Source organism: Lepidochelys kempii, chromosome 1 (genome assembly GCF_965140285.1).
Source record: "Lepidochelys kempii isolate rLepKem1 chromosome 1, rLepKem1.hap1, whole genome shotgun sequence".
Taxonomy (NCBI): Eukaryota; Metazoa; Chordata; order Testudines; family Cheloniidae; genus Lepidochelys; species Lepidochelys kempii.
In genome coordinates this window covers 214742808-214814695 of record NC_136380.1, presented here as the reverse complement: position 1 = coordinate 214814695, position 71888 = coordinate 214742808, and the positions used below count along the sequence as shown (strand labels likewise).

Genomic DNA, 71888 nt, shown 5'->3' with positions numbered 1-71888 from the left:
AAATCACAGTTTAGCTTATGTACCAGTGCTTCCAGTTCTTCCTGTTTATTCCCCCTATTCCTTGCACTTGTTTACAGTTTTCTAAAATGTTGATCCGATTGCCCCAATGATTTCTTCTTTGTTGCTTCTTTGCCCTAATGAAATTTCCCATGCCCCCCCCCCACCAACATCTAACCTTCTGCTAAGGTCACCTTTTTATACTTACTTTTGGGCTTTTGTCACCTGACCTCATGGAATCTAGTTTAAAGACCTCCCCACTAGGTGGGCAAGTCGATGACCAACTATGCTCTTCCCATTCTTGGTCAGGAGGACCCCATTTCTGTTCAGCAGATCTTCTTTCCAGAAACACATCCCCTGGTTAAAAGAAGCCAAAGCCCTACCATCGACCCCATTTGCCTTGCCATGCTTTCATCTCCAGGATGCTTGTGTCCCTGCTAGGGCCCTTACTCTCAACAGGGAGGATGGACAGGGAGGATGGATGAGAACACCACCTTCACCCCTGACTCCTTCACCCTAGCTCTCAGAGCCCTGTAGTCATGTTGATCTGCTCTGGCTCAGACCTGGCAGTACCATTAGTGCCCACATGGATGAGTAGCATAGGATAGCACTCAGAGGGACAGATGAGCATTGTCAAACTTTCCATAATGTTTCAGACAGAGGCACCAGGCAAGCCCCCCAGTACATCATGTCAGGTCTGCAGATGGATGCCTTCATTCTCCTCAGAAGAGAGTCCCCGACCACCAGCACCCTATATGTCCTCCTCCCATGTGTGGTGGCAGTGAGCCTTCCAGCTTTGGGGCAAATGGCTCCTCCTCAGCCACTGGGATCTGCTCCTCACCTCCTGTTGTCAGTATAGCACACCAGTTCTTGACATTGATTAACATGGAACCAGCGGGGGGTGGGAGGGAGCACTGTCTACTGACTGAGGTGGCCAACTAGTCTGTCAGCTCCTTGCAGAGCTTCCCTTTCTCCCATTTCCTCTGCAGCTGCTGCAGTCATCTGTAGCTGGGTAGCATCTGTAGTAGGAAGAGGGTCACAGCATCCTCCATCCCAGATGTCTCCATGTGTGTCCAGTCGATGAAGTTCTCATGCTCCCAGATGCTAGGCAGACAAGCCACTTACAGCTCTCTTACCTGTTTCCCAAGGGACTCCTCCAGAAGACACCTCTTACATCTGCTTGTTCCCCCTGCTTGGTTGCATTGGCAGGGAAATTCTGGACACATTCCCAGCAAGTCAAGACCAGAACCTGCATGGAAATCTCTCGGGTCAGGGTGCCTGTTTGGTCGGAAACCCCACCAGTGTAGACAGACAAAGAGATAGCAGTGGTTATGGAAACATGCCCTGATGGGTTCTTCCTTATACAAAACCTGCAAGTTTAAGGAAACAGAATGAAAAAAACAAAAAACAGAAACACACACAAACCTATCTGTCTCCACTGGCAAATTCAGCTGGCTAACTCCCTTGGTCTCCCAGCTTTTGCTCTCCTACTCTTTTGAAGTATATACAATGAAATTTTACATTTCAAGATTTTGATAAGCCAAATGCATGAATCGTAGGGGTATGTGGGTAGATACATTATCTTAATTGGTGATTTCCCTAACTTTTAATGCTTACCTTTCTAACTGTACTTTTCTGGTTATATAGTATGTGCAAAGGGTTATATTAATCACTTGAACAACTTTTAAGTGGAAGTAAGCAACATTTTTGGGTAAGACTCTAAATAGGAGTCAGATATCAGAAAAAAGTGATTAGCTGCATCTGCCAAATTCACAGATATTTGTTGATCCCAGTACACTGATAGGTTACTGAAGACCATTGTACTGTAGGACAAAACCTTTTCATACAAAAGTTCTGCTTCACATACTGCAATGACAGTTTTATACCTCTATAGATTATAATCAGAGCTGTCCACTCTGTCAGTGCAATGAATGGAATTCGCATTTCTATGCTATAATCCACTAGAAATAAACCGGGAGGTGGTGACCTACACAGAACTGAAATGCCAGAATGCTTCTGAGCAGCAGAGGAGATGAAGGACTATGAACCCCCAGGGCAAAGGTACTGTGAGCTACATGCTGCTGACTCTGCACATACTACTGTTTAACTGTCCATAGTCTAACACCTTCCTTGAACTGTGTGAGAACATTAAAAGCAAAACTCCACATAAAGATTTCTCCCTTTTCTCTCTCACAGGTTCTTTTGCTCCATCTTCTGTATGGAGGCTCATTGTAGTGATTCTTAGGATCTTCTGCCTGGCTTTGATGATAGCAGTGGGTTTCTTGGTCAAAGGTAAAGTATGATCAAAGAACTCACTAAAAGGCCAAATAATTCTGAGCTGACATAGTCTTTAATCAATGGCGTGTGAATTGCATTGTGTGTGCTGCACTTCTGAAAATCACTTCTTTATTTATCTAATTATGGATTTGGGGAACAGGACAGGGGAACCAGCTGGGCTCCTACACGTTCTTCTTCACCCTGCAGGATTTTCTAGGGACAGCTTCAGCAAGAGAGTCCCTGACATCACAACAACTATGTAGCTGTCTTGCCCAGGAACCAAAGATCCATACAGGTTCCTGGTCCTCAACGCAAAGCACAGACATTCTGGTGGAATCTGGGGTCTGAACTCCCAGCATCTGCAACATGAAGCAACCTATGGCCAACAATAAAATACTTCCTAGGAAGCTTCAGGTCTTGAAACTTCTGCAATTTTCTCTTCCTAATGTAGTTATTTCTTGGCTTCCTTGCAAAGATTCCACTTACCATTTTCTTCTTAAATTTCTAATTTTTTCTTTGGGTGCCTAACTTGGAAAATGACATGTTTATGCTTTGTGGTAATTTCAAACAATCACTTTTGTGACTAGAAGGTTAGAAACCAGGATATTTCCAATTGCATTTTTCTCAGCATCTTCACAGAGTCAGGATTTTTAGCCAGACACAATTTTTATTTTTAATTTCAAGATGTTTATTTTAAAATTAATATTTACTTACTTAAAAATTGCCCGATGTGTTAATAGTAACATGATAACATACTATTGTAAATATGTATTAGATATACAGTATATTAGATATATGAGATATATTATATATATTTAGATATACAGTAGCTGATGGCACAATTGGGCCCATTGTGTCCCTGAAAGGCACAGTGCATTGATCTGTAACACTATGATTAAATTTAGTTTTAAGCGGTCCATCATATTGTTATGCTATTTTGGCTTTCAGTTTTTCAGGTCTCTGATCCACCATGTGGACAGCTGGAAAACCTCACGAAAGAAATGGAAATTATCCAAGGTGAGATTACAAACCTACCATCGGTTTTGAACAGGAATGATATAGATAAATTTCCTTCAAAATACAAGTGTTTTTTATCTGTGCATTACCTGTTGACTGAAATAATTTCAAATTGAATCTCCAACACTGATCAATAATACACAGATCATGACATTTGGGGTGAATTAGAACACTGGTCTTTTTATCCTTATTTACTAAAGAATCTCCCCATATCCTCACTAGGCAAAATTCAGAGGTGAGCCTTAGGGAAGGTCAGGGAAGTTTAAAGCCCTCCTCACTAGGTGAGCCAGCCTGCTTGCAAAGATGCTCTTCCCTCTCTTCGTTAGCTGGATCCCATCTCTGCATAGCATTCCTCCTTCTTGGAACACCATCCCATGGTCAAAGAATCCAAAGCCTTCTCTCTGACACCACCTGCATAGCCATTTGTTGACTTCCACAATTCAACGGTCTCTACCCAGGCCTTTTCCTTCCATGGTGAGGATGGACGAGAACACCACTTGCACCTCAAACTCCTTTATCCTTCTTCCCAGAGCCACGTAGTCTGCAGTGATCCACTCAAGGTCATTCTTGGCAGTATCATTGGTGCCCACGTGGAGAAGCAGGAAGGGGTAACGATCCGAGGGCTTGATGAGTCTCAGCAGTGTCTCCGTCACATCGTGAATTCTAGCTCCTGGAAAGCAGCAGACTTCTCGGTCTTCCCGGTCGGGGTGGCAGATAGATGACTCAGTCCCCTTGAGGAGAGAGTCCCCAACCACCACCACCCGCCTCCTTCTCTTGGGAGTGGTGGTCGTGGAACCCCCATCCCTAGGACAGTGCATCTCATGCCTTCCAATCGGCAGAGTCTCCTTCTGTTCCCTTCCTTCAGATGTATCATCTAGTTCACTCTTCACATTAGTACCTGTGGAGAGCACATGAAAACGGTTGCTTACCTCTGTCTGCATTGCTGGTACATGGACGCTCCCCCTTCTTCTTCTGGAGGTCACATGCTGCCAAATTTCTTCACCGTCCTCCTGTCCCCGCTGCGCAGCCTGCTCTGAATCTTCAGAACATTGTTTCCATAGAAGCATATCCTGACGTCTGCCGAGGAAATCTTCAGTTTCTCTTATGCAACGCAGGGTCGATACTTGTTTCTCCAGACCTTGAACCTTCTCTTCCAATATGGAGACCAGCTTGCACTTTGTACAGACAAAGTCGCTTCTGTCCTGTGGAAGAAAGACAAACATGGCACATCCAGTGCAGGTCACAACATCTGAACACTCCCCATCCATATTATCTTCCTTCTACGAGCTTCCTCAGGAGTTGTAGTGACTACTCAGAGAAGCCAGCAAGATGTAAGCCTCAGTGGGCTCTCCCCAGGCAAACTCCCAGGCAAACTCCCTCTGTTAGCATCTCTGCTGTTCTCTGTTCAGCTGGTTCGCAGCTGACTGGCTTTTTATAACAGTCAGGCCCACTCAAGGCTCACCTGGAACAAAGCACTCCCAATTCATACTTTTCAAACAACCAATCAAGCACACAGTCAAACTGTCAAACTGTCCCCACAACAGACACTCAGATACTCACCAACACAGTCTACACAGACAACACAATATAGTCTGCAATCAATCAGGAAGTAAGTGGGGGGGGAATGGGAACAGGGAATAGGTGTGGGGAATTGGAATCATGTTTTGCTAAGGGGGGGAAATGAGAACAGGGACACAGGTAAGGTTCTGTGGTGTCAGAGCTGGGAAGTGGGACACTAAGGAAGGAAACTAGAATCATGCTTGCTGGAAGTTAACCCCAATAAACATCGAATTGTTTGCACCTTTGGACTTTGGGTATTGTTGCTGTCTGTTCATGCGAGAAGGACCAGGGAAGTAAGTGGGTGAAGGAATAAGCCCCCTAACAGTCATGACCAAAGATCATTGACAGAATAGCATTGGAGAAAAACCCAGGATGCAATACCAGGACATCAACACCGAACTGTATTTTCAGAATTCTGGGAGTGGCCCAAGACAGCAGAGAATGGTTGCAAGTCAAAACTGAGATATACTCATTGAAATCTATAGATGATGCAGCATCAGAAATGGAATAGCAGAGGATACTGCAGATCAGGAATAAGGCACTTTGACAGAGCTGAGAGTGCAGTGGGACTCAGGACTGAAAAATGGAGACAGGTGGTTGTGTGTCATGGCAGAGGTGCAATACAAGAGTTATACAGAAAATTTACACAGTATCTGGGGCACTACTCCTGCCTAGCCAATGTAGTTATTCCCTTATATTCACAACCACCAAATTTACTAATTAATCTTTTAATAATGTTCCCTCTGCTTCTCCACAATTGTTCTGTTATTAATAAAACTATTTGGCAATGCCATATACCATGGCACTCACATTCCAGAGTGATTTGGCACCTTAGAAAAAAACTAAAATTGTGATGTATCTATTACAAGAATTGCTGAAATAACTCCCCCTCCCCCCATTTTAGGTTTCCAGTAAAGAAAGGATACGTGGATGGGGACTGTGCGGTTGTCAGAGATAGAGAGCACTTTTCTGGTGACTGCAAAGATAAAAAGCGCTATATTTGTGAGCAGCCGGCTCTTTTGGTGAAACCTGACATATCATCACACAATGGAACTTGGAAACCATGAGAATTTTATCCTGGGCAATCACTTATCCTCTTATAAATGAATGGGAGAAATGGATGCACTTTACTTTTTCTCTTCAGAGTCTGTGTTTATATTGTAAATAAGTCTGTCAATTAATCACAGTTAACTCAAGCAATTAATTCAAAACAAATTAACTTGATTAAAAAAATTAATAGCAGTTTTAATTGTACTGTTAAACAATAATAGAATACCATTATTTAAATATTTTTGGATGTTTTCTACATTTTCAAATATATTGATATCAATTACAACACAGAATAAAAAGTATACAGTGCTCACTGTATATTATAATTTTTATTACAAATATTTGTACTACAAAAAGATTAACAAAAAAAATAGTATTTTTCCATTTACCTCATACAAGTACTGAAGTGCAATCTCTTTATCATGAAAGTGCAACTTAAAAATGCAGATTTTTTTTGTTACATAACTGAACTGAAAAATAAAACAACAAAAGCTTTACAGCCTACAAGTCCACTCAGTCCTACTTCTTGTTTGGCCAATCGCTAAGACAAACAAGTTTGTTTACATTTACAGGAAATAAAGCTGCCCGCTTCTTATTTACAATGTCCCCTGAAAGTGAGAAAAGGCATTCACATGGCAGAAATTTGTTCAATGTTGGGTACAAATAATTCCTACCTATGCTACTGATAATAATAAGTCTCTAGAGATGAGAAGAACTGAAATATTTTTTAAATGTCTCATTTAGTTATTTACTTTTTGTTTCCTTTGTTATACTTCATTCAAACACAGAAAAAGAGCACAGACAAATGCATTCAAATACAAGGATACCAGTACTCTCACTACAAACACATTTCTGGGGAAATCACTTTAAAGTGTTGTTTAGAAGTTCAGTAGGATGAACTGAAATAGATATCAAAGGGAATTAAGTTCCATGCCACAGGACCCATCAAAGCAAAATCATAATTATCTGCCGTATACACTTTCTTTGTCTCCTTTTGTGTCCATTGCCATGTTAATTAAGATATAAGACATGATGTTGGTGGGATTCCTAAAGGTCTTGTTTCACTGGAGTAAAAATACCCATCAGGGTGGTCTGAAGGAGGAGCTCTGAAAAATAACCAGAGCTTCAAAACTCAGTAGGGCTAGTTTATGACAGCCTCTTACAAAATAGGCAGCCAATGTAAAAAATATAATGCAAGATGTAATATAATCCCAACCTCTCAAACCAATAAGCAGAGCTACAGATGCATAAAGAACAAGTTGAGAGCTATGAAGGAGTCCTGCTATGAGCTCTTGTATTCATAAGGATAGAGATTGTTGCTGTTATGGTAGGATAATTAAGGGTGCATTTGTAAAAATTGCAAAACTGTGTGTAAGGGGGAGGGAAACCATGGGATGTTGTTCCAAGAAGAAGGATTGTTAGGCAGCGACAGGCTCCACCTAACGAAGAGAGGGAAGAGCATCTTCGCAAGCAGGCTGGCTCACCTAGTGAGGAGGCCTTTAAACTAGGTTCATGGGGGAAGGAGACGAAAGCCCTGAGGTAAGTGGGGAAGTGAGATACCAGGAGGAAGCACAAGCAGGAGAGTTCAAGAGGGGATGATTCCTGCCTCATACTGAGAAAGCAGGACGATTAGCAAGTTATCTTAAGTGCCTATACACAAATGCAAGAAGCCTGGGAAACATGCAGAGAGAACTGGAAGTCCTGGCACAGTCAAGGAATTATGATGTGATTGGAATAACAGAGACTTGGTGAGATAACTCACATGACTGGAGTACTGTCATGGATGAATATAAACTGTTCAGGAAGGACAGGCAGGGCAGAAAAGGTGGGGGAGTTGCATTGTATGTAAGAGAGCAGTATGATTGCTCAGAGCTCCAGTATGAAACTGCAGAAAAACTTGAGAGTCTCTGGATTAAGTTTAGAAGTGTGAGCAACAAGGGTGATGTCGTAGTGGGAGTCTGCTATAGACCACCAGACCATGGGGAAGAGGTGGACGAGGCTTTCTTCAGGCAACTAACAGAAGTTACTAGATCACAGGCCCTGGTTCTCAGGGCCTGAGAAAGCAGGACGATTAGCAAGTTATCTTAAGTGCCTATACACAAATGCAAGAAGCCTGGGAAACATGCAGAGAGAACTGGAAGTCCTGGCACAGTCAAGGAATTATGATGTGATTGGAATAACAGAGACTTGGTGAGATAACTCACGTGACTGGAGTACTGTCATGGATGAATATAAACTGTTCAGGAAGGACAGGCAGGGCAGAAAAGGTGGGGGAGTTGCATTGTATGTAAGAGAGCAGTATGATTGCTCAGAGCTCCAGTATGAAACTGCAGAAAAACTTGAGAGTCTCTGGATTAAGTTTAGAAGTGTGAGCAACAAGGGTGATGTCGTAGTGGGAGTCTGCTATAGACCACCAGACCATGGGGAAGAGGTGGACGAGGCTTTCTTCAGGCAACTAACAGAAGTTACTAGATCACAGGCCCTGGTTCTCATGGGGGACTTAGATCACCCCGACTTCTGCTGGGAGAGCAATACAGTAGTGCACAGACAATCCAATAAGGTTTTGGAAAGTATAGGGGACAATTTCCTTGTGCAAGTCCTGGAGGAACCAACTAGGGACAGAGCTCTTCTTGACCTGCTGCTCACAAACCAGGAAGAATTAGCAGGGGAAGCAAAAGTGGATGGGAACCTGGGAGGCAGTGACCATGGGATGGTCGAGTTCAGGATCCTGACACAAAGAAGAAAGGAGAGCAGCAGAATACTGACCCTGGACTTCAGAAAAGCAGATTTTGACTCCCCCGGGGAACTTATGGGCAGGATCCCCTTGGAGAATAACATGAGGGGGAAAGGAGTCCAGGAGAGCTGGCTGTATTTTAAAGAATCCTTATTGAGGTTGCAGCAACAAACAATCCCGATGTGTAGAAAGAATAGTAAATATGGCAGGTGACCAGCTTGGCTTAACAGTGAAATCCTTGCTGATCTTAAACACAAAAAAGAAGCTTGCAAGAAGTGGAAGATTGGACAAATGACCAGGAAAGAGTATAAAAATATTGCTCAGGCATGCAGGAGTGAAATCAGGAAGGCCAAATCACAATTAGAGTTTCAGCTAGCAAGGGATGTTAAGAGTAACAAGAAGGGTTTCTACAGGTATGTTAGCAACAAGAAGAAGGTCAGAGAAAGTGTGGGCCCTTTGCTTGGGGGTAGGCAACCTAGTGACAGAGGATGTGGAAAAAGTTAATGTACTCAATGCTTTTTTTGCCTCTGTCTTCACAAACAAAATCAGCTCCCAGACTACTGCACTGGGCAGCACAGTATGGGGAGGAGGTGACCAGCCCTCTGTGGAGAAAGAAGTCGTTCAGGACTATTTAGAAAAGTTGGATGAGCACAAGTCCATGGGACTGGCTGCACTGCATCCGAGGGTGCTAAATGAGTTGGCGGATGTAATCACAGAGCCATTCGCCATTCTCTTTGAAAACTCATGGTGATTGGGGGAGGTCCTGGATGAGTTGGAAAAGCTAGTGTAGTGCCCATCTTTAAAAAAGGGAAGAAGGAGGATCCAAGGAACTACAGGCTAGTCAGCCTCACCTCAGTCTCTGGAAAAATCATGGAGCAGGTCCTTAAGGAATCAGTTCTGAAGGACTTAGATGGTTCTACTGCTCATGACCCGGTCATCTCACTCTTGTCTACACTGGAGAAATGTACCACGGTAGGAACCCTATGGTCCCCCTAGTATCATTATCTTGTGTCCACTCACAAAAGCACTTCAAATGCATGACAAATACCAGTTGAAGTAGACTTGCTTTCTGCAATGTTTAATGCTGTGTTTTTCTCTTGACCCATTTTAGTCTGAAGAAAGTTTGTGTGACCTGGATGGTTCAACCAGTCCTCAGTGGTGACATTTCAAAAATCTCCAAAAATCCATATCTTTTGGGAGCTGTGTTGGGAATATGGCAAGGTACCAAGAAACCTTTGTATTTGAAAGAGTTTACCACAATGTTATTGTGTATGGATGAATCAGTATGGCTAGAGTGGATGCACTTAAACCAATCCTAGCCTACCCATTCAATAGCAGACAGTTCAGTTCTCTAGTGTGGAAACAGCCTGGTGCAAGTTAAAGCAGCCTGAAGTCATGAGATGCTGTGCATGAATAACTGAGCTGTTACTCTGAGCTGTTGATATTTAACCACAGCCAGCTTCCTGCAAGGTGAGGTAAACAGGTTAGCAACATCAGTAACACCTTGAAAGCTCTGCACCATGGAAGAAAATATAAATTACTCTAGCAGGGTGAGGCACTTTTCTTAGCCAACTTGTCTTTAACTTCTAAAAGTTTCCAGTCTCTGAGATCTCTGGTCAGGTGCAGGGATTTTCATTAGAAATGTGAGTCTGAGGCTTCTTATGTGGTATAAGCCATAGTCCTCAATAGATAGTCATCTTTCCATTGCTGGCTGCTATTGACCCCTTTTTATGAGTATAGTCAGAGAGTCTCATGTAACAGGAAAGAGTAGCCACATGTAACCAAATTGTTTTCAGATTAAGATGGAGTCAGCGTTTGCTGCCTGTGACATTTTTCCATATTCAATCTTCTCATCAAAGACCAGTTTGGAGAGCCTGGTTTTTTTCACCTGTGAGAGCTTTCTTTTGTTCCCCCCTTTCTCTTTTCTGCTTTATGATGTTGTTTACTGTTTAAATGCAAAGTACAAGAAGCATACATCCCTTTGTTTAGGACAGACCTGTTTGCCATATTCTGCCTGGCGAGGCTGTGGGGTTTGGAACATGTGCTAATAACAACATTCAGGGAAATCTTATAACTTCACGTACAGTGTTACTACATATATTTCACCATGACAACACTGACCAAGTTATGAGTTTTCAAATGATACCTCACAAGGTATACCTTGTACAAAAATTATTACAATTGTGTGCAGGATGTGAATACAGGGGCGTAGTCTGTCATAATAAGTCCACAACTGATTGAGACTGTACTCAAAAATTAGTTGTCAATGGTTTGCTGTTAAATTGGGAAGACCTATCTAGTAGAGGTCTCACAGGGGTCATTCCTGGGTCTGTTACTGTTCAATATTTTCATTAACTACTTGGATCATGGAGTGAAGAGTATGCTTATAAAATTTGTGGATAACACCACCCTGGGAGGGGTTATAAGCACTTTGAAGGACAGGATTAGAATTCAAAATGACCTTGACAAATTGGAGAATTGGTCTGAAATCAACAAGATGAAGTTCGATAAAGACAAGTGCAAAGTAATTCACTTAGGAATGAAAAATCAAATGCACAACTACAAAATGAGGAGTAACTGGCTAGGTGATAATACTGCTGAAAAGGACCTGTCATTATACTGGATCACAAATTGAATATGAGTCAACAATGTGATACAGTTTCAAAAAAGGCTAATATCAGTGTGGGGTTTATTAACAGGAGAATCATTTGTAAGATACAAGAGATAATTGTTCTACTCCACTTAGCACTGTTGAAGCCTCCGCTGGAGTGCAGAGTCCAGTTCTGGGTACCCCACTTTAGGAAAGATGTGCACAAATTGGTGAGAATTCAGACAAAAGCAACAAAAATTCTAAGAGGTTTAGATAAACTTACCTATGAAGAAAAGTTTAAAAAAACTGACCATGTTTAGTCATGAGAAAAGAAGACTGAGAAGGGGACTGATCACAGTCTTCAAATATGTTAAGGGCTGTTACAAAGAGAATGGTGATCAATTGTTCTCCATGTCCACTAAAGGTAGGACAAGAACTAATGGACTTAATCAGCAGCAAGGGAAATTTAGGTTACATATTAGGAAAAACTTTCTAACTATAAGAGTAGTTAAATTCTGGAATAGGCTGCCAAGGGAGGTTGTGGAATCCCCATCATTGGAAGTTTTTAAGAACAGGTTGGAACACCTCTCATGGATGCTCTAGGTTTACTTAGTCCTACCTCCATGCAGGGGCCTGGACTTGATAGCATCTAGAGGTCTCTTCAAAGCTACATTTCTATGATTTTATAAATGTAGCAATATATCCATGAAAGAAAGATATTTATAGGAATTTATAGGAATCAAAAATACAATGGGAAGATAATGTATTCATGGATTAACACTTTCTGCTATCTCAGGTGATTTTCCATTAAAAAGTTGCTTTATGATGAGGTACTACAAGTCAGTCCTTCTACAGGGAAAAACACAGGTCCATTCATTGTACGAGCAACCTTAATTCTGGCATTACCTTGAGTGCTTGCCTTTGTAGACTCTTTCTACAGACCCAGCAGTCTACCACCCCCACCTCTGGAGTAACAGCCTTGTCCTGCTACGAACTAATGTAGTCAGTCCTGTAGTTCATGTGATAGCAACTTGTACTGCAGTGCTGAAAGTTCAGGATTGAGGTGTTGCTCATGATGTGGTAATTATACATAATATAACTTTTTTTTTCCATTTTAAAAAAAGAAATTACATTTTTAAAAACTGCTAAAAGAATGGTTTCAGAGTAACAGCCGTGTTAGTCTGTATTCGCAAAAAGAAAAGGAGGACTTTTGGCACCTTAGAGACTAACCAATTATTTGAGCATGAGTTTTCGTGAGCTACAGCTTATGCTCAAATAAATTGGTTAGTCTCTAAGGTGCCACAAGTCCTCCTGTTCTTTTTGCTAAAAGAATGTTTCTATTGCAAACTGAAGCACTCACAAATTAGAAAATGCCAAATTATGATTGCCTGTGCAACCTTAATTCAGCCCCCTTGTGTTTCATTATGATGCAGTCTTTAATGACATAATCAAAGGCACCTATAAATAGGGGACTTTCTAACCTCTGGATGCTTGACTTTGCAACCACAGTGACATTTTTTTAACTTAGTTTTCATATGTAATTATGTTAACATTGACCAATCGTATTCATAAATATTTCAGACTGTAGGGTTTTCATCATTTTTCTCAGAAGAGACTATTCCACAGTATAAGAAGTTGTTTGTATATGTAGTTTAACATTTATATTGAAGCAGGTCAATGAGGTTGGACCCAGGGTACTAGTCATTGTACAGACATATAGAAAATTCAGTTGTTCACTGCTAGAATATGAAATCATTGTTGCAACTTCCTGCTGTCATTATTACAGTTTCACATCATTAGTACATACACAAAGCATACAAGGAGCCTGGGAACATATAATGACAGTGTAATTAACTGAGAGAAGAAAATATTGTGCAGCTTCCCATATGGTCAGTGACTGATTTTAAGTGTTGCTTGGTGCAGGACATAAAAGCTTTTCAACTGACATTAAAAAAAAGTATGCTTAATTATAATTCATATTAAATAGGCACAATTATGCTGAAGTAGAGCCAAATGAATTGGTTCACAGAATTTCTTTTTTTATTAGAGGAGATTTTCCATTTAACAAGCAGCTATTAAATGGGCTTCACTGTAACTGGGAGTGTTACAAAGAGTTTTCATAACATAATATATTTGTTAACTTGCTTAACCTGCTATACTGCAAAACAACAACAGTAGATCAGCTTCTAACAGATGCAGTACCCCAGCTCAAGGTGTTATCTGCAAAGCTTAACTGAGACAGTTTAGATGTTAGTTACTGAACAACAGCAAGTTCAAACCAAACACTGAGATGCAATCCAGGTACCTCCAATAATAAGTCCCAGGTGTGAGCTACTGCAGCAAGGTATTGTAAGGCACCCAAGATTGCAGGAAAAGGGTGACAGAGCCCCCGACTGGTCTGGATTGTACACCGGTATGTCACACCCCTTTCATAGTAATTTTATCTAGATCACATTTTCCTAGTTTGCTTATGAGAATGTTATGTGGGACTATATCAAAAGTGTTATTAATATCAAGATATATCATGCCTATTGCTTCCCTTCTGGATGAGTAACTCTGTCAAATAAGGAAATTAGGTTACTTTGGCAGAATTATAATAAGTGCCACCCACTTCTACTTCCCCTATCAATTCTTCCCTGTTTGTGAGCAGCAGGTCAAGCGGACCATGGCCCCTAGTTGGTTCCTCCAGCACTTGCGCCAGGAAGTTGTCCCCAACACTCTCCAAAAATGTCCTCAGTTGTCTGTACACTGCTGTATTGCTCTCTCAGCAGATGTCAGGGAGATTGAAGTCCCCCATGAGAACCAGGGCATATGATCTGGAAACTTCTGTTAATTGTCCAAAGAAAGTCTCATCAACCTCATCCTTCTGGCCTGGTGGTCTACGGTGGATGACCTCCATGACATCACCCTTGTTGCTCTTGCCTCTTAACATAACCCAAATACTCTCAACAGGCTTTTCTCCAGTTTCATACTGGAACTCTGAGCAATCATACTGCTCTCTTACATACAGTGCGACTCCTCCAGCCTTTTCTCCACCTCCTGTCCTTCCTGAACAGTTTATACCCATCCATGACAGTGCTCCAGTCATGTGAGTTACCCCAGCAAGTCTCTGTTATTCCAATCACATCATAGTTCCTTGACTGTGCCAGGACTTCCAGTTCTTCATGCTTGTTTCTCAGGCTTCCTGCATTCATGTACAGGCACCTAAGATAACTAGCTGATTGCCCTACTTTCTCAGTATGAATCAGGAGACCTCCCATGTTGCACCCTCCTCCTTGTGTTTCCTCTCGGTATCCCACTTCCCCACTTACCTCAGGGCTTAGGTCTCCATCCCCCGGCAAACCTAGTTTAAAGCCCTCCTCATTGGTTAGCAAGCCTGCCTGTGAAGATGCTCTTCCCTCTCTTTGTTAGGTGGATCCCATCTCTGCCTAGCAATCCTTCTTCCTGCAACTACATCCCATGGCCAAAGAATCCAAAACCCGCTCTCCAACACCACCTGCACAACCATGCCTTTACTGAATGTAGTTTAATAGACTGTGATAGAATGGTGGGAGCCAAAAGCTGGGCCAGCATTCTGGTGACTAAGGCTTTGTCTACACTGGCACTTTTGTCAGCAAAACTTTTGCTGGTCAGGGGTGTGAAGAACACACACCCCTGACCGACATAAGTTTCACCAACAAAAGCATGAGTGTGGACAGCACTGTATTAGCGGGAGTCACTCTCCCACTGACATAGCTACCGCTGCTCATTGGGGGTGGTTTAATTATGCTGGTGGGAGAGTTCTCATTACCCAGAGATCCATTCTGGTTCCAGCTCTGCTTGCTAGGTAGTACCCCCCTTATAACTAATAGTTAAAGCTCTCACTTAGGAGACCTTTGTTCAAATCCTCACTCTGCCTGATTCAGAACAAGGATTTGAACCTGAGTCTCCCATGTGAGTGTCCTACCCACTGGGCTATGAAGTCATTCTTTTTCTTGGCCAATGAATGTTTAATAGAAAGTGGAACAAGTCCATTAGGAGAGATTGAGAGAAACCAGAATACCCAATAGCCCAATGATTAGGCTTTGCACATGCCCCCCTGCAGAAACTTAGGTGCCTTGGAGGCCTTAATGGTGGAGACTTAGGTGCCGAAAAGCCTCGGCACCTACGGTATTAGGCAGCAGCTAAGCGTTGGGGATGGGGGGGTAGTGAATGCTGGTGTTGCATAAATGTTGGACTTAGGTGCTTAACTGCCCTCTTTAGGTCCCTTGTGAATCGTGCCCCAAGCTTAATTAAAGTGATTATAAACCAATTTCAGTTAAACCACTGTAATTTTTGTGAATGTAAGAGGGAATCTACGTGCAGCTCACACTTGGCTAAAATCAAGACTTTTCCCGTCTACTCTCTTCCCTGGTTGGTTGTTGATCTTGCAAACTCAGTGTGAAGTAAAACAACCATTTATCATGAGGCAAAAAAACAAAACAAAACATGGAATTACAAATGCAGAACTTTATGACACAGGGAGTATGGGATGCAATAAAATAAAAATAAATCCAGTTTCTGATCTTCATGATGAACTAACTGATCCTTTAAAATAAACTCTGCCATTCCCAGCCATGTTTGATAAATCAGCATGCACAGTAGGAGTGTTTTGGTTGGCTGTGAAAATTTCTGAAAGGGACATTGTTTATCATCAGAAGTTGCTGCTCCTCATTGAAAATGGCAACTCTGCAAACTCAAGGGGTGAATTATCTTTCCCTTTGGAATGTCATCGATTATGATTGCCATGGATACTGTAATCTTCTTTATGCCAGTTCAGTTTTCTTTTTCTGAGTAGCCCTCTTTTCACAAATATAGCGATATTGGCCTGTACAGTTTTGGGAGAAGGCTTCCCCAGCTTTGAAAAGTGCACATTTTTCTCCAGGCTCTTGTATCTTTACTGGAAAACTTTTAAAAGAAACATTTTACTGTCAGACACACCAGACTTGGTGAAATCACAAACAAATTTATAAAATCGATGTGCCTAAAACCTGGGGGTAGATGCCAGATATATACAAAGAAAGAAATAGCTTTGGTATGATTCAGGACCCAGGACAAGCAGAATTGATTAAAAATGTGAATTAATTTGGGACTTAGGAAAATTGGGGGACTAAAGAGTTGACTAGGGCTAGACAGACTGCAGGCTGGTTTTGAGCAAGTTTCATTTATTCCACACAACTCTGGCAATGAACCCCAATCCTGCCTGACAGCCCCCCTGCCTTTCCCAGTCCTGGGCTCCCCTCACAGCTCTGCCAATGCCCCCTCAGTCATAGAATCATAGAATCATAAAATATCGGGGTTGGAAGGGACCTCAGGAGGTCATCTAGTCCAACCTCCTGCTCAAAGCAGGACCAATCCCCTGCAGCCCCCCTGCTACTCACATGTCTTGTATCACTGTGGGCTACTTCCCTTGTTCAGGGCCAGATTTTGATCCCCTTACACACATAGGTGAGTAGTCACTCACAGCAGTAATCCTGCAGATATTAATTGGATTAATACTAATGTGGGTAACTGCTCACTAATGTAAATCACGGGGTCATAATCAGTCACTTGGTGCTGGCTAAAAAGACTTTCCTCTGAGACAGAGCTTTTAGCCTTATCTGTTATATGTAACTTATTTCAGACAAGTATGTCTAGCAGTCTGACCCACCTAGGGCACTTATAAAAACAGCTTTTTTTCTTCAGAATCATTTTCTGGCGATAAATTATCCAACCAGTTCTACTTCGACCTTGATGTCTGTGCCTCAGTTCCCCATCTGTAACACGAGCATCATGCCTCCCACTCACCTCACAGCAGTGTTGTGAAGATAAATTAATTTATGTTTGTGAAACACTTGGATACTATAGTGATGAATGCCTTCATTCTTCCTTTCTTATCTGGCACTGAATGCAGTAAATAAAGCCTAGGGCCATGGATTGAACTATGAGTATAAAACAAAATATTGCACATCCATTCTGTGCACTGACTGAGGCAGCCATTCTATGGAAATACAATAGTATGTGGTCATGTAATTAAAGACTGTATCACAGGCATAGTCAATAGGCAGACCATGGGCCAAAACCGGACCGCCAGATGCTTTTGAATAGACTGCAAAATCTTATTATTTACTTATAATTATCATTATTGTCACTGCGGTGTCAAAAATATTTCTCTGGAGTCTGGACTTGACTATACCTTGACCAAGAAATTTGAACCTTAACAAAAAATAATTGACTACCTCTGCATAATACTATGCACAAGGGAGCTGAATTAAGTTTGCACACGCAACCTTAAGTCTGTTATTGCCTAACTTTTGAGTGCTTGAATTTGCAACTCTAATAATATTCTTGTAATGTATTTGTGTATGCGTCATGTGACTTTGTTACTTTGACCCTTTAAACCCTGCTCAGTTTGGAGCATTCATTAATAGCACTTCTAGAAACTCAATAAACAACTCTGATGGAAATTCAATCAGTGATAACTCTGTCCTTCAAAAAGTCTGTGCCGTGAAACCATGGATCTAGATAGCTCAGTCTGAATCTTTGTGTTTTTATCCACAAAATAACAAAACAAAAAAATCCTCTCAACAAGAAAAACTCAGCTCTGTAATCAAAACAAAACAACATATGTAGGACAAGTCAAATGTGTCCAGAGACCCCCGTCCTGCTTCCAATTAGCAAACCCCACTCTCTACTTCCAAGAGGGAGCTCAGCCCATATATATGATCTTTCTGAGCCTACCTAGACTCAGCTGCACCTGATGGCTTGGACTCTGAAACCCCTTGGAGGGATTTAACCAGCTCTTTCCCCATACTGTCTGACTCAATGCCTCTTTCTACAGGCAACATCAGCCCAGGTGTGTCAGGGCTGTGGCACCTACTTTAGGGTATTGAATAATCTTTATTCCCCTTCCCATTGACATAGTAAAAATTTTGTAAGAAATACACTAGGATATAAAAAAAACTGAACTATTTCTAGGTGTGCCTGAGACTTACAGGACAGTGGAGTGGGCTGTGCCATCCTGCCACACCCAGCCATGACCGATTGCCTTACGGGATAATCCAATCCAGTGAAATGAGGCCTGAGACTTTATGAAATCCTGTGTGGAAACAAAAGCAAATCAGCTCAAATCACGGTATGAGTGTGTGGATATAAGGGATGGGAGGGAAGCTAGTGAGTCATGGTCACAGCCAGAATGCTGAGGTCCCCGGATGTTGGTCAAACACATTCTCCTTTTTCCCCAGAAGACCTTTGAGTACATTTTACAGAAAATATTTCTGAAATGTAATTCCTTCCTCCTCCTCAGGTTCAGCATCCTGCCTACTTTCCTTCTGGCTGGGTAAAAATGATGGGGACTCTCTAGGGAAACTGCTACTATGATGTCATTAATTATCCAGGGGAATTACTGTGGAAGGAGAGGTTTCAGAGTAGCAGCCGTGTTAGTCTGTATTCGCAAAAAGAAAAGGAATACTTGTGGCACCTTAGAGACTAACCAATTTATTTGAGCATGAGCTTTCGTGAGCTACAGCTCACTTCATCGGATGCATACTGTGGAAACTGCAGAAGACATTATATACACAGAGACCATGAAACAATACCTCCTCCCACCCCACTCTCCTGCTGGTAATAGCTTATCTAAAGTGATCATCAAGTTGGGCCATTTCCAGCACAAATCCAGGTTTCTCACCCTCCGCCCCCCCCCCCCCCCCACACACACACAAACTCACTCTCCTGCTGGTAATAGCCCATCCAAAGTGACCACTCTCTTTAAAAATGTGTATGATAATCAAGGTGGGCCATTTCCAGCACAAATCCAGGTTTTCTCACCCCCCCACCCCCTTTTTTTCAAAAAAAAAACACACACAAAAACTCACTCTCCTGCTGGTAATAGCTTATCCAAAGCAACCACTCTCCCTACAATGTGCATGATAATCAAGGTGGGCCATTTCCAGCACAAATCCAGGTTTTCTCACACCTCCACCCCCATACACACACAAACTCACTCTCCTGCTGGTAATAGCTCATCCAAACTGACCACTCTCCTTACAATGTGCATGATAATCAAGGTGGGCCATTTCCAACATAAATCCAAGTTTAACCAGAACGTCGGGGGGGGGGGGGGTAGAAAAAAACAAGGGGAAATAGCCACTCCCAGTCTCTATTTAAGCCTAAATGAATAGTATCCAATTTGCAAATGAATTCTAATTCAGCAGTTTCTCGCTGGAGTCTGGATTTGAAGTTTTTTTGTTGTAAAATAGCAACTTTCATGTCTGTGATTGTGTGACCAGAGAGATTGAAGTGTTCTCCGACTGGTTTATGAATGTTATAATTCTTGACATCTGATTTGTGTCCATTTATTCTTTTACGTAGAGACTGTCCAGTTTGACCAATGTACATGGCAGAGGGGCATTGCTGGCACATGATGGCATATATCACATTGGTGGATGTGCAGGTGAACGAGCCTCTGATAGTGTGGCTGATGTTATTAGGCCCTTTGATGGTGTCCCCTGAATAGATATGTGGGCACAGTTGGCAACGGGCTTTGTTGCAAGGATAGGTTCCTGGGTTAGTGGTTCTGTTGTGTGGTATGTGGTTGTTGGTGAGTATTTGCTTCAGGTTGGGGGGCTGTCTGTAGGCAAGGACTGGCCTGTCTCCCAAGATTTGTGATAGTGTTGGGTCATCCTTCAGGATAGGTTGTAGATCCTTAATAATGCGTTGGAGGGGTTTTAGTTGGGGGCTGAAGGTGATGGCTAGTGGCGTTCTGTTATTTTCTTTGTTAGGCCTGTCCTGTAGTAGGTGACTTCTGGGAACTCTTCTGGCTCTATCAATCTGTTTCTTCACTTCCGCAGGTGGGTATTGTAGTTGTAAGAAAGCTTGACAGATATCTTGTAGGTGTTTGTCTCTGTCTGAGGGGTTGGAGCAAATGCGGTTGTATCGCAGAGCTTGGCTGTAGACGATGGATCGTGTGGTGTGGTCAGGGTGAAAGCTGGAGGCATGTAGGTAGGAATAGCGGTCAGTAGGTTTCCGGTATAGGGTGGTGTTTATGTGACCATTGTTTATTAGCACTGTAGAGTCCAGGAAGTGGATCTCTTGTGTGGACTGGACCAGGCTGAGGTTGATGGTGGGATGGAAATTGTTGAAATCATGGTGGAATTCCTCAAAGGCTTCTTTTCCATGGGTCCAGATGATGAAGATGTCATCAATATAGCGCAAGTAGAGTAGGGGCTTTAGGGGACGAGAGCTGAGGAAGCGTTGTTCTAAATCAGCCATAAAAATATTGGCATACTGTGGGGCCATGCGGGTACCCATAGCAGTGCCGCTGATCTGAAGGTATACATTGTCCCCAAATGTAAAATAGTTATGGGTAAGGACAAAGTCACAAAGTTCAGCCACCAGGTTAGCCGTGACGTTATCAGGGATAGTGTTCTTGACGGCTTGTGGTCCATCTTTGTGTGGAATGTTGGTGTAGAGGGCTTCTACATCCATAGTGGCCAAGATGGTGTTATCAGGAAGATCACCGATGGATTGTAGTTTCCTCAGGAAGTCAGTGGTGTCTCGAAGGTATTACCAGCAGGAGAGTGAGTTTGTGTGTGTGGTTTTTGGAGAGGGGTGGGGAGGTGAGAAAACCTGGATTTGTGCTGGAAATAGCCCACCTTGATTATCATACACATTTTTAAAGAGAGTGGTCACTTTGGATGGGCTATTACCAGCAGGAGAGTGAGTTTGTGTGTGTGTCGGGGGGGGGGGGGCGGAGGGTGAGAAAACCTGGATTTGTGCTGGAAATGGCCCAACTTGATGATCACTTTAGATAAGCTATTACCAGCAGGAGAGTGGGGTGGGAGGAGGTATTGTTTCATGGTGTCTGTGTATATAATGTCTTCTGCAGTTTCCACAGTATGCATCCGATGAAGTGAGCTGTAGCTCACGAAAGCTCGTGCTCAAATAAATTGGTTAGTCTCTAAGGTGCCACGAGTACTCCTTTTCTTTTTGTGGAAGGAGAAGAAACACTCTTTTCTCAATGGGCCGAGAGCACCAGCCCAAGAGAAATCTTGGGCCCTGTTAGTGAGATACTAGAAATGCATTTTGGTCTCTTGCCACACCCCCACCCACGTAGCTGTACTGAGCATTAAACCCTAGACCTGCTGTCATCACACTTCATTTAAGCCCTTCAGGTAGTTTTAGAATATTTATTCATTCATTCCCATAGTCTGGTCAAGCTCTCTTAGGAAATTTAGCATGGAATGCAACACAGGACAGTTTAGAGAGTCACATTATCCTGACAACATGACCATTCATATTCTACTTCCCCATCACAGGGATATATGCAGGTATAGTTTAGAATATACAGGAAACAAAACAGGGAAAATTCCCTACCAGCTCTTCCTTGTTCTCTATTTTAAGCAGTAGGGATCCCCAAGAAGAACAGTATTCTTTACTCGTGTGCCATGTTTTCATTTGTTTAGAAAAATGGTAACACTTCTCTCCATGCTGTATCCAGCTCTCTGGGCAAGGTCTGCATTTATGTCCTTGAAAAAGAGACATTATAGGTCCATCACATTTCTGTGTGATGCAGTTTCCTGTGAGGGGTCATAATGTATTGGCTGTGCTGGCATGTTTATGCACCACCATTCTAAACTGGAATAGAGTCTTCAAGTGGCACAAGTCTGTGATTTGAAACTAAAAGTAATTAATTCTGCTGCTGAGTCTGTGTGTCTCAGGTTTTCATAGATTCATAGATATTAAGGTGAGAAGGGACCATTATGATCTTCTAATCCGACCTCCTGCACAACGCAGGCCACAGAATTTCACCCACCCACGACTGCGAAAAACCTCTCACGTATGTCTAAGCTATTGAAGTCCTCAAATTGTGGTTTAAAGACTTCAAGAAGCAGAGAATCCTCCAGCAAGTGACCCGTGCCCCTTGCTACAGAGGAAGGCAAAAAACCTCCAGGGCCTCTTCCAATCTGCCCTGGAGGAAAATTCCTTCCCAACCCCAAATATGGCGATCAGCTAAACCCTGAGCATATGGGCAAGACTCACCAGCCAGATACCCAGAAAAGAATTTTCTGTAGTAACTCAGATCCCACCCCATCTAACATCCCATCACAGACCATCAGGTTCAGCTGATGCTGGCCATGAATTTGGGACTATTAGAAAACAAACATGGAAAATCCAAGAGGTAGCATCCCTAGTCCAGCATAGCCTCACTCTCCTTACTTAGAGGAGGCTAGCACCATTAATGGAACTAGGCCAGGCGTCATCTGCCCCAGAGAAGAACATACGTGCAACCAATGTAACAGAGAAGAGGCTGAACTGCAGAGTCACTGTCTGCTCAAAGGTCCAACATATGGGGAGGTGCAAGTGAGATACATCCCCAAATTATCAGGAATGATAAAGATTTTTCCATTAAAAAGTGAAAAGGAAAAACTGGGCATAAGCCTGCAACTTATTTATTTTATTATTTTTTAAAGAAAGACACCAGGATTTCTCTCATCTGTCACCTTCTAGCACAGTCCTTGGCATGTGTGTCTGCAAGTATAGTCCTAGAATGGAAGAGCTTGATCAGGGGTTTAGGGAAAAATTTGAACAGATGTATGCTACATCCTGCTAGTGTGCTGACTTAATGCTGATCCACTTAAATGCTGACCCAGTCTCGTCAGTGAATTGCTGTTATCAATGGTCACAGAAATTGCAATTATTTGTGGGCCCCATGAACAAGAGAGGAAATGAGAGCACCCAGGGAGGAAGGAAACATCATATATGACATAGGTTACATGAATGAGACATGAGTCAGTTTGTTATTTGTGGGTCACATCCTGTCACTCCCAAAGGAACAAGAGGAATTGAGTGACGTAAATTGGAAATGGAAATGCCCATGTTACAAAACCCTGAAGTTAGAGTGCCTGGGATCATTGCGTATAACCCCTGCTGGATGCCCAACACTTCCCGCAAAGATCCTTTTGTGGCTTTCAGTGTTAACAACAATTGGGTCAGGCCCTTGGGCAGTGTGTGCACAGGGAGATAGGAACCCTGAGAAAGCTCTGTTGTTAATAATGACAAGGTGAACAGGAATCTAATAAAACAAAAATGTTACTCTATGGGCTATAACAGAAAAGTGAACATGAGTCACACTACCTTTCATGTTCACAATATCTGTGAGGTTTGTGTTCTTTGCTTGGAGATCATCTCTTTGCTGGTGGCAGATTTCCAGTGTTTTCTGCAGCTGGGTGATATTGTCCACAATTTCACATTGCTTGTTGAGGGTTTTGTTCTGCAGAACTAAAATTCAGAATAAATTCACACTTACTGTACCACGTGTAAATTTTGTAAGTTTTTATAAGTTGCCTTTTGTTCTATAGGTCTGCTTAGAGATATGTTTAATTTTTCAGGGTTTTTTGGTACTTAAGGAGTTAGCAAAATAGTAAATGCTACTTGGATATTAAAAAGAGCACTGAGTGGTTTTAAAATGGAACATATGCAAAAACAATTGACAATTTAGTTTGATTTCTAATCTCTGGGATGGAGGCAGTGAATATTTCAAGAGACTGAAAGACTGTCAGTTCTTAAGTGCTGATTCACCACTCTGTTACTCCAGTTTTGTGTCATCATCACTCCAATGAAATCAAAACTAGATATACTGGTGCTGTCAATATCCAAGCTAAGTAGCAAGGAAAACAGCTAGAGATTTAGGTAGAATGAAGTAACAGGAGTGCACATGTGTAAGGGGACTGTTAGCCCCTTACTAACATTCAGTGGGGGTGTTTTAGTTGCTAGCTCCCAGTACTAAAACGGGGGAAGGGTCGATGGGGAATCAGGACCCTGAGACTGACAGTCCCCAGGAACAATGGGGAGAGGCCAGTGCTCCAGGTCAACCTGAATGACAGGGCGAGCAGGCTAATCAGGGAGTCAGGAGGCCAGGGAGGTCCCATCCTCCATGTGAGCTGGACTTGCCTGGGTCAGACCGAGTGGGGCAGAGCTAAGGAGAAAGCAGGGGCCCAAGCTAAGCTGGGGAGCAGAGCTGTGCCAGATCCAGAGGGACCAGAAAAGCAGCCCAGAGAGAGTAGACCCTGTTGTGGGAGCAGAGCTGCAGCCCCAAAGCCAGAGGCACAGCCCAGAGAGAGCAGACTTGCCCTGGGAGCAGAGCTGCAGCAACCAGAGCCAGAGGGGCCAAAGAAGCAGCCCAGGGAGCTGGACGCAGAGCAGCAGCAGTGGTGCAGAGACAGAGTGGTGGAGCTGGGGCTGGAGCAGTCCGGAGCTGGGTGCGGTGAGCAGCTGGGGAGAGCGAGGGGGACCCTGGGCAGCGGGCCCAGCACAGGGAGATGCCTCAGCCAAGAGTCTCTGTAGGCCAGGCTTGGATTATAACCCCGACAGGGCGGGGGCGACACTGGGAAGAAGGGTCCTACCACTTAGAACCTGAGAGCGTGTGGCCACCACCAGAGCAAGTGTCCAACCATAGCATCCCTACAGCACAGCCAGGGCCTGAGACTTACAAGGAGCAGACTGTGAACTGCCCTGACATTCCAGAGACACTGTTTGTGATGTTCCCTGCCACAGAGCGGGTTGATGTGTTTCCTTTAACCTTTCCCATTTTCCCTTATTCTTTTTAAAATTAATTGTTGATTAAATAACTTGCATTTGCTTTAAATTGTATGTAATGGTCAGTGGGTCAGAGAAGTGCCCAGTGCAGAGAGTACACCCTGGAGTGGGGACACCCTAGCCCCTATCCTAGGTGATCGCAGCAGGGTTGGGGGTCGACCCCCCTGGAATCCTGGGCCCAGCCTTGTTGGGGTTATGAGAACTCTGCCAGATAGGAGAGTGGAAGGGGAGTCCTCAAGGGCAGGGAGGCCACTGGGTAAAGGAAGTGGGAGCGAGAACTTAGATCCTTTCGCTAGCCCACTTCACCAGGGTAGTGCAGAAGCCAGGAAAGTTCCCCACAATAGCGGGACTATTCCCCCGCTTACACATGGATGTGCTCCAAAAAAAAAAAACCTAAATAGAGATAAAATCCATTAAAATCTTGCTGTAACTCAGAGGCACAGCACACAACATTGCTACCATGAAATCCAAACAAGCCCATGTTGCGCTGGATGAGAGAACCTGAAAAATCTGATGCCTTATCAAAAGAGATGGAGAAATCACTGGAAGGAAGGAGGGAGTTGTCCATAAATTACATGACATCTTTTGGTAATTTTCAAGACCTACCCACTCCCTTGTAACACTTTGTAACACTGGAAAAACATGCACAAATGAGGACTCACCTACCTAATGCATTATATAATTTATAGACAGTCCCAAAGGCAGGAATGAAGGAAGGAAGCACAGCATGGGGAGGAAGAAGCCCTCTGTGGAGAAAGAAGTGGTTCGGGACTATTTAGAAAATCTGGATGAGCACAAGTCCATGGGGCCGGATGCACGCATTCGAGAGTGCTAAAGGAGTTGGCGGATGTGATTGCAGAGCCATTGGCCATTATCTTTGAAAACTCAGGGCGATCGGGGAAAGTCCCGGATGACTGGAAAAAGGCTAATGTAGTGCCCATCTTTTAAAAAGGGAAGAAGGAGAATCCTGGGAACTACAGGCCAGTCAGCCTCACCTCAGTCTCTGGAAAAATCATGGAGCAGGTTCTCAAGGAATCAATTCTGAAGCACTTAGAGGAGAGGAAAGTGATCAGGAACAGTCAGCATGGATTCACCAAGGGCAAGTCATGCTTGACTAATCTAATTGCCTTCTATGATGAGATAACTGGCTCTGTGGATGAGGGGAAAGCAGTGGACGTGTTGTTCCTTCACTTTAGCAAAGCTTTTGACACGGTCTCCCACAGCATTCTTGCCAGCAAGTTAAAGAAGTATGGTCTGGATGAATGGACTATAAGGTAGATAGAAAGCTGGCTAGATTGTCGGGCTCAACGGGTAGTGATCAATGGCTCCTTGTCTAGTTGGCAGCCGGTATCAAGTGGAGTGCCCCAAGGGTCAGTCCTCGGCCTGGTTTTGTTCAGTATCTTCATAAATGATCTGGAGGATAGCGTGGATTGCACCCTCAGCAAATTTGCAGATGACACTAAACTGGGAGGAGAGGTAGATACATTGGAGGGTAGGGATAGGATACAGAGGGAGCTAGACAAATTAGAGAATTGGGCCAAAATAAATCTGATGAGGTTCAACAAAAACGAGTGCAGAGTCCTGCACTTAGGATGGAAGAATCCCATGCACGGCTACAGGCTAGGGACCAAATGGCTCGGCAGCAGTTCTGCAGAAAAGGACCTAGGGGTTACAGTGGACAAGAAGCTGGATATGAGTCAACAGTGTGTCCTTGCTGCCAAGAAGGCCAATGGCATTTTGGGATGTATATGTAGGGGCATTGCCAGCAGATCGAGGGATGTGATCGTTCCCCTCTGTTTGACATTGGTGAGGCCTCGTCTGGAGTACTGTGTCCAGTTTTGGGCCCCACACTACAAGAAGGATGTAGAAAAATTGGAAAGAGTTCAGCGGAGGGCAACAAAAATGATTAGGGGACTGGAACACATGACTTATGAGGAGAGGCTGAGGGAGCTGGGATTGTTTAGCCTGCAGAAGAGAAGAATGAGGGGGGATTTGATAGCTGCTTTCAACTACCTGAAAGGGGGTTCCAAAGAGGATAGATCTAGACTGTTCTCAGTGGTAGCAGATGACAGAACAAGGAGTAATGGTCTCAAGTTGCAGTGGGGGAAGTTTAGGTTGGATATTAGGAAAAACTTTTTCACTAGGAGGGTGGTGAAACACTGGAATGCGTTACCTAGGGAGGTGGTGGAATCTCCTTCCTTAGATATTTTTAAGGTCAGGCTTGACAAAGCCCTGTCTGGGATGATTTAGTTGGGGATTGGTCCTGCTTTGAGCAGGGGGTTGGACTAGATGACCTCCTGAGGTCCCTTCCAACCCTGATATTCTATGATTCTAGGAAGGAAGGAAGGAAGGAGACTGAGAAGAATAATCTTGAGGGCAACTTTGAAATCCACTAAGGAAAAGGTTCAGAAGAAAAGATGAAAAGTGAAAACATTTAACTATAACACTAGACAAAAGAAGGAAGAAATTAATTGATGAAAAAAGGAAGGATTGGTGGAAGGAGTACACATTTTCAGAGTACAGGGGAGGGAGAAGAGGACAGAAGAAAAGGAGGAGTTAATCTTCTCTTTGAAGAAGTCCTCAAGGTTCTGCACTGGGAAGGAGGAATAGTGAGAGTGGGGAAGATTTCAGCATGGAGTCTGTCAAGGTTCCTCCCCCACTCTGAACTCTAGGGTACAGATGTGGGGACCTGCATGAAAAACCTCCTAAGCTTATCTTTACCAGCTTAGGTCAAAACTTCCCCAAGGTACAAAATATTCCACCCGTTGTCCTTGGACTGGCCGCTACCACCACCAAACTAATACTGGTTACTGGGGAAGAGCTGTTTGGACACGTCCTTCCCCCCAAAATACTTCCCAAAACCTTGCACCCCACTTCCTGGACAAGGTTTGGTAAAAAGCCTCACCAATTTGCCTAGGTGACTACAGACCCAGACCCTTGGATCTTAAGAACAATGAACAATCCTCCCAACACTTGCACCCCCCCTTTCCTGGGAAATGTTGGATAAAAAGCCTCACCAATTTGCATAGGTGACCACAGACCCAAACCCTTGGATCTGAGAACAATGAAAAAGCATTCAGTTTCTTACAAGAAGACTTTTAATAAAAATAGAAGTAAATAGAAATAAAGAAATCCCCCCTGTAAAATCAGGATGGTAGATATCTTACAGGGTAATTAGATTCAAAAACATAGAGAACCCCTCTAGCAAAACCTTAAGTTACAAAAAAGATACACAGACAGAAATAGTTATTCTATTCAGCACAATTCTTTTCTCAGCCATTTAAAGAAATCATAATCTAACACATACCTAGCTAGATTACTTACTAAAAGTTCTAAGACTCCATTCCTGGTCTATCCCCAGCAGAAACCAGCATATAGACAGACCCTTTGTTTCTCTCCCTCCTCCCAGCTTTTGAAAGTATCTTGTCTCCTCATTGGTCATTTTGGTCAGGTGCCAGCGAGGTTACCTTTAGCTTCTTAACCCTTTACAGGTGAGAGGAGCTTTCCCCTGGCCAGGAGGGATTTCAAAGGGGTTTACCCTTCCCTTTATATTTATGACAGAGTCAATGGCCACAAATAAGTGACAAGAGTTGTGGGAACAGGGTTCAATGAGGGTGGGAAATTAGGGTTATTTGGCAAGGAATCCAACCACTTATAACATGAAAATGTCCCATCTTAACAATATGTGCTTCATCTCTAGGGGAGGAAACTCTCTATGGGAAAAGGGAGCAAAGTAAACTGAATTTAAGGACTCAGCAAAGTGGAATGTGGATGAAACAGGCAGATAAACACAATTATGCTTAATGAAAGCATAGAAGAAGATGAGATCAAATAGCCATTTTTCTGTTGCTGGTTCACCTGGAGCAAAAAACACATCTAGTACTGCTCCATGTACCTGGAACATCTTCAGTGACATGCTAAGATTGCAATGGGTTGTTGTGGAGCTTAGTGAACTCAGCTACTAATGACTTGGTGTTTAAAGTCAGATACTGATCATTGGCTGCTTACTGACCCAAGTAAAACTCTCAGTGATCTTGTCTAGACTACAGTTTTTGGATGTGTTCACTAAAATATGTTGATTGACAATCAATGAACACCACATATCCAAAAAATCCAATCTAGACAAGGACAATAATCTGTGCTCTCCATAATCCTCTGTCTCCTGGCCCTCTACTCTACACAGATCCTGAACATGATTTTTTGTACGGTGGTTTGTGGGTCGTGAACAGAGGAGATGCAGAAAATGAAATACATCTGGGAAAGGCAGCAAGAAACACCAAACAAACAAGCACATAAACATAAAGCAACACTGCAAGTCATAACACAGCATTGTGCTCCTCACAACAAAGTGCTTCTGCAACAATGAAACCACAGCAGCCTTTTTAGTGTGAGTGGGAAATTCAGGAAGGCATGGGGGATGGGGAAAAGGGGTCTGCTGGAGGAGAGAGGAAGTAGAAAATGCTTTAGTCTAATCATAGGAATTGGCTGAGGAGGATGCAAGGTGCTCAGTATATCTGGGCCTATTTGTCTGTTGCCATATTCTTCTGTTTATATGTGAGTTTATTTTGTTTCAGTGCCATCATTTTTGGGTCTGCTGTTCACGGATTCCTGTTGCAACTTCCCCAGTGGCCATAGTTTAACAGCCTTTCCCTAAGAGGGTGCATGACTTCATTATTCTCCACCAGGTGTCCCATACAATTATATGACCAGTTCATCTATGATTAGTTTGTCATTATTGGGTGATTTCCTGTAATTCCCAAAGGTACAGGAAGGAATCAGGTGATGCCTATTGGGAATGGATACGCCCATGTCTCAAAACCCTGACACTAGTGAGCCAACGATCATTGAGTATGACCCATGCTGGGTGCCCAACAATTCCCGCAAAGATTCTTTTGTGGCTTTCCTTTCTATTTACAATTAGCTCAGGCCCTGGGGCAATGTGTGCACAGGGAGAGAAGAACCCTGAGAAAGCTCTTATGTTAATAAGGACAAGGGAAATGAAGATTCTAATGAAACAAAAATGTTACTCTGAGGGCTATAACAGAATAGTGAGCTTCAACTGATACCTTTAATGTTCACCATATTTGTGAGGTTTGTGTTCTTTGCTTGGAGATCATCTTTTTGCTGGTGGCAGATTTCCAGAGTATTCTGCAGTTGGGTGAGGTTTTCCAATAATTCATGTTGTTTGTTGAGGTTTTCATTCTGGAGAACTTAAATTAACAATAAAGTAACAAAAAGTGTGCCACATAAAACTGAAACTGCAGTAGCCTTTATTAAATCAATTGTCTTTTGCTCTACAGGTTCTCTAAGGGAAATATTTATCTTCTTCAGATTTATTTTGGTATTTAAGGAGCTCGCAAGTTAGTACAGCACTATTTGAATAGTAAAAGAAAAAGACTGTGGTTTTGTAATCTGGTTAACAGACCATGTGCAGAAACATAATATATAACCCACACTGATTTTTAATCTCTGTTAAATTGGGGGAAAGGGTAGTGCTACTATCCCAAGCTCAACACACAGAATAAGTTTTGTTCCATGTTAGTCATCAAAATCAGGCACAACTTATACAGATTGTTTTCAAAATATGATCATGCTCTGAGGTCCACTGGGCTCCTCCTCAGTGGAGCCTGAATATGCCCATGGGCTGTCCTAGGATTCTTTGGCATGGCTCCTTTTTGTCCGAGGGGGGATTTTAAAGGTATTATCTCCGAAATGCCAGTCATGTTGAGCACCAAAATGAGCTGTTTCTCAAAGCAGATTGTGCTGATTTGTGATCCTCCCTCTCATTTCTTACATGAGGAATTAAATAGTTAATGTTAGCATTTAAATTATTATCAGTGGGCATCTGAGTTAACACCTCACTGAGAGGAATGGGGCAGCTCATCCCTTTCAGGGCTATTGTTCCAGGAATCACTTAGGCAGCTCTGCCATTCATTTTTGAGGTTTTCTTTGCAACCGTAATAATAGACTCACTTTTTACAAATGAAAGCTGGGATTCTGCAAAACTAAATAGCATCATCTAAAAAAAATCATTAGGGGCCATTCAGATGAGAGGGCACAATAGTGACATGGGAAACTATCTGCACAGCATTGTCCTCCTCACAAATAAGCACTTCTACAAGAGGGGAAGCACAACAATCTGCTGAAAGGAAACCACAACCTTGTTTTAGTCAGAGTGGGCAAATGAAGACGTCAAGGATTAGGGAACGCATCTGAGCAGAACAGGAGATGGGAAATGATCTAGTCTAAGCATAGGAGATAGTTGAAGATGCAAGTTTGTTATTATATCTGAACATGTGGTTTCTTACATCTGAGTCATCTGTAGGGTATGGTTTTCAAATTGTCTGTGAAATGATAGTGTTGATGGTGAAGATAAACAAAGTAGCACATTGCCTGTTAGTGCTGTGGAGAGGGGGGAGCTTGAAGGTATTTCTGTAGTAAAGTTTATTTGTCTCTTGAATTTGTGAATCTCTCTCTCCATAGGTTAGGTCTGCAGTAGAAACTTTTGGCAGTTTAGCAATGTCAGCTTGGGGTGTGATTTTTGTAATATTATTTTACTGACTAAAACCCTAGTGTAAACAAAGCTTATACTGGTAAAAAAGTGTTTTTGCCAAAACAACTAATTTTGTTCAGGGACCTATACCATCAAACTATACCATCAAAATCACCATTTTGCCAGTATAAGCTGCATCTACTCTAGCACAGGTTGCTCGTATATCTATACTGGCAAACCATTTCTAGTGTAGATATGGTCTTGCTGATGAGTTTATCTTTTTCCAGTGTCATCATGTTAAATTCTTTTGTGCATTAATACTTCATGCAAATTTCCAAGTAGTCATAGTTTAACAACATTTCCTTTAGAGTGTGTCTCTAAATTAATCTCCACCAAGTGTCCCATAAAATTATTTGATTACATCATCTGTGATTAGTTTGCTCTTCCCATAGAAAAGAATCATTGCATTTGATACAGTTCCACATGGTCAATTATTAGTTAAATTGGAGTAGATGGGGATTAATATGAGAACTCAAAGGTGGATAAGGAACTGGTTAAAGGAGCAACTACGAACGGGTCATAGTGAAAGGTGAACTGTCAGGCTGCAGGGAGGTTACTAGTGGAGTCCTCCGGGATCGGTCTTGGGACCAATCTTATTTAACATCTTTATTAATGACCTTCTCACAAAAAGTGAGAGTGTGCTAATAAAATTTACAGATGACACAAAGTTGGGAAGTATAGCCAATATGGAGGAGGACTGGAATATAATACAAGAAGACCTGGATGACCTTGTACATTGGAGTAATAGAAATGGGCTGAAATTTTAATAGTATAAAGTGCAAGGTCATGCACTTAGGGACTAACAAGAAGAATTTTTGCTATAAACTGGGGACTTATCAGTTGGAAGCGACAAAGGATGATGGCTATATTGTTTGGTCACAGGATGACTAGGAGCCATCAATGTGATGCAGCCATGAGAAAAGCTAATGCAGTGCTAGGATGCATCAGGTGAGGTATTTCCAGTAGAGACAGGGAAGTGTTAGTACCATTATACAAGTCACTGGTGAGACCTCATCTGGAATAATGTGTGCAATTCTGGTCTTCCATGTTTATGAAAAATGAATTCAAACTGGAACAGGTGCAGAGAAGGGCTAGTGAGACAATCCAAGGAATGGAAAAACTACTTTATGAGAGGAGACTCAAAGAGCTTGGCTTGTTTAACCTAACCAAAAGAAAGCTGAGGGGAGATATGTTTGCTCTCTATAAATACATCAGAGGGCTAAATACCAGGGAGGGAGAGGAGTTATTTAAATTAAATTAAGTTAATTCAGGGGATGGTATGATGGGGTTGCCTATGATGGCATGTAAGCTATTGGTGACCGCCAGTAGCAAAAATCTCCAATGGCTGGAGATGTGACAGTTAATGGAGAGGACTCTGATTTACTATAGAGAATTCTTTCTCAGGTATCTTCCTGGTGGGTCTTGCCCACATGCTCAAGGTTTGACGGATTGTCATATTTGGGGTCAGGAAAGACTTTTCCCCTGGGTCAGACTGGCTGAGACCCTGCTGTTTTTTTGTCTTCCTCTGCAGCATGGGGCATGGATCACCTGCAGGTTTAAAGTAGTGTAAATGGTGGCTTCTTTGTAACTTAAAGTCTTTAAACCATAATTTGAGGACTTTAGTAACTCAGCCAGAGGTTAGGGGTCTACTTCAGGAGTGGGTGAGTTTCTGTGGCCTGCAATGTGCAGGAGGTCAGACTAGATGATCACGATGGTCCCTTCTGACCTTACAATCTATCAGTCTATGAATCAAATGGGTATAAATTGGGAAGAGAGGTACCAAGCCATAATTGACTACTGAGGGTAGAACTGAGGGCTCCATACTTTGGTAAAGAACAGTTTTTGAATGAACAATACAGTGTATCTCTCTAATCTTACAGCACTTACTCTTTGAGTACAGAATGCATTATCTGAGAATATACAGGTAAATGTGTTAAAACAATGGAGCTATGCTGATTTACACCAGCTGAGGATCTGGCCTACTTAGTGTCTTCTCTGCAAGTACTTACCCTTAGCACCCAGGACACCTATTGTTACCAACAGAACCAGGCAGAAGATTCCAAGAATCACTAAAATGAGCTGCAGGTGTGGAGACAGAGAGGAAGAATCTAACAGAAAGGAGAAGGGAGAAAATCAAATAAAGTGAGCCCCCCATCCTTAGAATCTGGTGTCAGATTGAAATTTGTTTAGGCAGTATCAGTGACACATGGACAGAATCCAGCCAACCAGGACTAAAATAAGAACACAGGGACTGCCATGCTGGATCAGAACAATTGTCCTTCTAGTCTACCATCCTGTCTCCAACAGTGGCTAGAACCTGGGTGACCAGATGTCCCGATTTTATAGGGACAGTACTGATTTTTGGAGCTTTTTCTTACATAGGCACCTATTATCCCCCACCCCCGTCCCGATTTTTCACACTTGCTATCTGGTCACCCTACTAGTACCTAATATTTCAGAGAAAGGTATAAATCCCATATAAAGGACAATATGCAAAAACATCCCTGTGGAAAAGGTTTCTTCTTAACCTCACGTAGTTGAAGATTGACTTATGCTCTGCAACTTGAAGGCTGTATCCAACCACCCCCCCAAAAAAAAACCCAGTAATAGTTTCCATTCATTAGCTATATAGCTAATGAAAGTGATTGTAGCAAATAGACACCTTTGTTGGTGGCAGATTTGTGACTAGCACTTACTGAAAGATAGAAGTTCATGAACATTTTTCACATCATTCAAAATGTTTCATTATTTTTATTGTTTTCATGACAAAAATTGAAAAAAAAAATTAACAATTTTCAGTTAGTTTCCAACTGAAAAAAAAGTGTAAGCATTTTGCTTTGTGGGGGGTGGGGAAAGGGTTGCCCTATTTTCTGTCACCTTTTATCTCCCCTCTCCTTGAGAGATAAAGTGGGTTTAATAACCAAAACAAAACATAAAACCCAAAACCTTTAACTTAAACAACATTTTTGAAGTGAAACAAAACTTTTCTTTTCAATGCTTTAAATTAAAAAAAATGAAACATTTCAACCAAAACCAAAAAATCTAAATGATTTAGTCAAAAAGCCATTTTTGTTGAAAAACTTTTTGATGAAACACTTTTGATCAACAATAGTTAAGTTCTCTCCATCTGCTATAGACAATTTGGGCACAGATTTGTTATCAGCTTCCAGTAACAGGACATATTCAAACCTGCCAGTAAAGGCCTATACTTTAAGAACTTAGGTGTATTTTTATCACTTAGCTAGTTATAGAGGTATAAAACAAAGAATCAAAATCACAGTTCGCCTGCATATGGGCCTTCTCTCACTAGGATAGTCTGAGGCCTTGTTCTTAGGCTAAGGCCTTTGGCTAAGCCGCAGGGGCAGCTATAAGCTGGGAAGTGTATTGTCACATCCTCAGATTCCAAACCAGTCAATTGAAATAAGGTGGTATTGGGCTGTTAGGAAGACAATCCTGTCCTGATAGTGTCCATCACCACCAGATAAAGAAACAGATCTTAAGATGGTTAAGGAAAACGTAGTTTGATAGCATCCTGTCTGGCAAGAAATCACTTATCAATGGTTAAAAGAAAAGGAGTACTTGTGGCACCTTAGAGACTAACCAATTTATTTGAGCATAAGCTTTCGTGAGCTACAGCTCACTTCATCGGATGTGAAACCCTCATTTCTGTCTTGTTTTATATTTATGGCCCCCACTTTTCTATTGTTAATCTGTCTGGTTCTCTAATTGTTTCTGTCTGCTGTATAATTAATTTTGCTAGGTGTAAGTTAATTAGGATAGTGGGATAGAATTGGTTAGAGAATTATATTACAATATGTTAGGATTGGTTAGTTCAATTTCAGTAAAATGATTGGTTAAGGTATAGCTAGAATATTACTATATAAACTGGGGTCAAACAGGAAGTGGGGGGAAGGGAAATTGGAATCATGATTGCTAAGGGGGGGGGAACGGGAACAGGGACACAGGCAAGGCTCTGCGGTGTCAGAGCTGGGAAGGGGGACACTGGGGGACAGACTCTATCGGCGTATAGAGATAAGCCTGACTGGTGTGAAGGGCTTCGGAATATGCTTGCTTGGAAACTAACCCCAGCAAACATTGCATTGTCTGCGCTTTGGACTTCTGGTCTGTTGCTGCTTGCTCTCTGCGTGACAAGAACCAGGGGAGGGGGTGAAAGGACAGCCCTCTAACAAACACACTAGAAGAAAGTTAGTTATTGGAGGAAGAGGTTTGATTCTTTACAGTAAAACACCAGCATATATAGAATTAGAAGCTTTTAAAGCACAGTACCTGCATTCTTGGCCTTCTCAGCTCTCTGTCTGCTTTGATGTTCATTAGGACTATGAAATTTCAGCTCTGAGTAGGTCACATCCTGCTCACTCATTTCTAGTGGGTTATAGAACAGAGAGTTTAGACTCAAGTGTATTGAGATGGGACATGATGAATAACTGACATAACCTATCTATGAAACTGCCCTCAGAGCAAACAAAGTGCTCCAGTACCTATTTTATGCCACAAATGAGCTGTCTTTTAGAAAAGCCAATCAAGGTTCTTGTGATGAAAAGAAATCATATACTAGAGCAATCAGTCCAGTGTGAATTTCTTATCACTTTTTCTAATACAGTGTGGAAAAATAGTTGAAAGGGGGCTCAGTTTTCAAAACTTTACTAAGCTGTTCTAATATCTGACCTCTATTTATATTTCCAGAGAATAAAATTTCCCAAACCGGAGCTGTCAATACATGTTAGTAATTTAAACAATGAAATTAAAAACAAAACAAAAGACAAAAAATCAATTTGTTAACACTGAAGGTTTATAAAAACAAACATTAGAAAGTCAGGTTTTGACTTAATCTTTAAAAAATATATTTGAAGGGCAAAATTTTCAAAGGGGCCTCATGGAGTTAAGCATCCAGCTTCCACTGAAATTCAAAGTGAATTGAAGTGAATTTTCCTAGGTGTCTTTTAAAATCCCACTTGAAAAGTATGGTTTGACAGTCTGGGAACCTGTCAGTGGACATCTTTTATCTGAGATTTTGAGGTCTCTGTATGTATGTTTATCAAGCAGCAAATACAATTTTGAATGTGGTGCCTCCTCTTTTTACCTCCACATTGGACAGAAATTCCCATGGGTAGTGACACAGGGAAATGGAGCCTACAAGTCAGTCTTCGAAAGAGACAGTTATTAAGAGCTATTAAGCAGTGAACAGACCTGGTCCAGACAGAAAAATAGGATAGCTGAAGACTGGGAAAAGCCAGTTTGCTCAAACTTCTTTGCAGGGGTTTGGGATTGGAGAGTGGAATATCCCCAGCAGCAGAACAAAAGAATCAGGTGTTGGTTGTGAGACATATAAACTTGAGGGACTCATACAGCAGGGAAGGAACAGTAAGCTTTGGACAGGAGAGAGCAAGAGAGGGGCCTGCTATTGTAGCAAGGTGTCCTGTTTACCTGCAGCACGAGCCAAGGTCAAACAAAAAGAGCTGTCCAGTGGCCTGGAACAGAGAGCGAGAGAGAGAGAGTGAGGGAACAAGAATCCATGATTCTGGAGAGAAACCGTGTGCAGGAGACAAAGATCCTGGACGCCCCAGAGGGTTCTGCCCAAGCCCAAATTGCTCTCCCAAGTGGTGAGGAACCTGAGGCAGGGAGAAGTGTAGACAAAATGATTGTTTTGCCTAGATCTGTGTATGTCTCTTGCTATCTTAGTAAAGAGTAATGGTGTTTAAAAACTCTTATGAAGCCAATGTGTCTGTTTCCTTCACTATCACGGCAGTTAAAACAGTAAATCTAGAATTCCCACAAGACTGGAGTTCTGCGAGAGGGTGTGTTTAAGCTACAGGAGAGTCGGGGGAGAGGGAGAAGACGGGTTAGCACTGGTCCTAGGGGCCTATGTTAATTGGGCCATGTGGCTACATTTCCATGAAGTGATAACAGACAGTTGCAAGTTGCAGTGGGGGAGGTTTCGATTGGATATTAGGAAAAACTTTTTCACTAAGAGGGTGGTGAAACACTGGAATGAGTTACCTAGGGAGGTGGTAGAATCTCCTTCCTTAGAGGTTTTTAAGGTCAGGCTTGACAAAGCCCTGGCTGGGATGATTTAACTGGGAATTGGTCCTGCTTTGAGCAGGGGGTTGGACTAGATGACCTTCTGGGGTCCCTTCCAACCCTGATATTCTATGATTCTATGACAGCCTACACCCATGAGATGTGCCAGAGAAGCCAGCAGGGGAAACACTTCTGCACTCTATTGATAGCCAAGGAAGCTTCAGAGCTCATGCATCCAGTGGTTTGGGACTCCACACAGCAGCCTGGGGAGTGTCCAGCACACAGTACTCTTCTAGAGCTGCATCTGTGACATATGGGAACACAGACTCCAGAAAAACTTAAAGTGAGATGCTACTCTGAAAAAAATAACTATGTAAAATTAATACCCTCTTACCCAGCGGGTATGTGCTCTGTGCATATTCAGATCATAGTTGCTGACTTAGCTTAGTGTCAAAACTAAGTTAGGTTTCAGAGTAACAGCCGTGTTAGTCTGTATTCGCAAAAAGAAAAGGAGTACTTGTGGCACCTTAGAGACTAACCAATTTATTAGAGCATAAGCTAAAAGCTTATGCTCTAATAAATTGGTTAGTCTCTAAGGTGCCACAAGTAAAACTAAGTTAGATTTTTTTAAAAAATTCCTTTTAGTCTCATAGAGCCAATATAGCTCAGACAGAGGGAACTGGTCTATTTCTACTTGTGTATCACCAATTGGAATAGAATTGCTTAGTAAGTTCCAATCAATTGTATCTACAAACCTATTACCAACAAAAATTAAAATATGCTACCTATTGTTGGTATCGTCCATAGCCAGACCCTCACTACATAATTTCTAACACACTCAATTCTATGATAGAGAGCAAAACTCAAAATCAGCATCCCAGCTCCAGCTCTGGGCAAGCAATGTGTCATATTCCATCCTCAGAAAATGCAACAATGAAAAGATGAGTCTTGCACAATGCCCTGAAGGTCAACAAACCCAGGCTCCACCAAAATAATAAGAGCAATTTAATGTGAGCAATTTAATGTGAGCACCCTATACCAAAAACTCCTGGGTCAGAGACCACCAGAGTTCTCTCAAGAAACTGCTAAGAGAAGCAACATGAGTGTGATTATGTTGCATAAAAATAGTACCTTGCCCTTTTCCTGCCCTTATTTCTAACCTCTCCAGGTCTTTCTGTATTTTTTTCTCTGACTTCTATAGGGTTCAGAATATCATCTAGTTCAGTATAATCTTATCTACAGCAACCCAAATCATACCTACTCCTGATTTAATACACTAACATTAGTCATCACACTTCAGTTTTGGACCCTCACCCATTTTTCAATCAGTAGGACTAGAATCATTTCCCAACCAGCTTCAATTTATTTTTTTTCAAATAGGATTTTTTGAATGTTTGTAAACAGTGCTTTTCTAAACTCTAAAGCCCCATATACTGGCTTCCTGGGTTGGAAAAGATCTTATAGCTTCAATGTAAAGTTTTCAAAAGTGCCTACATTATTTAGCCATTTTTGAAAATGTTTACCCTTGGTGTTTAATGGTAAAACAACCAAATACATTACAGAAGGCAAAAGGAGCACAAATGCAAATTCACATACTGCAGGGACAGCCCATACTAATGCTAATATTAATGCTGATTAATGCAACAGTAATGTTTATAACCACTTGTACTAAATTTATAAGAGAAAAGAGAAGACTTAGAGTTAAAAACCAACCTACTTCAATTATCTAGTCTAATATCAAAAGCTACAAAGATGTTTGGTGATGATACCTGTGTGGATGTCAAAGATCCTTGGCTGGAGTCCTGGAATAGACGTATTGATACCTTCGTATGGCATAAAAATATGAGAGAGAGTATGTCTATCGTGTTAGTAGAGAGTCAACATAAAACAAGGCAGGAAAAAATTATTTGCTGTGGTGTTCCGGCTACAACTGCACAGGAAGTTCGCACATAACTGGTTTGAAGTGAGCTGCCCCCTCACAAAGTGTTCAGAGCAAAAGGATTTTCACCTTTATAGGTTAAAGCATCATTTTGACCAGCGGTCAAATTAAAAAACAAAATTAGTGATACTCTTCCAGGTTTCACCCACAAACCAAATTTTCCTCATTTGAGATATGAAAATATGACACAAATTCACAGCACATTGCATAGATGTTCATATATTATCCTGTGGGCTTTGCTTGGCTTTTCAGGCTTGGCTCCCCCTCAGAGAAACACTCATGAGAAGGCCAGATTAAGGCACAGAGGTAATATGCATATGCCCAGGACCACAGCTCCCAGAGTTGTGTGCTGGGATCAGAGTCTAAGTATTCATGAAAATATGAATTTTCCTAATTCTTATGGTTGCAAAGAAAAGGATGGAAATGTGAGCCAAGTATAACTCATGCAGTGACTTCTACATAAATCTGCAGACAGCCTCCAGAAGAGGTAAGAGCAGCAACCATCAGAACCAGGGGAAAAGCCACCTGTCCCCCTCCAGCAACCACCAGAGCAGATCTGGGCCCTGTTGCTGCAGGGAAGGGGAACTGATTGTTTGGGGATCTTGGATTACCTCACTGGATTTTGTGGGATTGGCTCCCCATCAGTGACCTTGTCTTAACCAAGAAAAAAGATGTTTTTTAAAAAATTGCCAGCTAACTCCATTTGAAACTCCACTAATGCAGATGCATTTAACACCTTTATAACTGAATTAGCTATTTGGGGTCCAGAGCAGATGGGGTTTGGAGGTACCAACACTCTCCCACCCAAATCTGACCAAAAGTCTGTTTTAAATGTATTAAATTGAGTCTACACTCGGTCCTAAGTGGTGTTTCAAAATACCAGTGTAGTCTTGTGTCTGCCCTTTCCTCAGTTGCCTATAAGACAGTGAGCATTCTGCGGCAGTGAGCAACCCAGAGCTTCTTCCTGGGGGTTGGTGTCGCCCCGTTGGGGGAAGAAAACACAGCTCATCACACCTTTAAAGTTGTCTGAGGGAAATATCTGTACTGCTTTGCTGTGTCCCAGGGAAGTTATGGAAGTTGGAGCATTTGTAACAGCTTCACGCTTTCTCTCCCAGCTGAGAGGCAGGCTGCAGGGACCATGCAAAGCAAGGTAAGGGAAAGGGCAGGTTTGGTCTCAGAGGGGAAGAGAAAACAGGGCAGCATTCCTTAGAATTTGTTCGAAGAAAATGTTTGTAATGTTCTCCTGGGTCCCAGGAGAGTTAAAGAGGTTGGGGTGACTCTCCCTGCTTTAACCTTTGTCTCCTGGCAGAGAAGAAGGCTGCCAAGGGTGAGTGGATCAGGAGAAGTGGGTGGGTAGCAGCTCCAGTTTTGTGTGGAAAGAGAGAACAATGCAGCATTCCATTAAAGTTATCTGAAGAAATTATTTGAAACAATGTGCATGCATCCCAGGAAAGATATTGAAGTTGCCATATGTCTCCCCTTCCCTGTCCATTTCGCAGCCAATAGAGGGGCACAAGGCAGGTCTTTCAGGGTCAGGCAGGGACTGGGTTCATGATGCCTATTTCCTTTTGCATGAAATCTCTCCATCCTAGCTCAGAATTGTATTGATTTCCATTCCATTCTTCTCCCAATCCTGGAAGCATATTCCAGCAAATTTTTCATACAGCATGAACAGCTGGTCTTTTAGATTCCTGGGGTCTGCAAAACCAGATCCCTCCATTCAGTGATATGTAGTGGGGTTCCCATTCTCAGAAACATTTCCCTGGCATAGAGTGAAGACTGAAAAGCCACTTCCTTTTTCCACTGAGGTTCTTGAAATACCATCCTCTAATGGGTGTCCAGTCTCAAAGAAGAAAATTGAAACTGGTAACATATTCCTTGGAAGAAATCTCCACACTATCCTCCAACCTCTTGAGATAAGATGAACTTTTAAAATGATTAAAACCACTACTAATTTTTCTATCACCATTATAGACTTGTTTCAGAGTAACAGCCGTGTTAGTCTGTATTTGCAAAAAGAAAAGGAGTACTTGTGGCACCTTAGAGACTAACCAATTTATTTGAGCATAAGCTTTCGTGAGCTACAGCTCACTTCATCTGATGCATACTGTGGAAAGTGTAGAAGATCAGACTAACCAATTTATTTGAGCATAAGCTTTCGTGAGCTACAGCTCACTTCATCGGATGCATACTGTGGAAAGTGTAGAAGATTCATCTTCTACACTTTCCACAGTATGCATCCGATGAAGTGAGCTGTAGCTCACGAAAGCTTATGCTCAAATAAATTGGTTAGTCTCTAAGGTGCCACAAGTACTCCTTTTCATTATAGATTTATAGACTTTAAGGTCAGAAGGGACCATTATGATTTTCTAGTTAGACCTTATATTCAGCTGGTCTTTCCTTATGGGGTGTAGCAGCTTTCTGAGAACCACGGCACCCAGTGTAGAGAGAGTTAAATTTCTTGAGTGTTTAAAAGTATCAACATTCTGGCCTTCTACAGCGGTTATGTTATTGGGGGTGGGCTCAAGTTTTTCCCAAGGCCAAACATATAATGTTTTCATGCTCATTGATTTTGCAGATACATTAGCTTCTGACACTGAAAGCTTCCCAGCCAGAGGGCAGGACCAGAACCCGAGAGAGGGCAGAGGAAGGCATAGAAGGGCCATGGGGACTTGCTTGCAGGTGTGCAGCAGAAAAACCAGGAGCAGTTTAACAGCACTCTCTGCAGCAAGAGGAGAGAATTCTGGAGCAGTTCCTAGAGCATGAAAGATTGCATCAAGAATGAGAACATACCTTCATGGACTGGCAAATTGGACTGGTTTTTGACAGAGTCCAGTGCCTACCTGCTCCTGAGACCCTCATCCACCACTGCCTCCTCCTGCTACTTCTTCATTGGCCACCCAGATGCTCCTACAGCAGGAGCTCTGCATCTGAACACACACACCTGGCCAACCGGGAGGACAGTGCTAGGTCTGCAGGAGTTCTGGGAAACCAGCTGTTAATGGCTCCTGTGACCCCTGTTTGGAGAAACAACTGTGTTGGTCCACAAGCCATTCTGCCTCAGCCTTCCCCTCTGGTGAACAGGTGCAGAACCATTCAAAGAGACTGGACGTGGGCACAATTCTTGGCTCCCAGTCCTGTTTGAAAACGTTGTTCATAAACATTTGCCTTCCTAAATAATGTGAAGAAAGATCTACTTGGGAAAAAAGAAAAGGAGGACTTGTGGCACCTTAGAGACGAACCAATTTATTTGAGCGTAAGCTTTTGTGAGCTACAGCTCACTTCATTGGATGCATATGCTTATGCTCAAATAAATTGGTTAGTCTCTAAGGTGCAACAAGTCCTCCTGTTCTTTTTGTGGATACAGACTAACACGGCTGCTACTTGGGAAATTGTGTTTTGTTTTTATGTTTTCAAATCTTGCTCTGAAACTCATTTTGCCACACATGAGACATCAGCAGTAGTGTGTCTTTGTGTGTTACTATGGTATTATATGATTTGATTTGCTCGTTGATTCTCTTTAACCTATTAATGTTACCGTTTTTGAAGAAGTTAAGTATCTACCTCGTGGTTTTAGGGCACAGGCTGGAACAGGAACCATAACAGGAATAGGCATGGACTGAAGCAGAGGCAGCAGCAAGCTGGAGCAGGAGTAGTCAGTCAGAACTGCCAAAAAGCAGGGAGCATCCCCAATAAGGTAGCACCATTAAGCAGACTGGAGTGGCTGCTTTTATTAGCATCCTATATACCAGCTGGTTTGACCCTTCCTTATGGATTGGCTGGCCCATTAGGACTCACACATAATTATTTCAAATGACATCCCCATATAAATTATGACATGTTTCTACACCCCCCTTTTTGCTTTATGTACCACTCTCTGGTATCATTTTTGGACATGTACATTATTGGTGTGGCAGTCATTTTGATTTTTAATTTTTTTTTTTATGGGGAGCATTAGGACTGCTTGTGTGTGTTTTTTTCACGTTGAGAGCCATTTAAAAAGTTTTAAGGTTAGAAGAAAAAAGATTTTTTTTTCAGAAAAAAATAGGCTTTTACACAGTTAAGCCCTTTTCAATAAAGTTTAGTAAGATGAGGAATAACGAGTGAAGATGTAAATATGTTAATTGGCATTTTAGAGAAAAAATATTTAATGCATTTAGTTTATTTTTGAATAAAGTTTGAATGACACACCTTTTTAGAGAAACAATGTATGTCTTTTGAAATAAAGGCATTAAATGTTAGTAACAGAACATCCTTTTTTTAAAAAAAAAGAATTTTTATGCATTTAGGTTATTTCAAAATAAAGTCTAAATGGCAAACATTTTTAGAGAGCTATAATTGTTTTTTTTAAAATAAAGGCGTTAAATATTAGTAATACAACATATGTTTTTAGAGAACACAGGGGGGAGGGGTGGTGATTAAACAAGACACAAAATGAGAGAGGCTGTAGAACAGCCAAGAAAAGCAAAAGACTTTCAGCCTGTTACAGACAGGGAGAGAAAATAAAGTGAGAAAGGCTACAGAGAAAGTTTTGAAACAATAGGAAAGGAAGAAGGCCTGTGTCATTGACCAAGCAGCAGAGAAAAGAAAAAAGCACCTTCCTCCTGCAGCTGCCACAAGTCAAATGCCAGTAATTCCAGGACAGTCAGCCTTGTACAAGTCATGACACTTGGCTGAGCCAATCAGAAGCTATTCCTTAGACACGTCATAGAATTTCATTTTCCTGAACCAGCCATAATGTCCCAAGAGGCATAGCTTTTGACCACTAACCTGTTTAAAAAATGAATCTGTTTAAGCAACTGAATAAAAAGACAAACTCTGTACATAACACAAGTTTTTTATATAAATACACCAGCTTTCTAAAAAAGTAATGTTAGCTTGCTTTTTAAAGTTTTGCCTAAAAGAAAACTGCACTAGAAACTTATTACTTGTAATAAGGAGCTGCGGGCGGCCGTGCCTGCGGACAGTCAATGTAAACAAACTGTCTTGTGGCCTGCCAGCAGATCACCGCAATGGGCTGAATGCAGCCCCCAGGCTGCAGGTTGTCCACCACTGCCCTAGACGATTGGCTAAGAGAGATTTATGGCAACTGTTGTAGAAAACAATATGAACCCTTAGAACAGGCCTGCTGATCAAAGGTGAAAGTGTGTAATTTTACCCCTCAAGGAAATGAAGAGGCTGACTCTCTGATAGTCCTACATTATAATTATTCAGGAAAACTTATTCTAAGAGAAAAGGCAACCTGTTGCATACACTTAAAATATGTAGTATTTCTCTTAGACTTTAAGGGCAGAAGGAGCTATCATGATAATCTAGTCTGATCTCCTGCACATCGAGGCCACAGAACCTCACCCATCCACTCCTGTAATAGACCCCTAACCTCTGACTGAGTTACTGAAGTTCTCAAATCATGGTTTAAAGACTTCAAGTTATAGAGAATCCACCATATACACTAGTTTAAAGCTGCAAGTTTAAACCATGTCCCATGGTGCAAAAGAAGAAAGCCCCCACGGTCTCTGCCTATCTGACCCGAGGGGGGAAATTCCTTCCCAACCCCAAATATGGAGAGCAGTCAGACCCTGAGCATGTGGGAAAGACCCACCAGCCATACACCTGGGAAAGAATTCTTTGAAGTAACTCAGAGCCCTCCCCATCTAGTGTCACATCACTGGCCGTCGGAGATATATACTTCTAGCAGCTGCAGATCAGCTACATGCCACGAAGTGGGCATTCACCCATGAAAGCTTATGCTCCAATATGTCTGTTAGTTTATAAGGCACCACAGGACTCTTTGCTCCTATTGTAGGCAGGGTCATCATACCATCCCCTCCATAAAATTATCAAGATCAGTCTTGAAGCCAGTTAGGCTTTTTGCCCCCACTGCTGCCCTTGGAAGGCTGTTCCAGAACTTCACTTCTCTGATGGGTAGAAATCTTTGCCTAATTTAAAGCCTAAACTTGTTGATGGACAGTTTATATCCATTTGTTCTTGTGTCCACATTGGCACTGAACTTAGATAATTCCTCTGCCTCTCTGATATTTATCCCTCTGATGTATTTATGGAGAGCAATCACACCTCCCCAAAGCCAAACTCTTTGAGTCTCCTCTCATAAGGTACATTTTCCATTCCTTGCATTGTCCTATTAGCCCTTCTGTGTACCTGTTTCAATTCAAACTCTTCTTTCTTAAACATGGGTGAGCAGAATTGCACACAGCATTCCAGATGAGGTCTCATCAGTACCACATACGATGGTACTATCATTTCCCTGTTTTAACAGGAAATACCTCACCTGATGCATTTTAGGACTTCATTAGCGCTTTTAATGGCCAATGCTCATTGGTGGCTCATAGCCATCCTGTGATCCACCAATACACACAGGATTTTCTCCTCCACTGTCACTTCCAACTGATAAGTCCCTGGCTTTTAGCAAAAAATCTTGTTGTTAGTCCCTAAATACATGAGCTTGCACTTTGCACTATTAAATTTTGCCACATTTCTTTCACTTCAGTTTACAAAGTCATCCAGATCCTCTTGTATGATATTCCAATCCTCTTCTGTACTGGAAATACCTCCTTACTTTGTGTCACCCACAAATTTTATTTGCACACTCACACTTTTTGTGAAAAGGTCACTAATAAAAATGTTAATTAAGATTGGTCCCAAGACCAATCCTAGAGGAACTCTACTGGTAACCTCCCTCCAGTCCGACCATTCAACATTCAGCATGATCCATTGTAGTCTCCCATTTAACCAGTTCCCTATCCATCTTTCAATTCTCCTATTAATCCCCATTTTGTCCAATTTAACTAATAATTTCCCATGTGGAACGGTATCAAATGACTTATTGAAATTCTGGTAGATTAGATCTACTGCATTTCCTTTGTCTAAAAATCAGTCATCAAAGAAGATCAGGCTGATCTGCAAAGATCTACCTTTTAGAAAAATATGTTGTATTTGATCTCAATTACCATTAACCTCTATGTCTTTAATTACTTTCTCTTTCAAAATTTGTTCCAAGACCTTGCATACAATTGAGGTCAAACTAACAGGCCTATAGTTTTGCATATCACTTTTTTCCCTTTCTGAAAAATAGGAACTATATTAGCTGTTCTCCAGTCATAGGGTACAAGCCCCGAGTTCACAGATTCATTAAAAATCTTTGCTACTGGGCTTGCAATTTCATGTGCTAGTTCCTTTAATATTCTTGGATGGAGATTATCCAGGTCCCCCTATTTAGTCCCATTATGCTGTGTGAGTTTGACTTCCACCTAGATGTGGTAATTTCTACTTCCATATCCTCATTCCCATTAGCCACGCTGCCACTATCCCTAATCTCTGTGTTAGCCTTATTAAAAAGGAAGGCAAAGTATTTATTTAGGTGTTGGGCCATGCCTAGACTATTTTCGATCTCCACCGCATCCTCAGTGCTTAGCGATCCCATTTCTTCTTTCCTTGTTTTCTTTAGGGGGGGAGGGATAGCTCAGTGGTTTGAGCAGTGGTTTGAGCATTGGCCTGCTAAACCCAGGGTTGTGAGTTCAATCCTTGAGGGGGCCATTTAGAAATCTGGGGCAAAAATTGGGGATTGGTCCTGATTTAAGCAGGGGGTTAGACTAGATGAGGTCCATTCCAACCCTGATATTCTATGATATGGCAATGGAACATTTTACTATTGGTTTTAATTCACTTTGCAACGTCCAGCACTGCTTGGCTTTTGGCAGTTATCAATTTATTCCTACGCTTTCTGAAGCTTACTAGGTAGCTTTCCTTGCTCATCCCTCCCATCTTCCAATGTTCATAAGCAACTCTGGATGTGACTCAAGGTCAAATGTTTGTGACAGAATATACCCCTGTGAAGGAACAAGAGGCAGGAGCCGAAGATGCTGGGGCTGCATGGAAGTGGCCCAGGGAGTTGTGACAGACTGGTGGAGAAAGAAAGGAGGACCAGCAGGAAGCTGTTGAGTAGCAGAGTAGTGGGTGGACCTGGGTCTACCCCCCCACCCACCCACACTCACCACTGAAGAAGCAGACAGGCTATGGACTGCCAAGCCACTGCAAGGAGCAGCTAGATGGTTGCGGAAGGAGTCCCTGAAGAAGGGGGGAACCCGGATTGTGACACGGTCAGACGGCTGTGCCACAAAGCAGAGGCAGTGAGACTGGAACTACAGTGAATCTGAAGGCGGAGACAAGGATGGGAGAGCCAGCACCACTAGAGGGCACACCTGCTGACCAGAGCTAATTCCCAAAATGGCCAGCAGGAAGCGCCAGTGTGGCGAGTGACCCTGCGACAACCTGTATTCATATCCTACACACTATTGTAAAAAATTTTGTACAGAAGTATGCCTTGTAAAGTATCATTTTAATTTAATCATAATTCTATCATTTTAATATCATAATTTGTTGATCTGTATCATCCTGATAACATGTGTGTGGCAGCCTGCATGTGAAGTTAAAAGATTCCACTTTATGGTGCTATTAATACATGTTGCAAACTGAGGTTGGCAAGCAGGTCTGTCTCAGACAAAGGAATGTGTGCTCTGCTTAAGTTGCATTTAAGCAGTAAACAGAATCATGAAGAATGAAGGGAAACAAAGGAAGCTCAAACAGGTGAGAAAAAAGCAACAGGGGACATCCTTCAACATAGACTCTTTGTATTCTACTACCCAGCAGGAAATGTTTTCAAGAGGGGGACTGAAACTATAAAAAGGAGGAACAAACACCTCAAGGTACCCCTTTCTCTCTGCCCACTCTTGGACTGAGGGAGGGGTCCTGACCACAGAAGTGTGGTAGGTAAGACTGCTGAAAGCATGTGGTGAGAAAACTTTGTTTGAATTTGACATATTTTGCTAAGTTAGGTACCAATAATGTTTTATCTTTATTTTTTCTTGTAACACTTTCTGGCTTTTTATGCCTCATTACTTGTACTCACTTAAAATCTCTCTTTATAGTTAATAAATTCATTTAATTGTTTTATCTAATCCAGTGTGTTTAAATTGAAATGTCTTGGAAACTCAATTTGGGATGACAAGTTGTGTGTATTGTGGCAAAATGCTGGCACCACTTTGATGGGTCTCGTGCTTTCTCTTCTTGGGGAGGGTTCAGGTCACCGTTTCTCGCCCCTGAACTGGGGTATTAACTGCCCCACTAGTGTCCTAGAGGAGGGGAGTGGAGAGGGAGGGACCCGGGCCCAGCCCATGGGCCCTAGGGATAGCGGTAAACAGCTTGAACTAGCGGTCCTTCCCCTGGGCTACTTCCCTCTCCTGCCCTTCAGCTTGTGGGGCTTCCTCCCCACCCCCTCTGCACAAACCAGGTGTCCTTTTACCTAGGGTCTTGGTCTTCTTAGCCCACCACAACACTTCTGCAAACTTTCCTCTGCTTCCCTCCAAACTGGTCTCTGCTCCAACACCAATCCACTCTGCTTCAACTCCTTCCCTTGTCTGATTGAAGTGGGGGGGAGGGAGGGTTCTCAGGTGACTGGCTTCAGGTGCTTTAATTGGCTTCAGGTGTTTTAATTAATCTATAGCAAACTTTCTTCCCTTTACAGGGAAGAAGCCTCCCTTCTAGCACTCTCCTGCTGCCCTCTGGCCTGGGCTTTCCGTGCTTCTTGCCCCTGCTTCAGTTCCCCCCTGCCACGACCGGGCCAGATGCTTTTTCTTTGTTTTTGTTTTTTTTTTTGCTGTTTATCTTTGCTGCCGTTCGAGTGCTGGTCGGCTGCCAGCTTGCCTGCCAGCCCCCGCACGCCTGCCCTCAGATGCTGCTACTGCTTCAGCTGCAACCCCCGGAGGAGCGGGGGAGGACTGCAGACCCGCTTCCCGGAGGAGGGGAGTGGACGCCCCCAGACCCAACCGTTTTGCTGTTCATTTGTGGACCCGCAATTAATCGTCTTCTTATCTGCTTGGCATTTTTGGAATGCTCCACAAAGACCGGGAGAGAAGACAGCTGACAGAGACATCACCCAGGGAAGCTACAAATCATCGTGGAGGGGGCTGTAAGACTGAGTAACTTTTGAACTGTACTCTCGTGTGGGGGGAGTTTGACTGTGTCTTAACTGCGTTTGTAGGGGCACAGGGGGTGTGGCATGGAGCTGCCCCCGAGCCATCGGTGCCCCCCCCCAACACTACTACAACCGTCACGGCCCCCCCCCCGCCGTCCGTCCCTGCTGGCAACTTGCCATCTGCCTCTAGACTCAACTGCTTGCCCTGAATTCCATCGTCAAGATCAGACACAACAACCGACCAAACAAGACTCTTTGGACAAACGGGCTTGGGTCCACGTCCCCCCCTCCCCCCCTGAACTGCCCACCCCACAGTTTGTCCCTATTACCTGACCCCAACTCCTGTTTCCCTCCCCTGTCCAATCCGACCCATTTGCCTCCCCCCCCCCCTCCACCACCTGCAGCCAAACAGGGAGAAGTGGTTAATCTGTTTCCCCCTCCTCCTGGTGTCTCCCCGTCTCTCCCTGCTCACGATGGCGGGGAATGAGAGGGGTGAGGCCCCTCTAATAACCTCAGTTGCCCCTCCTCCACCTACCCCCCTGCCCAACCCCCAAGCCTCCCCCCGCACTACTGCTGCCAAAATACCTGCCATCGCCCCCGCTGGGGCATCGGCAGCCAGAGGCACCGGGGCGATTATTGCCGCTGCTATGCTCTCCGCCCCCCCCAGATTCTAGGAAAGCTCCTAGAAGAAGGGGAAGGGCCCTGCCACCACCACCAAGCCCTCCATGGCAGGGGCTGCCCCCACCACTGTGGCCTCATCATCGACCATGGCGTCCCTCCCCACTGTTCCCTCCACCAGCTCTGCGAGCGTCCCTCCCCCAGCCCCCAGGGCGTATGCCCGGGCGGTGGCACCCCCCCCCGCCTGCCGCCTCATCATCTCGCCCACCCACCGCCTCCGCTACCATCAATAGCGGCTGGAGCCCCTTTCCCACCATGACCAGGAAGCACGGCATCCGTTGCCTCCTGGTGCCCGCCTCGCCCCACGTGGAGACATACGTGCAGGCATTGGCAAAGGTGGTAGGACCCACAGCTATTGTGGCAGCCTCCAAAATGTAAGGGAAGGTCGTCTTTTTCTTAGCATCAGAGGCTGCCGCCCAGGAGGCGGTGGAGAAGGGCCTGGCGGTGGGGGGCTGTTTGTCCCCCTGGAGCTGCTAGAAGACCTGGGCGTCCGCCTAGTCCTGACCTCCGTCCCTCCTTTTCTACCCAGTGCCACCCTGTTACCCGCTCTCTCCACCCTGGGGAAACCCATTTCTGTCATCAGCCCTCTCCCGTTGGGCTGCAAGGACCCCACCCTCCGTCACGTCCTTTCGTTCTGCCGGCAAGTGCAGCTTCTACCGCCGCCGCCGGCGTGTGACGGAGAGGCGCTCGAGGGGTCCTTCCTAGTCCCCTACCAGGGAGCCCGCTATAGGGTCTACTATTCCACAGGAGAGGCCCGGTGCTACCTCTGCCGATCAGCGGGGCATGTCCGAAGAGACTGCCCCTTGGCCCGGCAGGGAGGGGTACCCGAGACCCCTGAGACCCAGCAGGACATCAACTCTGTCGTTGCCGACACCCCTGGCCGCCCGACATCTGAAATCACCTCGCTTCCTACTCGATCCACCGCTGCTCCTGCCCAGGCCCAAGAGACACCTCCCCTACAACGCCCAGACGAGCAAGGGAGCCCCGCCCTTGCTGTTAACAATCCAGCAGAGCCTATGGAGGAGGGTGCAGCAAGGATATTACCGGGCATAGGAGAGGGCCCGCCCAAGGAGAACCACCCCCCATGCTGCCTCACTGTTACCCCCCCGAGCCCCTGAACCATTGCCTCTGCCCCCCAACACGACCCCTGCTAACCAGCCCCCAGACGATGGAGGGCTGGACCCTAGCCCAGGGAAAGCGAGGCAAGCGGAAGGCTCGAGCGCCGCTGCACCCATCCGATGCGGAGGCCCCCCGGAAGACCAGGAAGGGAGGCACTGAGCCTTCCGCTGTGCCCACAAGTGAGATCCATCCGCTGGTGTCAGGAGGGGAAGACAAAATAGCACTGGAAGGTAGAATCTCCCCTCCACAGGAGACCCTCCCCTCTGAGGCCCCTGAGGAAGCCTCTTCTGCCCGAATATCACCCGAACCCCCCACGAACCCCAAAGTGACCGTCGTAGCGGGCGCCAAAGGGGAGACCCCCAGGGTGGCAGAAGACGACCTCTCCTCCATGTATGAGGAGATCGAGGTCCTAGGTTTGACCCTGGTCACCCAGGGAGAGAATGACCTACTGCTGGCTGGCCTCGATCTGGGCAACCTTACCCCAGTCCCCCTTTCCCCATGCTCCCTCCCCCTAACCGCCTTCCTGGGTGAGCACCATGCAGAAGGTGGTCCACCACCTGATTCCATGGCTGCCAAATCCACCACAGAGCCTGCGCCTAGTATCACTGGGAGCCCCCTCCCCACCCCCTTAACCTTTGAATCTGTTCGGGAGGCACCACCTCTCAGCTGCTTGCCTCCCGAAGTCCAGAGCCTCGCCTCTGCCCCCGCCCCCACCCCCACCCCTGTCCCTGCCCAATCCACCTCCTCCTGCAATGCTATTGCCGCCTCTGCGGTTATTTCTTTCCTGTTTTTTGCGGATTCCCCCCCAAGGAGCAGCCTTTGCATTTTCCTGATGCGACCCATTAGGAGCTGCAATTTTCCCTCCACTATCCTCTTCTACCCCAAAGCTTGAGACGGACCTAATAACTTTAGCCTGTCAGACTCTCCGTCGGTGGTCTGCACCCTGCCTGCCTGCCTCAGCGAACCACGAGGCTGCACCAAGAGCCCCACCAGGGAATAACCTGGAAATCGCAACCCCACCCCCCCATGAGCTGCGAAAAGCGTTGCGAGAGTTTTTAGAAGACATCAGTGGCTCCCGCAACAGGGTACAGCTAGCTCTCCAGGTATGGGGGGACTTTGATCAAATCCTCCAGGCCACAAGGGCCCTTATAAAGGAGGGTAAAGGGAAAGGAAGGCACGGTGCTGCGGCCTACGGGAGGGCCCGCAGCTTGTGTGACGATTTACTCGCTTATGGGATGGGTCACAGATTGTTGCGCGACCCGCCGGGGGCTGCGAACACCCCCGCCAATAAGGGTGTTCAATAACACCCCCCAGCCCTCCGCATGACACCCCTCATTATTGCAACTTTGAACACCAGGGGCTGTAGGATGGCTCTCCGCAGGTCCCAGGTGCTCTCTTACTTTCGGGAAGGGGGTACTCTGTGGTTTTCCCGCAGGAGACCCATACAGATCCGACCGCCGAGGTCAGCTGGCGGCTGGAGTTGGGGGACGGGGTCTACTTCAGCCACTTCACGATTCGACAAGCTGGAGTGGCGACCCTGTTCTCCCCCAACCTATGGCCCGAGGTGCTAGGGGTCACTGAGGCCATGCCGGGCCACCTGCTGCATCTCCGAGTCCGTATGGAGGGGCTCGTGGTCAATCTCGTTAACATCTATGCCCCAAAAACGAGCCCGAAGCGGCCGCAATTCTATCAGCGGGTGTCCGACTTTCTCAGCACCCTAGATTCTCACGAGTGCTTAGTCCTGGGAGGGGACTTTAACACCACCCTCGAGGAACAGGACCACTCAGGGGCCGAGCTGAGCCCGGCCGCTGCAAACATTCTCCGAGAAATAATCGAACATCACTCCCTAGTAGACGTCTGGCGTGACCACCACCCAGATGACACTTCCACATTCACCTTTGTCCAGGTGGAGGCCCATCGGTCACACCACTCTTGGTTGGACTGTATTTATTTATCCCGTTTCCATCTATCACAGGCCCACTCCTCCAACATTCAGCTGGCCCCATTTTCAGACTGTCATCTAGCCACCATAACAGCCTCCCTCTGTGCAGAGAGGCCGGGACCGGCCTATTAGCACTTTAACAACAGCCTGCTGGAGGACGAGGGCTTTGTGATGTCCTTCCGGGAGTTTTGGCTGGCCTGGCAAGAGCAGCGGCGTGCCTTTCCCTCAGCACAGCGATGGTGGGATCTAGGGAAGGTGCGCGCCAAGCTCTTCTGCCGTGACTACACTCGGGGCACCAGCCGACTGAGAAATGCAGCGATAGAGCAGTTGGAACGGGAGGTCTTAGAGAAGGAGAGGCGCCTGGCCGCCAGCCCCGAGGACCCGTTTCTCTACGGAGCATGCCAGGAGAAGCGGGAGGAGCTCCAGGCCCTCGAGGACCATCGGACCCGAGGTGCCTTTGTTCGATCCCGCATCCGCCTCCTTTGGGAGATGGATCGTGGCTCCCGTTTCTTCTATGCCCTGGAGAAAATGAGGGGGGCCAAGAAACACGTCACCTGCCTTCTAGCAGAAGACGGCGCCCCCCTCACGGATCCGGTGGAGATGTGTGGGAGGGCCCGTGACTTCTACACCAGCCTTTTCTCCCCGGATCCGACCGATCCTGGCGCTTGTGGGGTGCTCTGGGAGGAACTCCCCATGGTCAGCGTGGGCATCCGAGACCAACTAGAGCTGCCTCTCACCCTGGCCGAGTTCTCAGAAGCCCTCTGTCACATGCCCACCAATAAATCTCCGAGCATGGATGGGCTGACCGTGGAGTTCTACCATGCGTTCTGGGACATCCTTGGCCCAGACCTAGCCACTGTCTGGGCTGTGTCTTTGCAGGGCGGGGTCCTTCCTCTTTCGTGCAGGCGAGCAGTGCTCTCCTTGTTGCCGAAGAGGGGGGACCTCCGCGATCTACGAAACTGGCGTCCTGTCTCACTCCTTAGCACGGACTACAAAATCGTAGCGAAAGCAATCTCGCTGCGGCTAGGGTCCGTGATGGCGGACATGATCCACCCAGACCATACCTATACTGTCCTGGGTCGCAGCATTTTTGACAACCTATTTCTAGTCCGAGATCTTTTGGAACTTGGGCGTAGAGAGAGTCTGTCGCTCACCCTCCTGTCTCTTGATCAGAAGAAGGCGTTCAATAGAGTGGACCATGGGTACCTCCTGGGCACTCTGTAGGCATTTGGATTCGGACCCCAGTTTGAGTTTTCTCCAGGTGCTGTACTCTTCCATGGAGTGTCTGGTTAGGCTCAACTGGACCCTGACCGAACGGGTCAGCTTCGGGCGAGGAGTACGGCAGGGGTGCCCCCTCTCGGGCCAGCTGTACACTCTGGCGATCGAGCCCTTCCTCTGTTTCCTCCGCAGGAGGTTGACGGGGTTGGTGCTGCAGGAGCCGGAGCTGCGGCTGGTCCTGTCGGCGTACGCCGATGACATGCTCCTCGTGGTCCAGGACCCGGGGGACTTGGCACAGGTGGAGGCTTGCCAGGCCATCTATTCAGCAGCCTCCTCCGCCCGAGTCAACTGGGTCAAGAGCTCTGGCTTGGCGGTGGGGGACTGGCAGCAGGTGAGCTCCCTCCCACCCGTGCTTCAGACCATCCGGTGGAGCGCGGGTCCACTGCTCTACCTAGGCGTTTACCTTTCTGCCACGCACCCTTCTCTGCCGGAGAACTGGCAAAATTTAGAAGGTGGGATGATAGAGCGGCTCCGGAAATGGACGAGGCTACTCCGATGTCTCTCCTTCCCAGGGAGAGCACTGGTGCTTAACCAACTAGTCCTGTCCACACTCTGGTACCGGCTCAACACCCTGGTCCCGGCCCTGGGTTTCCTGACCAACCTCCGGACATCGATTCTAGAGTTCCTTTGGTCAGGAATGCACTGGGCCCCTGTTGGGGTTCTTCATCTACCCCTGAAGGAAGGACGGCAGGACCTGAAGTGTCTGCACACTCAGGTCCGTGTCTTCCGCCTCCAGGCCCTGCAGAGGCTCCTTTATAGTGCTGGTAGTTCGACGTGGAGCATATTGGCGCACACCTTCCTGCGCTGCTTCCAAGGGCTCCGGTACGACCGGCAGCTCTTTTATCTTTGTCCGAGAGGTTTTCCGCGAGACCTCTCCGGGCTGCCAGTCTTCTACCAGGACCTCCTCTGGACCTGGAAACTGTTTTCAACGACCAGGTCCGAGGCGGCCGTGGGAGCAGATCACCTTGTGGAGCCCCTGCTACACAACCCCCAGCTCCGTGTGCAGGTGGCAGAGTGCCGCTCGGTGCGCCAGAGTTTGGTCCTGGTGGAAGTCACAAGAGTCGGAGACCTCCTGGACTGCAACCGGGGAGACTGGCTGGATCCCCTGACGCTCGCTCAGCGCATGGGGCTCTCCAGTCCTCGTACCCCCCAGTGCGTACTTCAGGAGGTGAAGACCGCCTTGACGCCCGCTGCTCGGGCTTATCTCAACCGAGCCCTGCACGAGGGCGCACCATGCCCACCCTCTACCCCAGGCCCATCGGACCTTTCAATTGGGCCCCTACCCCGTAGATCCCAACAAACCCCTCACCCTTTTACTGCGAGCCAGCTGCATGAACTGCAGCCAGTCAGCTTCCAAATCGTGCCACGGAAATATCTATACACATTCACGCTTCACACCCTTCACGCCCAGACCCTGGTGTCCCGTCTCGATACAAAGTGGCAGGACCTCCTGCCACCTTTGGAGGGTGAGCAACCCCGGTGGGCCAGCCTGTATTCCACCTTGGTCCCGAGGCCCGTTGGGGACATTAGTTGGTGGCTCCTTCACGGAGCTGTAAGCACGGGCGTGTTTTTGACATGGTTCACCCCCATCCTGGATACTTGCCCTTTTTGCACCGTGAGGGAAACCCTGGCGCACGTATATTTAGAGAGTGCCAGGCTGCAGCCCCTTTTCCGGCTCCTCACAAATATTTTATTACGCTTTTGGCTACACTTTTCCCCTCACCTTTTTATCTACACGCTCCCCATCCGTGGCCCCACAAAATTGCAAGATCTCCTGGTTAACCTCCTCCTAGCCCTAGCTAAAACAGCCATTTATAAAACCAGAGATGGGAGGTTGGCTAATGAAGCGTCCTGCGATTGTAGGGCCGTTTTCCAATCCTCAGTACATTCACGTATCCGGGCGGAATTCCTCTGGGTGGCGTCCACCGACTCCCTTGACGCCTTCGAGGAGCGGTGGGCACTGTCTGAGGTTCTCTGCTCGGTGACCCCGTCCGGTTCCCTCCGTCTGACCCTTTGATTGAGGGGAAGAGCGAGAGACCCCCAGCCCCAGCCGTTGCCGCTGTGGTTACCATCATCACTGTCATCTAGGAGGGGTCCTATCACAGGTGGTGTACGTCCCCCCCACCCCCAAACCGCCCACCCCGCAGCCGTGCCCATCTGGTCGGGCACGCTCAGGAGAGGGATAATCGGTGACACTGGGCGTGGCACTAGGTAACTCGAGGGGATGGAAGACCATGAGTGTCGAGGAAGCCCCCCTGCTTTAGGCCACCAGGTAACTCAGGAGGGTGGAAGACCACGAGTGTCGAGGAAGCCCCCCTGCTCTGGGCCCAGGCTAGCCTGAACACTTCTCCCTCCTGAAGGCTGCTGTGTTATACCTTGTGTTTGCTTTTGTTTTGTTGCATAGTTTTGCTTTATCCTTTTTGGTGATTTCTTGTAAGTGTTACACAAATAGAATTATTTTCTGCTTCAAAAAACACTCTCCTGCTGCCCTGTGGCCATGCTGTACCACAGTATATTATTTCTATTAAAGAAATAATTGACTTATTGTAACTTGTATTGTTCATGATTGGGCTGGGCAGAACAGGACGTACATTTCTGGTGGTAAATTTAAGACAGAGGGTGTGTTGGGGGTCACCCTGCAGTATAACCAAGGCTGGTGAGAGCCAGAATGTAACCCAAGTGTGGCTTGCAGGCTGCAGTTACACACACACACATTCAGGGTGTGGCTTGCATGCTGGAAGGCTGCTTGTGAGAGGCACAAGTGGAACTCTTTCAACAAGACATTGTAAGGCACCCAAGATTGCAGGGGAAGGGTGACGCAGCTGCTCATTAGTCTAGACTGTAGCCTGGTATGTCACAATGGGATTGTCATATTGTTGGACGACATGGTTTGTAAGAGCAATACCATGCTCTTCAGTGCAGAGACAAGGACTTGTTTGTGGACTTTGTCTTCACTACTGTAGTAAAGAGAGAGAGGCGCCTGGAGCACTAGGCCTGCGGAAAGATCTGAGGCCTGAAGCATATCAGCAAAATCAGGTCATGCCATGAACCAAAGTCAGGGCATGTATTAAAGCAGATGCTTACAATTTTACATGACCTTGACAAAGGTCTTGCTAGTGTTGCCAAAATGCAGGTGCTCCTAAAAAGCAACAGACATTGGGTATGTGTGTGAACACACTCCAAAAGATTAGCCCAGGTACCTCCTGACCTAACACAAAATAATATGGTTTCACTGAAGTGATGACTAGGGATATTTAGCCCAAGACACCTGGAGCAAGATACAAGAGGAGGTAACAAGCAGACATCATGAAAGACATGAGGGGGTACCTAAGTTGTAGTCTATAAATGTCAGGGTACTTCAGTATAACCCTTTGTGTGGCCTAGGGGACAGCAGAGATTCATGCTGCTGACTGAGCCATTCCTTGCAATGGAGAACTCGTGTGTTAGTGTACCTGTAACCACGGAGGCAGGGCACTAGAACTGTGCCATGAGGACAATAAACCTGGCCGAGTGCCTTTGTCAATTAACCGTACCTGTGGTCTTTCTTTATGAGTAACATTGAGGTGTGCTGAATTAGCAAGCTGTGCTATTGTAACCCACATGCCTAATCGGGAGATATCTCTTTAAGAGATCTATTGGGGAGTGAGTTGCGTCTGGGTCATTGTTGCTAGGTAGATGCATAAGTAACACTCAACAACTAGAAGTTTCTGGAATTGTATGGAGAAGAACAAACCACGTTCAGCACTGTGTTAGCGAACCATGACTAAACCCGCAATACGAGCTCCATGATGAAAGCACAGTCTTTTCATCGACAGTTTGTCCCGTTGATTGAATTGAGTCAAGTCATGGAGTGAGTTATTCCATTCAAGAAGTGTAACAGAATCAGAGCCATTGTGATTATAATTGACAGCATCCAGGGTTTTCCAACAAAATGATCTGACCTCACACAAAATGAAGATGAAATCAAAGTGTAGGACATTTTACATCAATTCTTCATGGTTAGAATATAAATTCTGTCTCCTGTCCCCTGCTGTCACTGTTTGAGTTTCCCATGCTTATTGTGTAATTAATGGGGGGAAGAAAACAAAAGCAAAAAAATGTGTTCATTTTCCACTAAGTAAACTAATTAACCTTAAGTATTGCTTTAGTCAGGAAATACAGACTTTTCAAAGGACATCAAACAGGAAATGTTTAGTTGTAACTGGTATTGAATAGGTGCAGTTGTGCTGAATTAGAGCATTATCAGTGGATTCCTACATTTTTTTCTGTTAGATGAGATTTGCTGTCGTGCAAGTGACTGTTAAGTTGGCTTTCACAATGAAATAAAACTGCTCCAGTGAAAGCACAGCAGCAGCTCAGCGTCTCACACATGCAGACGCCCACCTCAGCATGGTAACTTCAAAATGTCAGTGGGACCATTTAAAAGCTATAATTGTTAAACCAGAGCAGTTAAAATTAGACACTCACATGGAGTCCAGGCACTCTTACTAAATAGTGGATCTGGCCCCAAACGTTAAATTACAAAAAAATAGATTTGATACGTCATATATTCAGATCATTAGAAACATCATATATTAAAAGCTTCTTTGAAATTTTTAATTTAGACAAACAAACAAACAGCTGAAAAGAAAAAAGGGGGACAAAGAAAAAAAATCCCCCAAAAATACTACATGCAGATGGAGTTGAGATTCAGAGAACAGATCAATGCTTTAGGGTAATACAAACATATTGCACACTTAGTGCACCCAAACAACTTTAACCCAGCCATGTGGTGGTGTCTTTTTTTTCCCCTTTCAAAAAAAGGAAAAACTTTAATATGTCTTTTACAGTTAGTTCAATCTACTCTGGGAGCACAGACACTAAAATGCATTAATCACAAGCATATGGTTATTGCATGGTCTCCCCTCACTAATCCTCACATTCCATAAATTAGTGCACAGCTTTACTGGGATTCTTTCCCCATTCCCATAAAAACTTTATTAGCGTGCTAAATCTGTTGAATGAAATCAAGATTATGCCCTTGATTTACACTACCACACAGTACAGTACAGTAACCACAAGATCAAAGCTTACATAATCAAAACCCTGGAATATTTGGAGTAGCTGCTCTAATATCTCCAGACTTTCAGCTAATAGGAGATAAAAGTGTTACACTGACCTTATTCAAGTACTTTTCAGGCTTGTTCCCAAGCTGACTGAAGCCCCCTCCTTCCCTTGTGTAGGTTCTGCAAGGGTGTGACAGACTGACACTATCCTGGGGACACCTTATGGCATTAAAATAACTTAATTCAGTAAAGTTTAAATTGTATTAAATAAGGTTTAATAACTTTTGGGTACATTGTATTAAAAATGTTGTTGTGTACTGGCTTTTGTGGATTTGTATGTAAGTCCACCAGGAGCACATGGGTGCTAATATAATTCCGCAGGTCACAAGCCCTTTGTAGCCATGTGAAGAGGTTGCCACATTCTAGTTCAAACCGGATTCTCTACAGATCAACAGACAAAGAAAGGATTTATGGATAAAGAGCCTGGCTTTAAACAGGCTCAGGGCCTTCTTCCTGATCCAGCAAAAAGACAGGATCCCTGATCCATGGAGGGCCCAAGCCTTAGGGAAGCATTGGAAGGACTTGGCCTGCTCGGGCCCCAAAAGACTGGGTGCTGGTGGTAAGATGAAGCTATAATGACCTTGAAACCACAAGGAAGCCCTTTGGGTAGGGTTCTGAAGGACTGCTCCTGCCAGAGCCCATTTTGGGGTTGTTGTGATCTCTGGTAAGCTGCTTAGGAGGAGTTTAGGTTCTTTTATTGTTTTTAAGAGGTTTTTCTCTGTAGTGCTTTTACCTTTAGAATAAAATATGTTTTCATAGGACGTGCTGGTTGTGGAATCTTATAACTGTGACAATTCCACTGTTATCAGTATCAAAAGAGAAAAGCAAGCAAGGTGTGTTTAGGCAGACTGGGAATAACACAATGGAGCAGGGAACTATTCAGCCTGGAAATATCCCCGTCAGGATTGAGAGAGAGAAGTGGGTTTCCACCTAAGGAAGGTGATAGCTAGATGGCTGGAAACCTTAGAGTTGGTGCCCTTGCTGGACCGGAGAAAGGGGATAAAGATGCAGTTACACTGAACTGCAACAAAGCATTCCCCCAAATCAGACTTTTGCTCAATTCAGTACCTGCCTGCCCTTCTGTACCTGGAGCCCAGGTCTTGGTTCACATACAGGTATATAAGGGGCACTTTCGTAAGCTATTTCCCTAATCATTTCTGGTTTGTGCAGAGTCTAAGTCCAAACATTGCAAACATGCTTAGCCACAGCAAGGCATCTAAAGAAGTGGCCTGATTCAGAGAGGCTGAGAAATCAGCTCTCCTGGATTTCTCCTGTTAGAGAATTGGCTCATTGTTTGTAGTACACCTGTATGATACAAAGCACTACAGGTCTGAGTCTGCCACCTTCATGATCAATGAGTAGTTTCTTACTCTGCAGATTGTCCCATGGGTTGAATTGAAGCAAGTCATGGAGTGAGGTGCCATCTAACAAAAGTGGGATGGAATCAGGCCCTTTATAATTGTGAGTGATAGGATCCAGGATTTTCCAAAAAATGATCTGCCCTTCCTCAAAATGAAGAAGTCCCCATCGTGAAGGAACTTTTTGATTTATTCCTTACTGCTAGAATATACATCTTTTTCAAGTCTCTTGATGTCACTGTTTCACTTTTAGCTATTGAATGGAAAGGAAAATACACCCAAACACTTCTCCAGTGTTTTCTATGTTCATAAACTGATAATAAGTCCTACATTTTCCAGGAACTTCAAACTTTTCAAATGTCATTAAACAAGGAAATGTTTAATTGTAACTGATATTGAATTAATGCCAAATGAATTGATGTGCAGAGTTTTCATCATTAGGAGGATTTGCCATTAAGCCACTAGGTCTTCAATAAGCTGGATTGTAAGTATTCATGTTGCAAAGAGTTTTCACAAGCGTAAAGATAGTTATGAAATTAAAAGAATTAAAGGTAGCTTACATTTGGTTAAGAAAATAATGTATTTGCTTTACAGTTTGTGGCTAGTAGGGAAAAGGCCCTAAGCAGCAAATAAAAGAAGGCCGTGAAAATAAAGTTAAGACCAGGATGTAGTATGGAAAGAATGTATGGTTAAAAAAATAACTAATAAAATAAAGGGCTGTAGTAACAAAAAAAAAGAAAAACTGTCATAAAAGAAACAAGGGCAAACCTTCCCAAGGTTCCATTGGTAAGCAAGGAATGGGGAGAAGAGAGGAAAGGAAGACTTTGGAGGAAGGAAAGTAGTTAGAATAAGCTGCTTCAGACACGTTTTTTGTTAAGGGTAGCAAGTTAGCTGAAGGGTATAAAGAGAGCCATGAATCTGATGGTACCTTGTCAGACCAAACCTGAGCATGCTGACTCATGCCAGGATGACACTGAGTTCCTTAGGTCTGGCCTAGTTGTAAGAATACTGATCAGATGTTTATGAATGCTTTGATACTGTACTGGGTGCAGTGATGACTTATTTTTAGGCTGTTAGGCATGTTTAGAACAATTGTATACAATAATATTTGGCCTTTAGAGTTAATATAGGAATTTAAGGTGAAATTATTATCTGGTGGTCTCCCATATTAATTTCAAATATTATTAATAATTCCAACAAGAAGGTAATCAATGTATTAAGTTCTTTAACCTGCCAAACAGAAAAATTGCTCCTGTGAAACCACAACAGCAGCTCAGCTTCTCACAGATGCAGATGCCCACCTCAACATGGGAAATTCAGCACTTTGCTGAGATCATTTAAATATTACAAACATTAAACCACAGCTTCTACAAAACAAGTCCAGGTACTTTCACTAAATACCAGCTCTAAGCCTTATTCTCCCTGATCCTGTGTCTGGTAGGGGCTAACTTGGCCCTGTGCAACTAAGACCAACTTTGGCAAGATCATAGAATATCAGGATTGGAAGGGACCTCAGGAGGTCATCTAGTCCAACCCCCTGCTCAAAGCAGGACAAATCCCCAATTTTTGCCCCACATCCCTAAATGGCCCCCTCAAGGTTTGAACTCACAACCCTGGATTTAGCAGGCCAATTCTCAAACCACTGAGCTATCCCTCCCCCCTAGATCTTCAGCTGGTATGGTTTGGTGAAGTTTTGTTGACTTCAGTAGCTCAATTAAGTTACACCAGCTAGAAATCCAGCCCTTCATCTCTTATTGTCATTTCAATTCTTGTTAAAAAATTCTGAACAAATAGGTTGTTGAAGGAGACTGTGAACATTCCAGAGAATGGCTTCAAAAACATTTAGACTGGACAACTGTCAACTATTGGAAATGGGCAACGTCCACCTTAATTGAATTAGCCTCATTAGCACTGACCCCCCACTTGGTAAGGCAACTCCCATCTTTTCATGTGCTGTAATATTTATACTGCTTTCTGTGTTTTGCACTCCATGCATCTGATGAAGTGGGTTTTAGCCCACAAAAGCTTATGCCCAAATAAATTTGTTAGTCTCTAAGGTGCCATGAGGAATCCTCGTTGTTTTTGCTGATACAGACTAATACGGCTACCACTCTGAAACCTGCGCTAAGCTTGACACTCTTGGTCGTGAGCTACTCCAGGAAGGGGGGAGTGACAGTGCCAAATTTAAGCACTTCATTTGTTTATCTCAAGCTGTAGAGACTCATGATGTTAGCTTTGGAGGCCCCCAGTTCAATCCGTGGTCATAGCCAAGATTGCAGTTGCTATAAAATAGAAGCTGATCTGGGATTCAAACTGCTGTGAGCCTGAACCAGCTTTCTCCATTCAGGGAAAGTATGTAACCCACTGCTGAGTGTGAGTGACAGGTACCCCTGTGTGCCCCACCCACAGAGCATGTGAGTGTGTAACAGCTGCCAGCTAGGGAGTTATTTCTCTGACTCAGGCTTTTAACTCTAGACATCCCCAGCTCAATCCCCAGGCACCAAGATGGTGAGTCTCACTATTATGAATGCTTGTCTTCCTCTCCCATTCCTCTTTTGTCTCTGTATGAGCCTCATTTATTGTATTTTGTTTGATTTTACACTATAAGCTTTTTGGGGCAAATTGTATTTTTCCATAAAACATACCGTGCACAAACAACACTATATGTTTTACAAAGTATTTATTAATATTTACACTAATAGCCTCTGAAATCAACTCTTATCAACCCAGATGGGAATGACAGTCATTCAGTATGGTGGGAGTGGTCTGGTTGGCTGGAGAAGATTCCAGTTTGGGGTGTCTGCCCTGCTTCTTGAAAGTCTGCTGTTTGTTTTATCACCTTTGAAACTGCAGCCCCTCAGTCTGAAGGGTAACACAGCAAATTGAAGGGGTTGTGATTTCTCTTTGTCTTTGGAACATCCCAGGGTATGTGTCTCATGGATGCTGTGATCCTCCTGTGTTGTTCACCAGGCTTCAGCTAAGCAGCTCTCTTCTCACAAATACAGCGATATTCTTGTGTACAGTTATAGGAGGTGGCTTCTCCTGCATTCAGAAGTACACAGGACTCTCCAGGCTCTTGCTTCTTTACTTGGAACCTGGGGTGGAAAGCTACATTTAACACTCAGCCATGCCATTTTTGTAAAATCACAAACAGTGTCATTGCATTTGGCTGCCTAAATATTGGGGTTAACTTGCCTTACCTATTAATTTCACTTCTCAGAATAACATGTCCTGCAAGCTCAGCTATGAAAAGCATTTCTTTGTGATTTGGAATGTTTTTGGCTCGAGATTGTTAATTTAGCTGAGGTGGCCTCTTGTTTTAAATTTACTGCAGTTGCTGTATAATTTAATGTTCAGGGGTAGGAGGGTAGTCTCTTCCTTTCCTCATTAAGTGTAATGGTGGCATCACCCTTATCAATGTTTTAACTTTGAAATATCCCATTTAGAATATTTGTGAATGTCTATATTAATATGTAGTTCTGACAGTTACAGCTACCACTGCTAATGTTGTACAATTGTTTTATTATATTTATTCATTTAGATTTAAAAAAGTCAAACAGCACCACTCCTTCCTGTGAGAATTTGTAAGAGTAAAAAATACACAATAATTCTACAAGTTCAGTAGCAATGCCAGACTGCAAATTCTGTAAGAAATGCACAAGGATGTAAAACACAAGTGAACAACTTCTAGATCTGCCAGAGACTTACAGGTCAGTGGAATGAGCTGTGCCATCCTCCCACATCCAGCTTGTAGCAGCTCCCTTCCGTAATAGTCCAATCCAGTGAAAACACGCCCATCTGTTTATGAAATCCTGTTTGGGAACAAGACTAAAGCATTTACATGGTAGGCGTATGGATACCAGGGATGAGAATGAGGTTAATGTGTCCCAGTCGGGACCAGTGTGTTGTAATGCCCATACATTGGCCAATCACACTCCATTTTTTCCAGAAAAGTCAGCCATAGATTTTATGGAGCTTTTTGCACCTGTCCCTCACGGGAAGCATCACAGCTACCGTCCTGGCTGAGAAGAACTGATAGGATACCCTGGAGAACAAGTCAACAAAATTGTCTCATCAGCCAAGGGTATCACTAATGAGACATGAGGAGTTCTCTTCCCAAGCAGCAGAAATCCTAACCCAACAGCATATCCAGCCTCTGTTAAAGAGAGACAAAGCTTGATTTTATTTTCAGATAGGTTTCATTTCATTGACTTCAATGGAGGAAGTCGTGATTCACGATGGAGTGAGAGGAGACTCAGACCCTAGGAATGGACTCTGTCCCTTCCTCATATTATGTAGAGCACTAATCTCTTTAATCACTCTTGAAGTCAGTGATAAAATTTGCATTCACTCTTTCTCTGGTGCCCAAAATCTGCCCAGTCTCCCTTGGGGACACAGTTCTGAATAGAACACAAACAGTTTAGAAAGTCATTTACCCTGCCAGTGTTATTTTTCATTTAATACCCATATCCCACTTCCCCACCAGATAGATATTGGGCAGGTGTAGTTTGGAAAATATAGGAAAATAAGGCAAAGGGTAAATTCCCTACCAGTTCTTCCTTGTTCTCTATCCTCAGCAGTCTAGACCCATGAGACAAGCAGTATTTTTTACTCTTGTGCCAGGAGCTCCTTTCATTAGTAAAATGGTAACACTTCCCTCTATGCTGTATCCAGCCCTCAGGGCAAGAGCTGCATTTATCTACTGGAAAAAGAGAGCAATATAGACCCGTTATAGTTCTGCATTGATGGGTGCAACGCAGTTTGATACTGAATGTCACCATGTATTCGCTAGTGTGTATACTTGTCACGGGGAATGTAGTGTTTGTCTTGCCAGTTAGGATGAAGCTGATGTTGGTGACCCCAAAATAACCTGGGATACGGGATACTTGGGTCAAGGCCCTTTTCTGATTCAGGCAGAAAAGGGACTTAACCCTGGTTCTCCCTCATCCCTCAACACCAGGCTATCGCCTACTCTGGAGCTTCTCTGTTTTTTCACGGAAAACTTTGAAAGGTCTCAGTTTTATCCCAACATGAAATGGGAAAATTTTGAATTCTCAAAAGTGCTCATGGGACAGGAAACCTGTTTCCCAGCCAGCTCCATTGAGATCACAATGAACAAGAAAGGTAATGAGAGCACTAGTGGAGAGAGGAAGCAATCCTCACGATGGCAATGATGATGATGTTGACTGGAATGAAAACCTGATAACCAAGCTAGCGCAGAGTCGGTGCTGTGAGAGGGAAGTGCAGGAGGATCTCTCTGTGCAGCAGCCTATTTGTCTGTTGCATTTGTCAAAATCCCTTTGTTTATCAGTGTCTTTCCCTTGTACCATTGAGAGATGTAAGTTGGGAAGGAGCTGCCCAGGTTTCTCTACTTTGAAGCTAGTGAGCCAGGGATCATTGATTATGTCCACTATTAAGGACACCATATTTTTGCTCAGATTTGTTTGTTGCTTTCCATGTAATTAATACTTAGATGAGGCCCTTGTACACTGTGTGCACAGGGACAGAAGTACCCTTTTTTGTTAATAAGAACAAGGAGAGCTGAATTCTGATTAAGCAACAATATTACCATAAAGGATATAACAGAAGAGTGAGCTCTGATCAATACCTTTCTTATTCAGAACATTTGAGAGTTCTGTGTTATTGGCTTGGAGATAGTCTCTTTGCTGCATGCAGTTTTTCAGAATTTCCTGCAATTGAGTGAAGTTTTTCAGAATAACCTGTTTCTGGTTAAGTTCCTCATTCTGTCTTCTCACTTGATGGGAAGCCTGGAGAACTTAAATCCACATCCCAAGAAATCAGTTAAAACAAAATGAAATACACTTATATAAATCATTTGCCTTTTGCATTATAAGGATGCTAACAGCAATTGTGACAGTTGTCATCATGGCTTACACACTGGGGATTGAACTGGAGACCTTCTGAGCTAAAAGCATGAACTCCTACAGCTTGAGTTAAAGACTTTGTCTACCCTGGAGGGATAGGTCAACGTAGCTACGGTAGTCAGGAGTGTGAAAAAAACATTCTACTAAATGATATAGTTTCGCCAACTTACCCCCCTGCACAGATACAGCTATGTAAATGGAAGAATGCTACGTAGCTACCATCATTTCAGGGTGGGGGTGGGTGTTTCTATTCCAATGGAAAAACTCCTTCCATCGGAATAGGTCACGTATACGCTTTGGGGTTATGCCAGCTAAGCTATGGTAATTTAGCTATGCTGGTACAGTGTCCATAGCATAGACATATCCAAAGACAGAAAGGTCAGTAGTCATGGGCTGTAACAAGTCATATCCTCTGTGAATTAGCACACAGGGGGACATGTAACCCATGCTCATTAGTGGGTTACAAAATATGGAATTTCAGTTCTATTCTGATGTTAAAGGAATTAAGGAATTGCTGTAACACTGCTTTTACAAAACAATCTCCATGGGTTTAAAATCTGACTAACAGAATATGTGCCAAAGAGGTTTTTGTCAAAATGTCATTTTTGTTTAAATTTCCTGGCTAGCTATTCTCATAATTTACACTGATGTAAGTGAGAACAGAATGAAGGCCCCTTTTTCTTTTGGACTGACAAACTAAGCAAAATTGAAAAATCAGGACAGAAAATATGGAGCCACGCAGTTCTGTATCACAATTAGAGCTGAATGAATCATAATTTCTTTGGTTTGGAGCTGAAATATCTGGAACAAAAATTGATTACTTTCGAACCAAAACTTATTTTTTTCAGTTTTTCTCGCCAAAAAAAACCCCAACAAAATTAATTTCAGATCTAAAAGCAGCCAAAATAAAATGAAAAAACTGAAACAAAACAAAAAACTGGGGGGTTGTGTTTCACTTCATTTTTGGGATATTTTTCAATCCACAATATTTTTTCCATTCTCCGTTTAATTTTGTTTTCAAGTATTTTTCATACTTTCATTCTCAAACCATTGAAATAAACCATTTCACTTTTTTAAAAAAAATAATTGTTTTTGCCCAAAAATATTCAACAAATTCGATCCGAATACATGAATAGTTTCAGTGCATGGGAAAATGCATTTTTGGGCAAATAAAATATTCATTGGAAAAAAAAATTCCCCCAGTCCTAGTCATGATGCCATTTCCAACCACATTTAAACAGTAGTCAGAGTTTCAAATCAACTTTAGTCTTAACTCAGAAAGACTCTTAGGACCACCCCGCTCCCTAGGCTTCAGAGCTGGATGTGCAGCAAGAGACGCAACTTCGAAGTGCTGTCTATACGGGTATTTGTAGAGCACTAGTGCAAGCCCTGCTAGCCACAGTTTGTTGACCTGGGCTGAAAGGCTCCTGCTTGTTCCAAACTGTTGTGTAGACGCACCCTTAAAGGCATCTCAACTTCTCACGCTTCACTGGTAAAATTCAAATCACAGCTCAGCAGGCTACAGGTTCTGAATACCAGTTGTTTTTCACAAAGTAATGCAAACTATAACAGTGGCTCACTTATGCATTTACACATATCACTCAAATGCTTATTGGAAGATCTCTTCTCAACGTTATAATGGTTCAGATCACGTTTTGTTGCCTTCTTGGCAAATACTTACCCATGGCACCCAAAACCCCTGCAGTTACTAGCAAAGCCAGGCAGAGGAGCCCCAGAATCACTGTAATGAGCCATGGTGAAGATGGAGAAGGAGACTCTAACAGAAATAAGAGAGAAAATGAAAGCAAACATGGCTAGATCTCTGGGATCAGATCAGAGCTCTCAGCCACACCAGTCTACCAAAGTCAGAACCCACCTCTCTGGAGCTAAACCAATCCAATCATAATAGCTATTGAATATGTGCTCAATAAAATCTTGTGTGAATTGAGAAGACGTGGAGAAAACAGTCACTCCTGGTGAAGTCCAGATCTGTCACATCCCAATTTCTGCCCAGACATTGGCCCAGTGTGGTCCTAAGCGAGCTCCCATTAACATGCCATTTCCGGCCACAGTAGACAAAATTCTAATTTTATTGTTCCTTAGACATGAGGCCATGGGCAGTGACTACACCAGGAGGAGGATGTTTGACTATGAACACTCTAATAAAAGAAAGTAAGGAACCAGAAGCGCATAGTGCATAATACCTTTGCTCTCTGCACTTGTAGGTCTTTGTTGCCTCTGCTGCTTTGAAGGAGCGTGAAACTTCAGATCAGAGTAGGTTATTTCCTGCTCACTGGTTTCTGGATGGAAAGACAGCTCTAAGAAATTGTCATCACAGTAGGTGGGACATTAACTTCACAGCTGTTAAGGCTAGAAGACACCATTATGAGCATCAGGTCTGAGTTCCTGCATAATGTAACACAGGCCATAGAACCTCACCCTGTAATTCCTGTTTTCAAGACCAATAACTTGTGGTTGAATTGGGACATATCTTTTAGAAAGAGAGTAAATCTTCATTTAAAGACTCCAAATGGTGGAGAATTATCACATTCCTTGGTAATCTATTCAACTGGTTAATTACACACATTGTTCAAAATTTGTGTCAGATTTCCAGTTTGACCTTTATCAGTCATCCAATTAGGAAGCAGAAACAATAGCATGTGACTTAGGTGACCGATCACATTGATCCAATAGTGAAGTATGAACAGTGAATTCTTGAAGCAGTGGCCACTGCAAATAGTTGACAGCCTACTCAAAGGTTGGAACATAAACTTCTCACTGAATAATTTCATATAGAAACCCACTTTTTAAAAATTGAAGCCTGTTCTCAGATGAGTCATAAATAGAACAAGGGGTGAATTCTCTGAGAGTCAGATTCTTCAATTGTGACTCATGTTGAGTTGTATCTTATTCTGTGACTATGAATAAGGAAAGGAATCAGAATCTGGCCTTGATGTTTTTTTTTCCCTGCAGTAATGGCCTAGTAAGACTGAGTAAAATTTAGTAAGGACATATGCATTTGGCCCAAAGGCGGTAACCAGTTAGAATATGGGGATGGACAGAAAGCACATTGTAAGGTAGTGAGTACAACACTTGTTTCTTATTATTTTCTGCTATCTTCAAAAAAACCTGACCTTTTGAAACTACACCCTGAGGAGAGGGCCATTGACTGGGAATTACCTGTTCTCAGAAACTGCAGATCAAAGACGTGAGCTGTACAAAGTAACCGTTGAACTATCCATTTGGGTGTCTGGCTTCTGATCATAAAAACTGACATGAACTCGGGACCAAGAGTTTGAAAGACTCACCCTACCACAGCCCTGTGTTGGAGCTGGGGGTGACCTTAGGTAAGCTTTTAGCATGCATATAGGTTCTTGTATTGTTTTAAAATATGTTTTCTCTTTAATGCTTTTTCCCTAAGAATAAATACAGTTTGCTTTCTGAAGGTTGGTTGGTAACTGGAATACACTGTAATAGCCCTTGGAAAAGAGTTAACTGCAGGAGCTGGTCCCCAATCAGACCTGCTGAGAAATTGCAATGACGTGCAGAGAACTGCAAGCCTAAACCCCCAGAAGGCAAGATGTGGGTCTCTGCTTCAAGAGATGTGGCAGCTGGGAAGCCGAAATCTTCAGTGGGTGCCCTCAAGGAAGAGCTGGAGGGGGGTCAAAGATGTAGTTAAGCCTGGAACTGTGTCAGTGCTTATCCTCAGGTCCAAGAGACCTTTCTCATGAGTGATGGCTCCAAAGCTTTGCTGACTGGCAGAAAGATTCCATGGTGAGCCTGCAGGCCACCGAAGTTCTGGGAAACCTGAACAGGGAACTCAAAATGAAAAATATTTGCTCACAGACCAATCCACCCAGGTGCCTTCTCTTACAGATCAACTGGGGTCAGCTGACCAGTCACAAGTGAACTAGCCTCTTCCCTCATAAATGGCCAGTACCATCCAGTGACAGAAGGGTTTCTTACTTCACAATCAAATAACTGTGTTCCAGGGCTTTGTAGGCACAAAGCCATCTCCTTCCCATACCTAGAAGACTATGCATTTCTGGGGGCTCCTTCATATCACAAAGACTGGCACAAAACTAACAACATAGTTCTACTGACATTTGAGAAAAAAACTCTAACACAGATTCTTGATATATAATGTTAGGGTTTGTGGGATAAAGTTCAAGAGGGAGATTTGAGTAGGGATAAAAGCATAATGTTAGACATAGATTCAGGAGATTATAAATATACAGTACCTGTGACCCTGGTGTGCTTTGTTCTTTGTTTTCTCTTCTGCTCTGCAGGTGTATGAAATCTGAGGTCCACATAGGTCACTGACTGCTCACTCATTTCTGGTGGGTTATGGGATAGAAATTCCAGAGATGGGGTTAGTGAACTGAGATGAACATTAGGATTTGTACCTCAGTGAAATGAGCTTTTAGAGCCAGTAAGAGCATCAACATAAACAGGGGAAATGTAACAGGACAGTCTGCTCAGTGGCTCAGTACGGGTACTCCTGCGTTGCTCTCGGACACCTAACTCCCACAAGAAACATATTCTACCATTTATGGCTAGCTAGGCCACTCCATCTCATCCCAGTGGGTGATGATTTGGCCTCACATATACACACTTTTGTCACCTCCTGGCTGGGCTAGCAATGCTCTGTAGCTGAGCATGAAGCCATCACGTCAGGACACTCCAAGTACTAGAGAATGATGCAGAATGTCTCCTCAACAACACAGGCTGCGGCAAGCACAGTATTCTTGCCAGCAAGTTAAGGAAGTATGGGCTGGATGAATGCACTATAAGGTGGATAGAAAGTTGGCTAGATTGTCGGGCTCAACGGGTAGTGATCAATGGCTCCATGTCTAGTTGGCAGCCGGTGTCAAGTGGAGTGCCCCAGGGGTCGGTCCTGGGGCCGGTTTTGTTCAATATCTTCATAAATGATCTGGAGGATGATGTGGATTGCACTCTCAGCAAATTTGCGGATGATACTAAACTAGGAGGAGTGGTAGATACGCTGGAGGGGAGGGATAGGATACAGAGGGACCTAGACAAATTGGAGGATTGAGCCAAAAGAAATCTGATGAGGTTCAATAAGGATAAGTGCAGGGTCCTGCACTTAGGACGGAAGAACCCAATGCACCGCTACAGACTAGGGACCGAATGGCTAGGCAGCAGTTCTGCGGAAAAGAACC

General features: G+C 44.0%; 2 protein-coding genes across 2 annotated transcripts; both read right to left on the bottom strand.

Annotated features, from left to right (window-relative positions):
- Positions 1–16009: 16009 nt before the first annotated feature.
- On the bottom strand, positions 16010–39246 carry LOC140905811 (uncharacterized). The gene is made up of 8 exons (XM_073329316.1): positions 39180–39246; positions 35659–35754; positions 33381–33479; positions 29885–30028; positions 23358–23501; positions 21597–21748; positions 18218–18321; positions 16010–16151 (listed from the first exon to the last, which is right to left on the bottom strand). The coding sequence occupies exons 1-8, from the start codon at positions 39244–39246 to the stop codon at positions 16010–16012; spliced, it is 948 nt and encodes a 315-aa protein (XP_073185417.1).
- Positions 39247–63797: 24551 nt separating this feature from the next.
- LOC140905803 (natural killer cells antigen CD94) lies at positions 63798–71040 on the bottom strand. Its single transcript, XM_073329308.1, has 7 exons — positions 70947–71040; positions 68910–69005; positions 68387–68482; positions 66429–66596; positions 65371–65522; positions 64529–64632; positions 63798–63915 (listed from the first exon to the last, which is right to left on the bottom strand). Exons 1-7 carry the CDS (start codon positions 71038–71040, stop codon positions 63798–63800), a joined length of 828 nt encoding a protein of 275 aa, XP_073185409.1.
- Between the last annotated feature and the right edge of the window lie 848 nt (positions 71041–71888).

Excerpts from the sequence above, each read along its gene's own strand:
- LOC140905803 (XM_073329308.1), bottom strand. The coding sequence starts at position 71,040 with ATGAGTGAGCAGTCAGTGACCTATGTGGACCTCAGATTTCATACACCT. Across the intron at positions 65,523-66,428 it reads AAATGTTCTGAATAAGAAAG|TAGATAAATGCAGCTCTTGC; the intron begins GTATTGATCAGA and ends CTCTTTTTCCAG. Across the intron at positions 63,916-64,528 it reads ACAGCTCATTCCACTGACCT|GTTCCAAGTAAAGAAGCAAG; the intron begins GTAAGTCTCTGG and ends TTTCCACCCCAG.
- LOC140905811 (XM_073329316.1), bottom strand. The coding sequence starts at position 39,246 with ATGCCATACGAAGGTATCAATACGTCTATTCCAGGACTCCAGCCAAGG. Across the intron at positions 23,502-29,884 it reads AAATATGGTGAACATTAAAG|TTCTGCAGAACAAAACCCTC; the intron begins GTATCAGTTGAA and ends TCTGAATTTTAG. Across the intron at positions 18,322-21,596 it reads TAGAGAACAAGGAAGAGCTG|GATTTCATAAAGTCTCAGGC; the intron begins GTAGGGAATTTT and ends GTTTCCACACAG.